This window comes from Gigantopelta aegis, chromosome 9 (genome assembly GCF_016097555.1).
Source record: "Gigantopelta aegis isolate Gae_Host chromosome 9, Gae_host_genome, whole genome shotgun sequence".
Lineage (NCBI taxonomy): Eukaryota > Metazoa > Mollusca > Gastropoda > Neomphalida > Peltospiridae > Gigantopelta > Gigantopelta aegis.
Window position 1 is genome coordinate 40549994 of NC_054707.1, and position 72089 is coordinate 40622082.

Below are 72089 nucleotides of genomic sequence, written 5' to 3' on the forward strand. Positions count from 1 at the left end.
AGCACTATGGAAAATAAGTAAATAAAAACCACAGAAAAGCGTTACGTGTTCAGAAAGGCTAGAAGTAGCGTATGCAGGGTTCAAGAGATGTCATCACAGCTGTACTTATTCTAATGAGCTCAGCGCGCGCTTGATGCACGATCGGTCTAGGATCGATCCTCGGTGGGTCCATTGGGCTATTTCCAGCCAGTGCACCATGATTGGTATATCAAAGGCCGTGGTATGGTGCATATAAAAGATCCCTTGCTACTAATGAAAAACAATGTGTCGGGTTCTCTCTCTAAGACTAGACGTCAAAAGTATCAAATGTAGCCAAAAGCCGATGATTAATAAATCAATGTGCTCTAGTGGTGTCGTTAAACAAAATTTAAACTTAAACTGTCCGGTGCAGCGGTGCTAGTTTTGATTTAGTAAACTAGTCTGGGAGTGACAGTCCTCTTTGTGGCGGTGTAAGGAGGATGAAATCTCCAGTAAAGGATCACCTCGGGAGTGGCTGTCCTCCCATAGACGAGGCACTAGATAGAGATTCATAGAATCACCCACTATTTTCCAAATTCCCATTCGACTCTGCATTGTGCAGAGATACGGCCCTGACCATGTATTACGGCTTTGTCGTTCAGATTCAGTACACTTCATACTAAATCAATCCTGGAGTTAAAGTTTGGTTTTGTTTAACGATATCACTAGAGCGCATTGATCGTCGACTATTGGATGTCAGACATTTTGGTAATTTTGACATAGTCTTTGAGAGGATACCCGCTACATTTTGTCATTAGTAGCAAGGGATCTTTAATATGCACCGTCCCACAGACAGGATAGCACAGGCCACTGCCTTTGATATACCAGTTGTTGATCACTGGCTGAAATGAGAAATAACCCAATCGGGGCCCACCGACGGAAATCGATCCCAAATTGACCGCGCACCAAGTGATCGCTTTACCACTGGACTACACCCCGCTCCCACTCCTAAAGCGTCCGAGAGTTATTGTCTGTCCAAATACGGTACCCTATCTCTAATTAGCAAGTATAGAAATTATTTCAGAGTCTTCCCCTCCCGTGTGACCACCGAAATAGATATTGACTTAAAAAATTAAAAACTTGCTTTACAGTCAAATAAATAAAAGTGATCGCGATCTTAATAATAAAAGAAATAAACAAATAAAACACCTAAATCCGCCAATACCAGCGACCTAATTCATTCATCCGTCATTTTTGTGCGATCCCGTAGTGCTATGTGAAAATACTTACACTGACGATTCGATGTTGCCAAAGAGAGCTTGGCCCCGTTCCATGTAGGAGTTTTAGCACTAAACTCACCTTAAGTGCATAGCTACCTCATGAACTTAACGCTAAGATCGCTTCGTGGAACGGGGCCCAGATTAATACAAACTATGCATATTAAAGAACTACATACCTAACCAAACCAAATAAAAACAATTTTACCATAACCATGTCCAAATAAAATTCAGGTGTGTACTTCCTAGGCCTATCAGTTCAGCCAGCGAAGCACATGTTTTTTGTTGTTGGGTTTGTTTGTTTGTTGTTGGGGTTTTTTGGGGGGTTGTGTATTTTTTAATTTAACACTAAACGGAACAACCATATTATATCGAAAACTAGAAACAAAATCGTTTGCGAACGTTAGCGTTGATCGCTGTCGCTGAACACAGGCTTTGACTTCCGTCTTTGACAGTGACATAACCACATAATAATTATAATGTAAATTGAAAACGTACTTTTCGATGATAGAAGTGACGAGTTTTCCCTTCTTGGTTGGCGGGTCTCTCGGTTTGTGAGACGACCCCCCGATAATCCCGTTCTCAGAAATAACGACGCCTCCTTTAATCTCACCAACAGACAGAAAACCATCGATGAACAATCCGCGCTGTTTGTGTTAGAGAAAGCAGAACTAATGAACATAATCATGTTTGTGTTAGAGAAAGAAGTACTGAGAAACAATCATGTTTGTGTTAGAGAAAAAAGCACTGAGGAACATTATTATGTTTGTAATAGAGAAAGATGTGCTGAGGAACATAATCATGTTTGTGTTAGAGAAAAAAGTACCGAGGAACATAAGTTTGTGTTAGAGAAAGAAGTACTGTGGAACATAATCATGTTTGTAACAGAGAAAGAAGTACCGAAGAACATAATCATATTTGTGTTCGAGAAAGAAGTACTGAGGAACATAATCATGTTTACAATAGAGAATGAAGTACTTAAGAACATAATCATGTTTGTAACAGAGAAAGAAGTACTTTGGAACATAATCATGTTTGTAACAGAGAAAGAAGTACTGAGGAACCTAATCATGTTTATAATAGAGAAAGAAGTACTTAGGAACATAATCATGTTTGTAACAGAGAAAGAAGTACCGAAGAACATAATCATATTTGTGTTCGAGAAAGAAGTACTGAGGAACATAATCATGTTTACAACAGAGAAAGATGTACTGAGGAACATAATCATGTTTATAATAGAGAAAGAAGTACTGAGGAACATAATCATGTTTGTAACAGAGAAAGAATTACTGAGGAACATAATCATGTTTGTAATAGAGAAAGATGTACTGAGGAACATAATCCTGTTTATAATAGAGAAAGAAGTACTGAGGAACATAATCATGTTTGTCACAGAGAAAGAAGTACTTTGGAACATAATCATGTTTGTAACAGAGAAAGAAGTACATAGGAACATAATCATGTTTGTAACAGAGAAAGAAGTACCGAAGAACATAATCATGTTTATAATAGAGAAAGAAGTACTGAGGAACATAATCATGTTTATAATAGAGAAAGAAGTACTTTGGAACATAATCATGTTTGTAACAGAGAAAGAAGTACCGAAGAACATAATCATATTTGTGTTCGAGAAAGAAGTACTGAGGAACATAATCATGTTTACAATAAAGAAAGATGTACTGAGGAACATAATCATGTTTACAATAGAGAAAGAAGTACTTAGGAACATAATCATGTTTGTAACAGAGAAAGAAGTACTGAGGAATATAATCATGTTTATAATAGAGAAAGAATTACTTTGGAACATAATCATGTTTGTAACAGAGAAAGAAGTACCGAAGAACATAATCATATTTGTGTTCGAGAAAGAAGTACTGAGGAACATAATCATGTTTACAATAGAGAAAGATGTACTGAGGAACATAATCATGTTTACAATAGAGAAAGAAGTACTTTGGAACATAATCATATTTGTGTTCGAGAAAGAAGTACTGAGGAACATAATCATGTTTATAATAGAGAAAGAAGTACTGAGGAACATAATCATGTTTGTGTTCGAGAAAGAAGTACTGCGTAACATAATCATGTTTATAATAGAGAAAGATGTACTGAGGTGTTTGCATTAAGTAAAGGAATACCCAGCTTGATTCTGTTTAAGGAACACGAAGGAACGTACTTATATTTTCATTTGCGGTTCTGTTTGTTTTAGAGAAAGATATCAGAAACACATTATATATGTTCGTATGAAAGAAAGGATCACAAGGAACGTTGGTGCTTATTTTAGCACACGCATAATATATTTGAGTATATATATATATATATATTACAAGGCAAAACCCATCGTTGTACCCAGTATTTAAATCTATTTTATAAAAAGAGAAATAGCAATAAAATGACGTAGTAGAGGAACTATAATAAAGATTCAAAGTATTTATTTGTAAGAAATAAAAAACGAACACTACTTATCCGTAACTGTACACAACGTACTTATATTTGCATTTGTGTAAAATGTATATACATCTGTATTTGAGTAAATTGTACTTACATTTGTATTTGAGTAAAATGTACATACACCGGTATTTGAGTAAATTGTACTTACATTTGCATTTGAGTAAAATGTACATACATCTGTATTTGAGTAAATTGTATTTACATTTGCATTTGAGTAAAATGTACATGCATCTGTATTTGAGTAAATTGTACTTACATTTACATTCGAGTGAGCCACGTTGTTTTTGAACTCCGTTATTTTCGTGTACATCGCACTGTCCTTGGTTACCAGGCCGCGTTCCAGTTGGCGCTGTTTCGAGGGGCCGAGGGGCTCCTTGGCAACACTAAACTGAAAACCATTTTTCTGAAAACAAAAATAAGATGAAATATTGATTATATTTAGATGTTGAATATCAATTCAGTGGATTATTAACAACAGGAGCAAAAATAAAAAAATAAAAAAAATAAAAAAAATAACTAATAAAATATTTTAAAACAAATGTATCAATTCATTGGGGTTTCTCTGTAATGTATGTAATGTATGTATGTATGTATGTATGTATGTATGTATGTATGTATGTATGTATGTATGTATGTATGTAATGTATGTATGTATGTAATGTATGTATGTAATGTGTGTATGTGTATCTGTGTATTTATGTCCATGTGTATATATATGCATTTAGCTTGTGAGTGTATATATGTATGTGTATGTCATATGTATATGTGTATCTAATTTTAAAAGTTTTAAAATATGAACTTACGTCTGATCCTGCGGCGACGTTGTTTCTGATGTAGTTGTTAGGATGCGTGATCCAGAAGGTGGCAATTGAACTGAAAATGTAAATGGTGAGACAAGACGTATTGGGCCGAGTTTATCAAAGAATAAAGTTAAAGTTTGTTTTGTTTTGCAATTTGATTTATTAATCATCGGCTGTTGAATGTGAAACATTTGGTAATGCTGACATGTAGTCATATGGGAAGACCCTTTACATTTCTGTTATTAGCAGCACTTTCCTAAAGACAGGATAGCACATACCAGCGCCTTAGGAGAACGCATGTAAATAATTAAATACATAAATACCGCGTAATTAAAAAAAAAAATTTAAAAATTGTTTTTTTTATATATATATAACTGATGATACAGACTACTGTAGAAATGATATACCATCATGGCAAATGAATTAACGGATTAACGGAACATTAAAAAGTGATTTATTTAATTTTTAACCATTCTTCTCCATGTCAAGAATTATTTAAGTCTTTATATATATATATATATATATATATATATATATATATATATTTATATATATAAAATTAAGTAATTAAATAAGTCATGTTTACTCGCAGAACGGTTTGGCGACGTCACTGCACATGTCCTTGCTCATGTCAGACGGGATGTGGGTGCCGTGCTCGGTGCCGATGCCGAGGTTGCCGTCGAGGATGTTACGCTGCTCCGCGCTGTCTTCCAGGAAGAAGCCGTGACCTTTGTGTTTGTAACAGACGTTGTCACTCACCTGTCGTAGCGCAGAAAATAAACACCACAAAAGCGTTAATACAATAATCGAAAATTGAATTGAAATGTGCATAACGAAGTCCTAGGAAGATAATCAATATAGATATACATCTAACAAAATGATCTTATTGTAATAGCAGTAAATCTTCTTTTCATAAAAAACGGATGTAATTTGGCAATTTGTACTGCTAACTTAGAGCTATCCTTCATAGATTTTGTTTTGTTTAAGTGTCCGCTTTAAAACGTATTTAAAATATGTTAATATAAAAAAAATATATATATATATATTCAAGGCTATCTGCCCTTCAATTTTACCCCCGCTTGGAGACTGATTTTTGCTGGGATTCTATGAACGAATCCAACCAGTGCACCACAACTGGTCAAATGCCGTGGTATATGCTTGCCTGTTTGTGGGAAAGTGCATATAAAAGATCCCGTGTTGTATTATGAAAAATGTAGCGGATTTACTTTGTTAACTACGTGTCAGAATTACCAAATGTTTGACATCCAGTAGCCGATGATTAATTAATCAATGTGCTCTAGTGGTGTCGTTAAGCAAAACAAACTGTGTATTGACACTGGTGTGTCAGATATCATTATCTGTTGTAAGTATGAACACTGACGTGTGCTTTACTGCTTTCTAGAGAACTACAAGATGGCGGCTAACCAACCTGTCAGACTCCTTGGATCCATCAATTTTTTAAATTAGCAAATCAAAATACACCTATATACCAAATTCCAATCTCTTATATGGTTCGGAAGCCGAAATATGAGCAATTGATATTTTGTCATGGCGGCCACATTTAAATTCAAGATGGCGGCTAACCAGCCTTTGAGATTCTCGGATCCATCAATTTTTTAATTTAGTAGACCAAAATATCCCTATATACGAAATTTAACTTTCTGCCAGAAGTGAACATCTTTTTGACATATCTGTCTCATTTATTTGTGTGAAATAACATTATTATGAAATAAACGTGAAAGTTCAAGTGTGTCTACCTCTAATCCGTCTGTCCCGTGGATGGTGACACACCTGGCCTGGGAGTGGTGGATGCTGTTGCTCCTCACCCAGGCGCCATCAACGTCATCACACATGTGGAAGTGAATTGGGTAACTCCCTGAAATAAATAGAGGATATTTCATGTCTTTTGTCAAATATGATTTATATCTCATTGAGAGAAGTTTGCAATCATATCTGACGAGTCGCGCTTGCGCGACGAGTATGATATGACTGCAAACTTCGCGAGATGAGATATAATTCATATTTGACCAAAAAAAACATGACATTTTCTATTTATTATATAACTTCTGGCAATTTACCTTTATTTTTAAAATGCCAGCAGCAAAATAGTTCCGGCTTTCTTACAGTTTCTACAGTGAAGATAACACATTTTAGAGTGAAATAGTGAAACTTTCACTCTAAAATGTGTTATCGTCACTGAGTGACTGATAACACTTTTATTTCACTGATATTTTAAGATATTTCACTGAATGTTATATAATAAATTGCATTCCATATCTTATAACAAGTTTATTTTCTTCTGAGGTATGACGAATGTCATAAGTGCAAGACGTTGTATAGGTACACAGTTCCAAAAGATTACCTATAAGCGTACGAGACAAGACATTTGGGAGGTAAATACAGCAATCTCCCAACTATGGATTTTATTTTAGAGGAGATCTTTTTGACATATACGTTGTATTTTTGGTAGATTTGTTCATTAAGATTATTAAAGATTCAGTATCATAGTTACAAGTGCCATATTTCTCCATTGTAAAATTTATTTTTGAAAAATAACTACAAATGTATCGATTCCTCACATACTCTTTGCATAAATAACTCGGGAATATTAAAACTGAATTGTGTTTGCACGCCGTATAAACAGATTAAATCATCAAACACAGCAAATTGAAATTTGATTTCTAACCTAGGAAAGCTTGTTGTCCCATATGATAAAATTCAACTTGTTCTATATGAGCAGCTTTGAATCCCCTCATCATCTGTAAAGAAGGTAAAAGAAAAACAATATGTTAAATAAATACATGTACATTCGTAACAGGAATACAAAAACCTAACACAAATTAATTCCCTAAACTCAAAGTATACAGTATTGAATGAGTAACTGATCAGTAAAGTAAACAATCAATGACTGCATGAATGAACGAACGAACGGACGAACGACTGACTGACTGCATGAATGAACGAACGAACGGACGAACGACTGACTGAATGAATGAATTTGTAAAAAAAGAACAGAAAACCCATAATAAAAAGTAGTTTTTTCCTAAGTGGGTCCAACAATATTGAAATGATGGTTCGAAGATATTACAAGTTTAAAGGTAGCATTAAGTCGAAGGCATAACACGTGAATTTAATGGTAAATAATGCAAAAGCAAAAAATATATAAACAAATAATTATAAAAATAGATTTAAAAAAAAAAAAAAAAAAAAAAAAAAAAAAAAACCAAAACAAAACAAAACAAAATCAAATAAATTCAGACATCAAGAAACAAAGGTAAAAGGAATGAAATTGTTTTATTATTATAAAATATTAATTGAATATCAACAGAAACGGAACATTCTTCAATAAAAACAAAACAATCCATAACAAATAATCTTACAACACAAACATAGAGCTTTACCTTGAAGTGTCCTCCAAATGTGTCGCTGTCAAAGAAGTCGCAGAGTTGCGCCTCTTTCTGGTTATTGCTGTAACACGTGTCCTCTAGAACTCCCTCAATCACAATGTCCCTGGTGAGCAGTGCCACCTCGGCCCTCTCGTCAACCCCGTGAGTTACCTCCCCGTAATGCATATACTTGAAGGGATCTGGCAAGAACACAAATCCCGTTTGGAAACGCCATACCAAGATATTGCATGTTACCCAGTAAACTCGACATATATCCATACGTTAAATCTAGGCGTTTAATGCCATGATCAGCACTCTCAACTGGAACCGCGTTTGCCCCTCCTTGTTGCTCTAATATACAGTAATGTTACACAGTCTAACCTATGAACAATATGAAAAAGCATGGGATCTTCTATACGCACTCTATGGCAAACACCACATAGCAGTTGTGGAGCAATGGTTGGAACAAGAGAAAAACAGGAATACAGGTGGCGTTGAACATAAAGCTAAAATGCTCTACCACTGTTCACCATTATACACGTGAAAAGTTGCATACATGTATATGTTTGTCTGTCAGGAAACATGTGACGGATGAATGGATGACAGTCATAACATAGCAACAGTTGTAACCATAGCAACAATATCAATAATAACAACGTGGAAAATGACGAAATTACCATTGTTTTGTGTCACACATTTTTACTGCCTCAGCCCCTCTCAATTACCCACTCCCCACCCACCACCCACCCCCACAAAAAAAAAAATAATAATAAATTAATAATAATAATAATAATAATAATAATAATAATAATAATAATAAAATTATACAATGGAATAATTCCTCGACTTTGCGACAACCTGGGCTTGCGAAATAGCAGCAGTCGAGTTAACGGCGTTTGGCTGTGTATACATAAAATTAATAAATACTTACGATCAAGCCTCTTTTCGTTGTTTGCACATTCTTTACAAGAAACGAGTTTAAATACTTCAGTCTGTCTCCACTCAAAATCGGTTGATGTCACAACGATTTCATCTCCTGTTGATAAATATTTTCGTTGTCAAATAATTTCAATCTATGGCTAATATTTAGATTAGTCAAAACCTCAAAGCAAAGAAATGTGATGAGTTTATTCCCTTAAAGTTAGGTGAGTACATATCTAAGTCATTCACAGACAGTTTGTCAACTACCACTACCCCCACCCACCGGTCTGTGTGGCCCACATAATCCTCTGACCTCCCCCACCTCCACCCCTCCCCCAAAAAAGACCACAAGGTAGTATAGCTGTAGGTCACCAAATTGTCATGGTCGTGGGTTTTAACGTGTTCACACAGCAAGCTGTTGTAGAGCACGCCTGTCATGGGCTCTGGTGTCGACTTCCGCCGGCGTCTCCAAAAAGGATGAACTATCATAACAAACAGTTTGTCAGCTACAGTTACCCCCCCCCCCCCCTCCCCAAGGATTAATTACCCTAAATAAAAGAGGACACACACAATGTGCATCTCCATCACCCACATCCACAGAACAGAAAAATAATTTTGGATAAAACCTCATCAGAGCAATAACGGCCACGCACTCCATATTATTATCGTTTTGTTTCCAAATATTAAATAATAAAATACACGCTACAACAACTCTTAATACCACACTTTTGCGCTTACCGTCTTTCCATGAGCTGACGTCATCCATGAGCTTAATCTTTGGATTAACGACTTCTTTGGTGAGGACCAAGATGTCCGTGCTGAAGCCATCTTGAATGACGAATCTGAGGGATGTCTCGGGAACATCCAGGAAGAGTTCGTCCGTCTGTTTCGTGTCTATGTCTTCCTTTGTGAGCGAAGAGTCGCCTGTTGCAATTACATCCAGTATTGCAGCGTTAAGAAGTTATTATTAAAACATGCAAGGATGTTTATATCAGGCTTATTTGGGTACGGCCCACCTCGTTCATAACAAGCCCCGTGCTTTAAAGATTTTAAGTCTACACTCAAAGTCTCCGGGCGTATACGACCTTAAAGTCTACACTCAAATGCTTCGCGTGTTTAAGACTTTAATGTTTAGACTAAAATGCCCCGTGTGAATAAGACTTTTAAAGTCTAGACTTAAATGATCCTTTTGTATAAGAACTTAAAGTCTAGACTCAAATGGTCCGTGTGTATAAGACTTTAAAGTCTCGACTCGAGCATTTAATAAAGTTTTGTTCATACAGTTAGCATATAGATACAGTGTGCACACATTGCTCAAATTATGAGACTGAAGTTTTTAAAGTTTTTGTAATTGCTACTCTGCTATGGAACTGTCCATTTCCAGATCTGCAATTTCTTGTCTACATATTTTTATATAATATATCTCATAAAACAAAATAATAATAAAAATTTCAAAAAGCCAAAGCCATTTATAGATAACGTCTACGCTATGCTTGAAAACTGTTTTAAATCCATCCAGCATTTTGTGGTTGTGAATATTTCAGTTGATAGGTATTTTATTTTATTTTAAAAATAAACATTGAAATATGGATGTAAAAATCAAGACATGAAGAAAAAGAAAAACATGGCTAAAACTTGAGTCGGAACACGTGCTATATACTGCCGAGTTACATTAAATAATTTAAGTATGAAGATGCAAAAGATGTGAATTAATAATTATAACAATGAAACACAACATTTCACCTGTTCTCGTTATAAATGCGTACGCTTCGTCTTTCAAAACCTGTCTCAGCAAACTGCTTCCAGTTTTCAAACCACCAACGGCTTCTACAGCCGTAAACACTTTCTCCCAGTCTCGTCCTGGATATGACTCTTTCCCCAAATTTCGATGAACGAAAACAGCAACTGTTTTGTTGACAGGAATGCCTGAAAACGAAAATATCATTAAACATGTGTCAGTAGATTTCTTTACATTCTACATTGTAACATACTGGATGTAGATAGTTGATCATCCCTTTCCATGACGTCGTGAAGGGGCTTGCATGTCTTAATGACCTAGATAGCTACCTATATGCCAACAACAGCTTCAGCTTCTGTTAGGGACACCAAAGCTGGATTGGTCGATGAGTAGAGTCTAGACTGATATGGACCAATCTAATTAAAAATAGCTCCACTGGTTAAGTACTATTACCTGTGGATCTAACAGCACCCCGTTGGAGCTCATGTCCAGTTGACCAATCAAAACCTTACTTGCAAAATCATGCCAGTGATTTGAAAAGAATTTGAAAACATTCGGGATTATGCCGAGGGTATACGAAATGATTCGGGTGAATTACGAAGTATGCCGGAAACTAATTTCAATATAACATTTTATATAAAATTCGTTTCAAGACGAAAAATAAAACCGTGATAGTATAGCCATAAAATCTGTTTATACTAGTATACAATCCAGAGTTTATTACTGCACTTTTCCCCCTGTTTTTTAATGTTGAAACAGAGCAACAAGTTCACCTATTGCATAAATAGTCTCGCCCGATATTTTTAGAATTTGTATGCTCCCGAATAACGCTATAAAAGGCGAAGTGTAATTAGTCGATATTTAAATTGTTACTTATATATGAAATGTCACCTGGACATGGGAGTCCACGCAATGCTGTTAGATCTGCTGGTAGACCAGTAGAGTTAATTTTAATCAGATTTGATATGGACCAAAGGTAGGATAGCGCTAACAGAGTGCTGAACTCAGAGGTAGTAAGAGATCTGGCGCAGTCTTACAGACGACAATACCATGCATCAACAGCAGTTATGATTCCACTTTCGGACAATAAAACAAATAGCTGACTATAAGCTGCATTGATGATCATCACAATTATTCTGTGATGAGGATATAATGCGAAGTATGGTAATGCTGATTATTAACGCCAAAATGGTACTGACAGTTATATTTTTGGGGCCGGTTTTAGAATAAGAAGCAAATGTTTGAATTTCCCCTTAACTAATGTACACATGCAATGGCTGCAATAAAGATTGCATTGCATTAGATTGCATTGCATTGCATTGCATTGCGTTGCGCTGCGCAGCATTGCGTTGCGTTGCGCTGCGTTGCGTTGCGTTGTGTTGTGTTGTATTGTATTGTCAGAAGTACAACAATAACGCACCTGTGAGAAAAGACTTGAAATTATTATACGCGTCGCTGGGTTTGCTGCTGGCGGTGTAGAAGACCTGGAAGTCGAACACAGAGCCGTCGAGGTTGAACACTAGCACGTGCAGGCCTTTCACGTACTCAGTTGAAAAGGCCTCCGTCTGCAAGATAGCAATGATAGATGCATAATAATAATAATGAACGAGTGGATTAATGAACTATTGTAATTCATACGGTGTTTGTTTTTTTGTGGGGGGTTTTTGGGGGGGGTTTACATCACTTTATGGTTGTTAACGAATGAAAGAATGAATTAATTAATTAATTAGCATTCCTTATGAATGAATGAATGAATATATGAGTGAATGAATGAATGAATAAATAAATAAAAGAATGAATGAATGAAAGAACGAACGAACAAATAAATGAATGCGTAGTCTATTGGGGGGGGGGATGGTTTTCTAGTTAAAAGGTTCTTGTTTGTTGTTGGGGTGGGATAGGGAGGTAATGTATGTATTTTATCAATGATCTTATTTATAGTAATCTCATAACTACATTTACATGGCATTTTAAATTACATTTAATTTCGTGATGTTGTATATTTTCTAACTGAAAAAAAAAGAAAGAAATGTTTTATTTAACGACGCACTCAACACATTTTATTTACGGTTATATGGCGTCAGACATATGGTTAAGGACCAAACAGATATTCAGAGAGGAAACCCGCTGTCGTCACTTCATGGGCTACTCTTTTCGATTAGCAGCAAGGGATCTTTTATATGCACCATCCCACAGACAGGGTAGTACATACCACGGCCTTTGATATACCAGTTGTGGTGCACTGGCTAGAACGAGAAATAGCCCAATGGGCCCATCGACGGGGATCGATCCAACGCCGACCGCGCATCGAGCGAGCGTCTTACTACTGGGCTACGTCCCGCCCCTATTTTGTAATTGAGGTGAGGCTTTAATAAACAGTTTGTATGTCCATCTGTCTGTCTGTTTGTCGGAAACATCTTACAAAGGCAGCAAATTCGGTACAGCCTCTTTAAATTATGAGGATAAATATGACCTTAATGCTAGGATTAGACTACCAACTACCAGCAGAAAGTTCGCCAACTGTTTTCTGTCACGACTTCTATGACTGTCCAGTTGTTAGTCTGAGCGCTCTTACAACTCGATTCTCGTCGTATAACCCATTACTTGTTAGTTAATCTGAACGCACCCGTCGTAAGTTAGGAGTTGGGGGAATTACAACGCAACCGTCGAGTTGGCCACGTTTCTACTGGCAGTTGGTAGTCTGACCCTAACATAAGACGTTTCAGTCTGGTATTAAGATCGCGTTACCTGGTGGTTGTAGAGGACTCCACACGTGGTTTTAGCGGCAGGCACAGTTTGAACGAGTCTAGTCCAAGACAGTTTGTTTCCTCCGTGAAATTCAACGGTTCCATTTTCGGCCACACCAATAAATTTTCTTCCATAACCTTCTACTTCAAGTGTGCTATTACTCAAACCTGAAATTAAAAACAAAATCGAAATGAAAACAGGGGAAAACAAAATTTAAAAAAATATATAATATAATATAATTATTATGACAACACCACAACATATGTTAATTATGGGCTATTATGGCACCGAAACGAAAAGCAATACAAGAACAAAAAGCAATATAAATCAAAAATACACTGATAGCCGAATTATATAAATGTGACTAATAGAGTAGAACAAATGTAAACGTTTAAAGAAAGACATACAAGACCTACCTACAAAATTGCCAGGGTCCGTGCTTATAAATTATGAAGTCTAGATTCCAGAACTAAACGTGTGTGCTTGCTCAGTTGGATATTTCTAACACTTAAGAAATTGTTCTTCGATTGTAGCAGCTCAGACTCCTTCCATCATCCACTGCAGGAAAGCGAAGGAGAGTACAATATCCTACCTGTCACCCTCAAGACAGACCTTGAGCGAATCTGTCTGACGAAGTGCCGGTACGGAGTTTACAGCCAAGTTCTCCTCATCCTAGAGATGGACAATACATCGGGTGATCAAGATGATTTTTGGGGAGGACTACCCCCACATCACCGGGAAGCTGACTACTCCGGACCTCCGGCGCTTCATCCCGCTACTGGGCGTGCGATATTTCTTGGCTTCGCCCCTTGTCTCCAGGTAAGGGCTTAGTCGAACTTTAAAACTTTCACCACCAGTTCTAAAACTTATGATTATTTTTAAATAGTCCGACGCACTTTAATCTGGCAGCCCGTCTAAATTGTTCAAATCACCTTAAACGTTTTTAGCTGAGCACTCAAAGTTTATCCAGACATGAGCAGAATGTTTATTCTCCGTTTTGGCTTTAGGTATTTGACCTTTTAATTTTTTTATTTCAAATGTATTTCAAATTTCGCCCATCTCAAACTTACCCACCTCTTCACGTCCTGGACTTAGTCACTGGTAAAGTTAGAGATTAAGCCCTTGATGGGCGTGCTCGAAAACTTCGGCTTATAGGAGCACGCCAAAAAGAGTTCAGGTTCAGGCCCAATCTTTAACAAAGTCTCTGGACCTTTTTAGTCTTATCTATATGTTGTTTTCATGGAGTAAACTGAGCCTGCGCTCAATGATAGATAAGATGTTAAAACAAATACCTGTTAGCACGATGTTCGCTTTCTTGGTGAATCTGCACTCGAGACTTTCACCTCCGATCTCAAAATTGCCCTTCACCAGGATGTAGCTGACCGTCAGCGTGAGGTCGTCAAAGTCACCCCAGATCAGAAAGCCTCCTTCTTCGATGGTGATCGAGTCAAGCGGGGACGGAGACACGTTCAGTAAGACTTTCATTCCAGAGGAGATGACCACCTGATCCCCCTCTTGAGGGACAGGCCCGCCCCACGTTTTCGAGTCGTCCCATGGTTGGAGTCCGACTTCGGCGTTCGGACATATCGTTATCGTAGCTGTCACGCGTTCTGTTGCGAATGCAAGTAAACACAGTACAATGCGTGCGCCCGTCATATTGGATGTGCGGTGCAAAACTGTGTATGATGTTCAGTTGAGAGCTGTTCGTTTTTATATATATTATTTGGAAAGTTACGTAACTTTCACAGTTCAGTCTGACACGGCGTGGGTTTAATCATCTGGATAATGCAAGCAGGATGAGGCTACCTTTTGTCTGCAATATTAATCATCATAATGACAAATATTTGTCGAAACACCTGCCTTGATTTTAATATAACACACAAAAGACCGGTAAGGGCTGATACTAATAACATTGAAATGGACTTCGGGCATCTTGTTTTGTACACACTCTAATGATTTAATCTTTTTATTATTATTATTATTTCATGATAATGAAATTGTGTTAAGTAGAGTGAAATCTGTTCAAACGGCCACGTCTATTACGCAGACACCTGTCTTTGCAGATGATCACCTGATATCTGACTATATCTAACATATTACAACGCGACTCGTACTTGGCGGTCACCTGTCTTACGGGGTCTCTCTCTCTGATAGGGCGGGATTTAGCTCAGTCGGTTGAGTGCTCGCTTGAGGTGCTTGTGTCGCAGGATCGAACCACCTCGGTTGATCCATTCACCTGATTGGGGGTTTTTTTCTTCTCATTACAAGGCCGTGGTATGTGCTTTCCTGTCTGTGGGAAAGTGCATGAGTATTTCCATAATTTTAGGCCAAATCCTGTCCCAGGATAAAGTGTCTTTATTTTGGTATACTATGTGGTTAAATTTAATAAGTTTTTATAATTTGTGCAATTGTACCATCTCTACTTTCGATGTATATCCAATATATATATAATAACTATGAGAATTTAATGCACATCGGTACTGAATATGATGTAGTGTTTCGCAGATTTCAATGTCCCAACACTGGGATGACGCACTTCTAAGTAAAATAAATTGCGCCAATCCAGCAAATCTGTATTTGCTTTTATATTAATTAGCACACATTTAAGTAGTATTATTACTTAAAATATAAATGTTTAAATAATGTACCCAATATAAAGCCTAACAAGATGCAATATTCAGTTGCAGGCGCATGCGTGTTTTGCCATTTGAGTGTACTACAGCATGGATGGTTTTTGAAATCTGCCCATTATATAGGTAATCTAGAGATCATTAATAACTATATAGATTTCAATACGTGTTTTAATTAATTGTCATCTATGTGACAGCTATTACTCAGAAAGTTTGGGTGACTGAAGTGAAGCTAATACATCGATAGATGCGTGATAATGTAAGGTTTACTTCGCCATATAATTAGCGACAGTACCTGCTTTACCACACCAGTACAGCTGTGGTAAATACAATTTGTCAACTACATGACGGTCAACTACCTGACATTCAGCTGTCACGTAGGTGACTGAATGTCACGTTAATGACAAAATGTGGTGCTTGCTAGAAAATAAATTGATACAACCAATAACCGCTATCAACTATATATATTAGATCTATATCAGTTTGTTTATGGTGTCTATAGATAAAATAATAACGTGCACGCAACTCTTGGTGTTATTTATACATTACTATAAAATAGATTATGATCGCTCGCCAACATTCAGTGGGGCGGGATCTAGCTCAGTCGGTAGAGCGCTCGCTCGAGGTCCTTCGGTCGACGAAGGATCGAATCGCCTCGGGGGAACCAATTCTCTGATTGGGCTTTTTTCCGTTCCAACTAGTGCACCACGACTGGTATACCAAAGGCCGTGGTATGTGCTATCCTGTCTGTGGGAAAGTGCATATAAAAGATCCCTTGCTCTGTGCGTGACTTATCCTGCTTCTGCTCTACACCAGTACACTGTAACTGTTTAGGTGCTCACAGTGTGAAGATGCCATCGCTAAGAGCTCCTCCTGCTTAGCAAGCTTCACCAATGCATCCCATCCCTGAGGCAGACGTTTTGATGCAAGCTGATGTCCAGCCAGAAGTATTGGCATGTAACCGTGATGAGTCAGGTAGTGAAGCCACAGCACCTAATCCACCTCCCATCGCAGAGACAAGTGATCCTGATGAAGCAGCTCCTAACCCACCTCCCAGTGCAGAGTCAGTTAATGGTGAAGCATCTCCCAGTACCAAAGTAGATGTTGGGGATTATGTGGTCGTCAATCTGGGATCAGCAGGAAAACACTACATCAGCCAGGTAAAAGTCAACCGAGTACAAAACTGTGTTAATGACACCCAGATAACTATAAAGTCTATGACACCATTAAAGCAAATATACTGCTGTTCATAATTAACACACCCACTGTATCTTCTACATATTTTATATCCGGAACAAAGAACCTACTGCAAGGTAAAAGGGCTAGGGTTACAAGTTTCACATTAAGGTACTATAATATGTAGTTGGCATCTCATATATACATAACTACATCATATACTTACTGCCAAGAATACTAATTGTAGTAACAGTTAGCATATATAATATGTGTGTGTGTGTTTCAGATTAAAGAGTTTGCAGATGATCTCTCCAATGATCTGAAAGCACTCTTTAAAACAAAATTGAATGTCAATTTTATAATCAGCAGTTTTGAACCAATTAATCTTCAGTTGATATTAAACGGTCGAGACACGTTTAATGGTGGTACCAATGAACAAATATTTGAGAATGTTCACAAACACATTAAACAGACACAACGATTTTGTGGTGCACAATCATTTATTTGTTGTTAAGTTTACTATTGTTATTACTTACTAGTTGGGCTGTCTGAGAAGATAAAATGTTGGAAAGAGTTCGACCCGTACCCCTCTATATCAAAGGCTCTAAAGACTAACCCTAACCCTAACCCTAACCCTAACCCTAACCCTAACCCTAACCATTGAAACTTCAAAGGGGGGTACGCGTCGATTTCATGCCAAAAATTGCAGTCGCGATTGTTATACAATTTAATGTTTGTAATTAGTAGAGGGCCTGTAAGTTGTATAACGTATGTCCAATCACTTTGTATATATACATTATATGCAATACAATATGTCTTTAATCGAAGTTTGAGCTTTGCTTTATTCTAGGCTACCCCCTACCCAACTACTCCCGATAGGCATCCGTTTTATGGCTCACACTCAGACAGAATGCATTCACTGGGTGTAATGTTAGTATTAGACTACCAACTTTCACGACGGAGTTGGCCATCTCGCTGATCTCACGATTTCTACTACTGTCCAGTTGCTAGTTTGGGCCCAATTTCACTAAACATCGTAAGCCTAGTTTTGCACGTAATCGTAAATCCACGACTAAACCACAATTTGTGTTACTATATAGTTCAACAAATATAGTTAGAAGAACATATAGCTCATTTTATTTTGTCTTTAAAATACTCCAGCTTCAATAATGATGTAATTTTCTGGGTGAAATTGATGCCAAACAGGCGTAAATGTACGACCAGTATAACTGTTGGTAGCAGTAGTTGTTCTTTTCTGTTCTAATTTTTAAAAAGAGCTTTTTGATAAATTTGCGCTAATATGCGCAATATGAGGCCAAATAAATTGTTTTATTCCAAATAGATAAACGGGGGCGGGACGTAGCCCAGTGGTAAAGCGCTCGTTTGATGCGCGATCGGTTTAGGATCGATCCCCGTAGGTGGCCCCATTGGGCTATTTCTCGTTCCAGCCAGTGCTCCACAACCGTGGTATATATAATCCTGTCTGTGGGATGGTGCATATAAAATATCTTTTGCTGCTAATCGAAAAGAGTAGTCCATGAAATGGCGACAGCGGGTTTCCTCTCTATATATCTGTGTGATCCTCTGTTTAAGAATATGTTTGACATCCAATAGCCGATGAGGAATGAATCGATGTGTTCTAGTGGTGTCGTTAAACAAAAACTTCTTTTTTTTTTTTCATTACAGTAGAAGCACATTTCACCTCACGGTTTTTGATATACATATCGTGGAGCATTGGTTCAACTGGTAAAACCAGTGTGTCGATGGTTTGGGCGGTGGGGGGGGGGGGGGGATCAATGAACCAATGGCCCTGAAACGAGCGTTCTAAACAATGATACACCACACCTTAGGCAAGTAAAATACGATGCCCTTTTCGTACTAAATAGTTTATGTCCACTCTCCCATATTTAAATAGTTTAATTCCCAGTTTTGTCGATTCAGTAACCTCAGATGGAGTTCAGATCACTGCGTGGTCAATACGAGATTGCTATCACTGTTTATCATATCGAGTCACTGATGCGTGGCCAAATTAACGAGTCACGATTCTTCTAACAGTTTGGCCTTCGTGACATCCAGCAGCAATAGTACACCTGCAAAAATATCTGTAGTAAAAAAAATATTAAAAAATGCAAGTAAACTGACAGAATAGCATCGGCCAATTAGTAAAATTGCGTATTATAATTTATCAATATATTTTTTAAACAAAAACAACAGTGCTCTTGTTCTCCATTCCATTCCCTCATAAACACTAATAAAAGCATGGATATTTTAAAAAGAAAAGACATACAAGACACCCAGAAATAACACTGAATCCAGACACTCGCCACAACACTTGTTGTTGTTGCTGCTGTTATTGTTGTTGTTATTGAAGCTTACGAATGACCGTAAACAGTATATAAAAAAATAAACAAATTTTGAACGACAAAAGTTAAAGTTCGTTATGCTCAACGACACCATTATAACACATTGATTGCTTACTTACATGTACTATTGGATGTCAAACATTAAATAGTAATTCTAAAATATAGTTTTAGGCGCTCGACTGATGTGCGGTCGGTCCATTTTGGGCTATTTCTCGTTCCAGCCAGTGCACCATGACTGGTATTACAAAGGCCGTGGTATGTGCTATTCTGTCTGTGGGATGGTGCAAATAAAAGATCCCTTGCTACTAATGGAAAAATGTACCGGGTTTCCTCTCTAAGACTATTACCAAATATTTGACATCCAATAGCCGATGATTAATAAATCAATGTGCTCTACTTAAACAACAACAACAAAAAACAAAAAGTCTTAGAGGAAATTCGTTTTTTTTTTTTTTCCCCATTAGCAGTAAGGGATCTTTAATATCCACTTTTCTACAGCAACGACAGCACATACCACGACTGAACGACAAACCATTAACATTTTCAAAATTGTATCTCTGCACAAGGTAGTCACGTAAATGTCATTGTTCATAAGCTTTGTTACATCCTGTTTTTGTTTTTTTACTCCGCAGATACGGATAATCCATTCCAGTCACGGAAATCCACGATCCGATCTGTTTTTCCGTGATCACACAAAATACATTCTGTTAAGGAAAAGCCAGGCGCGTGTGTAGGAAATTTAGTAGGGGCTGGTCTAGACTGGCGAGCGAAGTCAATGGGGGGGGGGGGGGGGGGACTGAATGAACGAATGCATGAATGAATGAATGAATGAATGAATGAATGAATGAATGAATGAATGAATGAATGAATGAATGAATGAATGAACGAATGAATGAACGAATGTTTATGGTCACCCCAGCACAAAATTACACACCGGTTATTGGGTGTCAGAAAAGGTAGGTACTAGTATATGGAAATATACTCTTCAAAAAAGTAGGGGAACCTGAAATATTAATGTTAATATCAACTATTACACCGAACATACGCTTTGACCACAGACATCCTAGTAAAGAACGTTCAGGTCTGTTTATCAACACACCGAAACACATTCCATAGTTTTCACGTGTATCACGCAGTTGCCTCGTACACGTGCGTGGGGCGTCATTCTCGATTTTGACAATTTCCAGGAAGGTCGATTAACCACTGTGGAACATTATTTATGTCAATCTTTTTCATTCTGTTGATCATACAGTTGTTATTGTTTTGTATTTAGTCATTTTTATTGTTTGAATTTGCGATTTACTGATAAAAAACGTCAACTTTCAAATTTCACTTCTGACCCCAATTGTCCTTCAAGATCGTTGGTGGTCATAAAACCTACTGTACTACTGAACTACCGGTTGTAACGTTTGCCCAATTAATTCACTATTATCATATAGCTATTCCCCACAGTTAATATACTTTACAATTTTGGCAATTGTAAATTCTTATTAGAGTTCCCCTACTTTTTTTGAAGAGTATATATTATTTACATTAAGAATAAAAGTTATATAATTATAAAGAGCTGTAGGAGAAAATTAATGTATTAAAAATTGGTTAAATGTTCTTGAGCAGTGGGAGGGGAATTTGACCACCCAAACCTCCTCCCCCTCCCCTGCACACGTGCCTGGAAAGAAATAAAACTAGCAACTGAATTTAATTTTTAGATCAGTTCTTATAAAAGCTTAATCTTCAGATGCCATAATACAGTTACATTGTGATTTTACCCAAAAGGCTGAGAAGGATGCCATAACGCAACCCTACCCCTACAGCTTCATGTCCTACTATGTCCAAAAGAAATGTTACGGCTATAAAAGGAATGATAATGACTTTAATCAACCATGTTATACCTGGAAGTATAAATAAAAGGTTTTGGGTTGGGGAGGGGGGGGGGGGGGGTGTGTGTTCATACCGGATATAAATATCATATTATTTCCACATGGTCTCGCACAAACACTTTGATCAATCAGTGTCAAACTTGATTAGAAGTTACAAACAAAATAATAAATAATAAAAAAAGGAATGTCAAATAAAAGAACTAAAGAAAAACAAAGCCATGAAATAGACAGGAGAAACATGACCCGCGTAGAATACGCAGTTTGCGTGAAGCGTACTCTCACTATATTGAGTGACGTGCATCTCATGCGTGCAAATAGGATTTCGCTTCACGGAGATAGCCACTGGCGGTGAACATAAAAACCGTGTCATAGGGCGTTTGACGTCATTGACAGGTGCGTGTATATATAAACTCTCCACAACACCATATCTGACATTCAGAACTTTACAGTCATGAAGAAATTAGAAGTTTTATTTTGGGTTTTTTTGCTTATTGTGTCCGGAACCGAAGCTGTCTGCCCCTATAACGAACAGGGTCTTGTGGACTGGGATAACGCGGCGGTGTTATGGGGTGGGGCGCTTCCAGTGGAAGGGGAGTCGGTTACCATTAAAACGGGTTTGAAAGTTCGGCTAAATGTTTCGCCACCCCCTCTAGGTTCCATCACAATCGAAAAAGGGGCAGCACTTATCTGGGGCGATGTAGCGGACCTGACGTTGAAAGTGAGCTACCTACTCATACGCGGCAGGTTTGAAATTGGAAGCGAAACTTGCAGGTTCACAAAGAAAGCCCGCATCACGTTAACTGGTAAGTTTTTATAATGAACACGTAGGCCTACTTATCATATTTATCATTATACAAGTTTGGTTTTTATATTTATATATGAAATAACGGAACATATATTTATCATATTTATAACTAATTAAGTTTGGTTTTTATATTTATATATGAAATAACGGAACATATATTTATCATATTTATAACTAATTAAGTTTGGTTTTTATATTTATATATGAAATAACGGAACATATATTTATCATATTTATAACTAATTAAGTTTGGTTTTCATATTAACATTTGAAATAACGATGAGCATGTAGGCCCACTTATATACTTTATTTACTTAACATATTTATCATTATGTTTGTCCATCAAACTGAAGTATTTTAGTGTTATCGTTTGTTTAAAAACAAATAATAATCTAATGAGCATAATTGTATATAATTACTTGTTTCTTTGTATTGCTAGTTGCATATATAACTTTTAAAAGATAATAATATGTAGTTTTGATTTCCATTTAAACTTATTTTCGTGCTTATATCCAATTACGGCTCAAGCACGCTGTCCTGGGTACACACCTCAGCTGCTTGTCCAGGACAGTTGTTAGTTGGTTAGTGAGTGAGAGAGAGGGAGGGAGAGAGAGAGGGAGAGAGGGAGAGAGAGAGAGAGAGAGAGAGAGAGAGAGGGGGAGAGGGGAGAGGGAGAGGGAGGGAGAGGAGAGGGAGAGGGAGAGGGAGAGGGAGAGGGAGGAGGGAGAGGGAGAGGGAGAGAGAGAGAGGAGAGAGAGAGAGAGAGGGAGAGAGGGAGAGAGAGGGAGAGAGAGGGAGAGAGAGAGAGAGAGAGAGAGAGAGAGAGAGAGAGAGAGAGAGAGAGAGAGAGGGAGAGAGAGAGAGGGAGAGGAGAGGAGAGAGAGAGAGAGAGGGAGAGGAGAGGAGAGGGAGAGAGAGGAGAGGGAGCAAGAGGGAGGGAGAGGGAGAGGGAGGGAGGGGAGAGGGAGAGAGGAGAGAGGGAGAGGGAGAGGGAGAGGGAGAGGGAGGGAGGGAGAGGGAGAGGGAGAGGGAGAGGGAGAGGGAGAGAGAGGTGGCCTTACACCTACCCATTGAGCCGTTAAGAACTCGCTCTGGGTTGCGAACACTGTGCCTACCAGTCTGTAGTCTGATGGCTTAACCACTGCGCCACCGAGGCAGGTTATTGTTTTGATAGCTTTTGTATTTAAAATGGCAAGCATAATGGAGGCACTTATGTCAAAATATAATAACACAATTCTAAATAATTTTCTTTATCAAAAATAATGTTTGCTTATTATCTTCGGAGCTGTTATTTGTTGTATTAGATCATAGATAATTGTTTTTGCACGTCAGTATATAATATTAATATGATGAATGTAAAACAGTTTTTATTATATAATTTCACATCAAGATTGTGTTCATTTGCGAGAAAGAATGAATACTGTAGTACCAAATATTTTGAAGGTACTGATTCGATCATTCCTGTTTATTTGAAACTTTTATATTTAAACAAAACCTGCTCATTGCAGCTTTTATTATCCTTTTCGATGCATTAATGTTTGTTTTAGCGCTCGCTTGATGCGCTGTCCGTCTGGGATCGATCCTGTAGATGGGCCCATTGGGCTAGCCAGTGCACAACGACTGGTATATGAAAGGTCGTGGTATGTGCTATCCTGTCTATGGGATGGTGCATATAAAAGACCCCTTGCTACTAATGTTTAATAAATCATTGTGCTCTAGTGGTGTCGTTTACACAAAACAAAACTTTTAATTTGTTTTTAATTTTTCTTTTAGGTTTAAGTAACAGTACACTAGAGGTCCCAGGCTTTGGTCGAAAGTTTATTGGGGTGACGGAAAACGGAACAGTTGAACTTCATGGTGGAAACAAACTGTCATGGACCAAACTAATCCAAACCGTACCAGCTGCCAGAGAGACGTGTGGAATCTTGTACAATCACCAGGTGAGATGATGTGAAACTCCTCTAAACCGGACAGCCTTGGGACCAAGTAAAATGTCCGGTTTTAAGAGGTATCCGGTTTAGAGAGGCTCTCTTCTGCACAGATATTTATAAAGGGACCATGAAAAATATCCGGTTTTGAGAGAATTCCGGTTTACAGAGTATCGAGTTTTAAGAGGTTTCGTTGTAGTTATGACAGTGTCAGGTTGAGTGAAACCCAGTAGTAAAGCGCTCGCCTGATGAGCGGTCGGTTTTGAGATCGATCCTCGTCGGTGGGTCTATTGGGCTATCTATCGTACCAACCAGTGCACCACGACTGGTATATCAAAGGCCGTGGTATGTACTACCCTGTCTGTGGGATGGTGTATATAAAAGATCTCTTGCTAGCAGGTTTCCTCTAAGACTACTAGTAAAAAAAAAAAAACACAAATGTTTGACATCTAAAAGGCGATGATTAATAAATCATGTGCTCTAGTGGTGTCGTTAAACAAAATATATTTTGTACGTGTAGTCATTCTGAAAAAATACTACGTCAAAGCAAAATTTTAAATATATTAAAATTCTGAAGAACGGTCAACCAGCCTCGGTGGTGTCGTGGTTAAGCCATCGGACATAAGGCGGTAGGTATTAGGTTCGAGTTTTAACGACTTAATGGGTAGGTTTAAGATCACAACACCCTCTTCTCTCTCGCTAACCACTAACCTAACTAACAACTAACCCACTGTCCTTGACAGACTGTTCAGCCAGCTAAGGTGTGTGCCCAGGACTGCGTGCTAGAACCTTAACTGGATATAAGCACGAAAATAAGTTGAAATGAAAAGAACCGTCAAATATATTGTCATTTTTAATTAGGCCAATAATCCAGCCTGGACCGTTATAAATGGTCTTTTTGGTATTCCATTACTTTAGTTTGCTTTTGAACACGGCTTTTCTCTCATTATTTGGGTGGTACTCCACCATAATATTATGCTCAACACTATGTAATCTTAAAGACAAATGTGTTCGGTGCATCGATAAACAAAACATTGTTTTTCTTTCCTTTCTTGTTCGGTGGCGTCGTGGTTAGGCCATCGGTCTACAGGCTGATAGGTACTGGGTTCGGATCCCAGTCGACACATGGGTTTTTTAATCCAGATACCGACTCCAAACCCTGAATGAGTGCTCCGCAAGGCTCAATGGGTAGGTGTAAACCACTTGCACCGACCAGTGATCCATAACTGGTTCAACAAAGGCCATGGTTTGTGCTATCCTGCCTGTGGGAAGCGCAAATAAAAGATCCCTTGCTGCTAATCGGAAAGAATAGCCCATGAAGTGGCAACAGCGGGTTTCCTCTCAAAATCTGTGTGGTCCTTAACCATATGTCTGACGCCATATAACCGTAAATAAAATGTGTTGAGTGCGTCGTTAAATAAAACATTTCTTTCTTTGTTCTTGATCTAGAATAAAATTAAGTCATACTATGCGATAAGCACATAGGTAAAAGGAGTCTTATATTCACGTTTTTTAAGGTAGACATACCACGACTTGATAATAATAGCTGTTAAAATTTATTGGAATGGGAAATAAACCACAGGGCAAAAAAAACATATATACTCAACAACGAACGTTTGGCTAATGTTAAAAGAAATTACATAACATTTATAAATTAACCTATTTTTATTAATTAGTATTCACATCTGAAATGTTTACCATTTACAAACAACATAAACTCATTAACCTTTGCCTTAACACGACAGGAGGACCTGGGGTGTTTTTTAAAGTTTATTCAACCATGGCAAATTTAGACGTCATAAAAGATATTTGCTAAACTTTCGTTGATATAATTTGAAACGCTACAAATGAGCTCTTTATTGTGTTTACTTATTTTATTTATCTGGACAAATTTATTTTCCTTTTTTTTATATTACTGTATTTTGTTGCCATCATGTTCTCCTTCAGGAGTCTGCATTTTCGGCTGAAAGTGTCCACGGTATTCACGCCATTGTGTTTAATCCGGAGGGTGATGTGTACGATTTCCAGACGTTCTTGACTGGTCACAAGAACTCCATTGACGCTATTAATAAATTCGACAAATTTATCAAAGGTAAGGCTACAAAATATGAACACAAATTTGTACCAATGCTGGCGAGTAAGGCAATGTTTTGACACACAATATTAATTTATTCTGATTTTAGTCTGATGTTCGGAAAAATCACGTACTATATATTTTTTAATCTACTATAATCGTAATCAAACTCGTATCTCGGTTTAAAATATATCTTTGTATAAACCAGACTTTTAAAAAATTTCAACAAAACGGAATGTCCGCGAAATTAGCCGCCTAATTCACAAAGGTCTCTTAGGCTCTGCTAGAAAACAAAGCATCCTCTTTGTAAGTCTTTTAGCATTGCACTGCGAGATCGAATAGTTGCAAGAGTTTAGTGAATTAGGCTCCAGATGTTTAAAATATCTACCAAAAGTGATCGTCCTAGTTGAAACGGTGGGACTAAAACTGATATTAGTAAGGTTAAAGTGTTTGTATTTACAGGTGTCCCGGGTAACAAGGTGCTGTCTGTGTTTGTGAACGGTAGACTGGGTAACAACGTGTTTCCTAAAAGAGACTGGGAGAAGGTCTACACAAGCATTGAAACGGTTGGCGGTATGACTACGGGAACCAGTGTACTCAGAGACGTAAACGGGATGGACGCTTACGCCTTCATAATGTTAACAGGTGGGTGTCTGCTAGGGCCCATTTTGTAATAAGACCCATTTTGCAATAAGACAGTTTGTAATAAGACACATTTTTTTATTATTTTTTTAAATGACCCATTCTGTAGTGAAAATAGGTGCCCATTCTGTAATAAAATTAGGACCATTTACAAAATGTTTATTAGAAAATTTGCCTTAACAAGCATAAGATAGAATATTTTGAAATAAAGAGGGGCAAGGCCTTTGTGGACTGAAATATTGGTACTAAATGTGAGCGTAGGTACAATTTACCATAAAAAGGAACCGATATCCCCCCCCCCCCCCCCCACCTAAATCTGCTCCTGTATTTGAATATTTAGTGATTATGGCATGCATAAATTATTGTAGCTGATTATCCTCCCCTTTTAAACTGGTCCTTACCGACATGTATCAATGGCCGTGATCTGTATAGCTTTCGTGTGTGGTAGTTCTTTAGTAAAATAGAGGCGGAATGCAAATCTGTAGAGCAATGAGCCGTTCGATTGACCCCCCCCCCCCCCCTCAATAAACTATTGTCCCCGGGGTGGGATTTAACTCAGTCGGTTAGGTGCTCACTTCAGGTGGTGGCATCGCAGGATCGAACCACCTCGGTGGATCCATTCAGCTGATTGGGTTTTTTCCTCGTTCCAACCAATGCACTACAGCTGGACGAAGGCCGTGATGTGTGCTTTCCTGTCTATGGGGAAATGCATATAAAAGATATCTTGATACATTGCAAAAAATGCACCGGGTTTCCTCTGATGATTAATTAGTCAATGTGCTCCATTGGTGTCGTAAAACAAACTTTAACAACTTTATTTTCCCCATCTCAACTACTGCCCCGCAACTGGTATGTCAAAGACCGCGGTATAGATCCACTGTGGGAAAGTGCCAATAAAAGATCCCTTGCTGCTCTTTTCTCTAGGAATAGCCTGTGTGGAGTCAGTGGGTGTTCACTCTCATTCTTGGCCAGGAGCTGAAATAACCATATTTTAAACACAAATAAATGAATTTCCTTTCCTTTGATCAAACACGTTGATATATAAAACGAGCAATTAAAGCTATTTCGTGATTATGTGGAAAGTGAATATAACATTCATAAGCGTATATTAAGAGATGTATTCAGGCAAAGCACTTACATTTGTTTATCACATGTGAAATTGCCAGTAATTAACATAACCGCTATTTTGAAAGTTAGCATTTGTACTAGTACTAGACAAATAAAGTTGCATGATTCGAGCAATGATCTTAGACCTTATTTGGTTACAATACAAGCATGCAAATAATTGGTTACCATCATGGGTCTACGATTAACCAATGGATGGTGGAGAGGCGTGATATATTTTTCTGTGCTTAAAGTGGTATAATCCTGAGCATTATATATTGCAACAACTACAATTTCCAAACATAATTGGGGTAGGAGTAATGCTAGGAAAAGACAACCAACTGTCAAGACGGAGTTGACCAACTTGCAGATCTCTCGACTTCTACGACTGTCCAATAGCTAATTTGAGCACTCTTACAAATGCGATTCTCGTCTTACGACCGATTAGTTGTTAATCTGAGCGCACTCGTCTTAAATTGGAAGGGGGGGGGGGGGGAATTACAAGGCATCTGTCAAGTTGGTTAACTCCATCGTGACAGTTGACAGCATTAGTATATACGCCCATGCACTACTAAATATAGGTGCAGGACGTAGCCCAGTGGCAAAGCACTCGCCGGATGCGCGGTCTGTCTGGGATCAATCCCCGTTGGTGAGCCCATTCGGGATTACCAAATGTTTGACATCCAATACTAGTCGCTGATTACTAAATCAGTGCTCTAGTGGTGTCGTTATTAAACAAAAACAAATTTTAACTTAAGTTATCAGTGGGAGAAATTACAAAGCAACTGTCGAGTTGGCCCACGCAGTCGTGACAGCTGATAGACTGAACCTAGCATTAGTATATGGCCATGCACCTACTAAATCGGATTTTTTTTTTTTTTTTTTTAAATTTTGCCAGGTGATCCGTCATCGGCGACGGAGGCCCACGATAAAGATGAGACTAAGCCGATCTCGGTGACAATAGCCAAGACCGGGCTGAACTTCCTGGTGCGAGACGGCAGGAGGACAGAGCTGCTGGTCATGACGCGTCAAGTCGCTAACCCGAAGATTGTGTTGCGCGATGACGTGTCGTCGTGGAAAGTGGGTGAGGATATAAAATGTCTTATCTAGATGTTGGTATGGGAAGTGGCAGTCTTCTTATATACAAATTCAAGTTCAAAGTTCTTTATTGCTTAAGTTTTTACAACTTATCAGCATAATACATTGTACAACAAAATAATATATACAGGATATGTACAGGATTATGGTGGAGAGTGATTTAGTAAAAAAAAAAAAATAATAATAATAATAAAGGTTCCATTAACTTATATTATTTAATACATACAAGTCATTATTAGGTATACTGAGAGATACATGTATTATTGGTTTAATATGCATGTAAACGAATAGAACTATACTGAATAAATAGAAGTAATGTTAATATTAACCAATTTGCTGATCTCTGATGGCATTTGCTCGAAATAAATATTTTCCTAGATTACGTTTCTTAGCATTGTCAGATGCTAATAGCTGGGTAAGTTGGACGTCTATGGTAATGTTTTTAATAAATTTATTCTTAAATCATATCGTGGGCAAAAAAACAAAACAAACCAGGCCGTGATTTGTAGGATCATGGAGATGAGGAGAGGGAGGGGAGGGGGAAGAGATACTGAGATAGACCAGTCTAACGGCTACCTGTATGTTACGGTCACTTCTATATATAAATAAAAAATAGTATAATATAATGTATTTACCTTTACATCTATCCAATTATATACGAGTTTGTGTGTGTTACCCAGGTGATTCGGTTGTGATAACATCGACAGATTACGAATGGAGACAGGCTGAGGTTGCACAAATTGTTTCGTGTTCAAAACCAGAGTGCCAAGCTAACGAAATTCGGCTAAACAGTAAGTATTCTTCACAAGATACCGCCACAACCAAGCTGTTTAAACACATGTATGGCGTTTCTTGTCACTAGCATATAGGGCGTGTTATTTACGTAATCGAATCTCCATTTATTATCGAAACTTTGCCTTATTTTAGTTTATTAGAAAACTTTGTTCATTTTGAGTACACCTGTATATAGTTGGCAGCATAACAAATATAATGAGAACCATTTTGTTTAATATTCATAATAGTTTTAAATGTTGATCGTCTTATTATCAAAGCGTAACTAACGTTTAGGTCAATTTCTGGCTTTTTAAAGAAGTTCACTGCTATTGAAGTTACATCGTTCAGGTGATATTCTGATGGTTATAATGATTAATCTCATCCTGATTTCTATTATCAGAGCCTTTCCAATTCTTGCATTTCGTCCAGATGATATTCTGATGGTTAATGATTAATCTTGCCCTGATTTCTATTATCAGAGCCTTTCCAATTCCGGCATTTTAAAGATGGTTAACGATTAATCTCATCCTGATATCTGTTATCGGAGCATTTCCAATTCCGGCATTTCGGAGATGGTCAATGATTAATCTCACCCCGATTTCTATTACCAGAGCCTTTCCAATTCCTGCATTTCGGCGAGATCACCCAGGGAGTGGACGAGAGGGCCGAGGTGGCTCTCCTCACCAGGGACATCGTCATAGAAGGCGAGCTGGAGAAGGAGTGTTACAGCAACTACGACGACGAGGTGCAACTCTGCAAGTTCTTTCACGCCGATACATTCGGGGGACATTTTAAGGTTTGAACATTGATAGCACAGTGCTTTAATATTTTAGTAATGTTAGTTGAATTTATTGCCATAAAGCTTGCTCTTTTATATACATGTTCTTATGTTTTACCATATGTTTTAGGTTTGCATTTCTTCGGGTGGGTTTCTAGTCCATTCCCGCGGTTAAGTCAAGTTTGTCTGTGAATTTACAATGAAATGAGAACAAATTATTTCCTATTGCTACCATTCCCTTGCTACCATTCCCTATGTAGTTGTGAATGTGAAAATAGGGCATTGCATCAGACTTCGTATTAGTCAGTAATGCGACTTGAAAGAAGATGATAAACTTGTATATAACTGTATTAGTCAGTAATGTGACATTAAAGATAATAAACAGCTACATAACTATTGTTTTTCAGATGATTAGAGGATTCAAATCTGCTCATATTGAACAAGTCGAGTTCTTTCAAATGGGACAACAATCTAAAGTCGGTTAGTGTTTGCTTTTTATTCAGACATGATGCATTGCAAGACATAAAAAGGAATGGTTTAAAAATATTTAAGTAGGCATATACTATATTAGGTTTTTTTTGTTCTTTCAACCGTAACTAATTTTTGGTTATAGGACGGGGTGTATCCGTGTTAGAGAACTCGCATGAGGTGCAATAGGTGGAATGATCGATAGTTTTCAATGGATACAGATATATCAAATACCGTGGTATCTACTATTCCAGCTATGAGAAAGTGCAACCAAATATCACTGGGTGGTTTTCGTTACTAGTAGCACGTGTTGGTAGCGGGTTTCCTGTGTTTCTCCAGAAATGTCAAAATAACAATGTTGCACGACATATAGCTATAGTGTAAAATGTGCTAAGGTATCATTAAACATATTCCTTTTTTTTTTACTTTATTCACTGTATAGTTCTTTGTTTCCAAAGACAACGGTTGTGCTATTTTTGGATGGACAATTTTATATATATGACAATGGTTTCAATGTCATTAAGAATGTGCTTTCTCTACCTACCAGGGAGTTACCCAATCCACTTCCACATGTGTGATGACGTCGATGGCGCCTGGGTGAGGAGCAACAGCATCCACAACTCCCAGGCTAGGTGTGTCACCATCCACGGGACGGACGGACTAGAGGTATGTGATCATTACACTAGCCACTTTTAATAGAATTTACGTGGGTTTATTGTTATTGTGTTCGTGGTTCATAGTAATTATATTTCAGGACTCGAGCATTTGTGTCTCGACATGTATCACAATTGCCGTCTCTTAATTTGTATTATTCAGGATTTTTTTCTTTAACATTATTTATTAATTTAATGGTTTACGAATTGGACAATAAAGAAAACACTATTTCAAGTAGCATAAGCATTAAAACAAATTCAGAAGTGCGTAATTTATGAAAATTATGATACTGGGGTGGTTATTTACGTTTTAGTTTTTATGCATAATTACACCCAAAAAAAATACATTCAAAATACGTGGTAACACGTTCTTACATTGCGTAACACTGGTGTAATACAGGTTTTTTGCGCGTACTGAAAATACTGGCATGTGCTTGAAGTTTGTGATTTTGAAATCCAGGCCTGGAATATCCTGGAAAAAGCATTAAATTTTGTGTCCTAGAAATTTAGGTAAAACATTCGTTGGGTTTCTTTTTTTCGTATCTTTACTTTTGTTGTCCTTATCTGTGTAAATTCAGACAACACTATAACATTAGTTGATTTAACATTTCATGTCCCAATTGTTTTAATGTCCTTCAAAGGTCCTGGAAATGTCCTTGAATGTTTGTTATTTCAAGAGTAAGAACTCATTTTAAATACCTTACGTTTTCCTTCCTAGCACATCAGCCTAAAATATAAAATAAGTAGGATGGCAGTACAAAAAACGAATTGAGGCACACTATTTAACAAACGTGTTCACCAAGGCTCAATTTTACGTAAAACGGGGCCAGGTGCACAAAAAAGTGTACTTTTAAAAACTGCCTCACACGCAGAATTACAACAAAGATATGCGTGGAAAGGACAGTGTTTAAAAATAGTTATATGATTAATCATTATCAATGAATACACAATACACAGTATAACCTTGACTTCCATTATTTAACATCCGTTGACATTAATTTTGAACGTGTTTATTTGTTCACTGGCAGGTGAAAGACAACGTTTGTTACAAACACAAAGGTCACGGCTTCTTCCTCGAGGACAGCGTGGAGCAGCGTAACATCCTCGACGGCAACCTCGGTATCGGCACCGAGCCCGGCACCCACATCCTGTCGGACAGAAGCAGAAACATGTGTACAAAAGAATTATCGCGGTTTTGCAAGTAAATATATTCAGGTTTTCTCCGTATATCATTACTGGGTTTTTTCTTTTATAGGGCGGTATTTAGCTTAGTCGGTAGAGTGTTCTCTTCAGGTTACTGGATCGTGGACTGATTGTCTGGTTCGGAATCCCCCCCCCCCCTTCCAACCAGTGCCGCACGACGGGTGTATCAAATGTTGTGGGGAAAAGTATATAAAAGTTCCCTTGCTGCTAAAGAAAAATGTGTAGCAGGTTTCCTTTTTAAGACATGTCAAATATCTGACATCCAGTAACCATTGAGTAATCCATCAACGTGTTCTAATGGTCTAACTAACTTTTAACTTTAACCTTTTCACGTTATCATTTCTAGGACAGCCCTGTTGACCACTTCACGTGTGCTAAATGTGACGAATCATATTTAATTTTCAGCGCTCTCTCTACCTTCTGGATCACTCATCCCAACAACTACATCAGAAACAACGTCGCTGCTGGTTCAGATGTAAGTACATTAGGGCCTTCATGAGTCCAAAATATTTGACCCGGACCCGAGTATCCGACTCTTAAACTAGATGATAATGAGACTAATAAGGAACAAAGTAAAATAACATTATGTCATCTTAATTCCAGTGCTGAACATGGGTGTCAAATCATGCCACTTTACATGTATTGCGTTCCACACATTTGACTTTTGTTTCCCCTGTATGTCTCATTGCCCTATAATGTGACTGGTGATACGCATATGGCGAAATATAATTAAATGAAAGTGCTCTTCCTTGCACGAGTACTCGAGTCCTGTGAACGGACTCGAGCCGTGCTAGACTCGGTCCCGGGCCCGAGTACTCGAGTACTCGTGGAGACCCCTCGACTACATACTCGACACAATAATATTTAGATTTACCAGTTTTATAAATAGATCCAAGAAATATAGTCCATCTGCATCCCAGTCTCCACCAGTCTCTTTATCCTAGGGTGGAATCTTGCTCAGTCGGTATACTGCTCGCCTGAGGTGTGATGGGTCACACTGGGCTATTTCTAGTTTCCACCAGTGCACCACAGTTGGTATATCAAACGCTATGGTATGTGCTATCCTGTCTGTGAGATGATGCATATAAAGGATCCCTTGCTGCTAATGGAAACAACGTAGCGGGTTTCCTCTCTAAGACTGTCAGAATCAGAATTACCCAATGTTTGACATCCAATAGCCGATGTATAAATGGGTGTTCTCCGATGGTGTCGTTAAACAAAACAAACTTTAACTTTATATACCGTCCTGTCTATGAGAAAGTGTGTATAAGAGATCCTTTTCAGATTTAACGGCAGTTAACTCTTTCTCAAAATGGAAAAAATTCAAAACATTACACACACCAAATAGCCTTGTTTAAAATGTGTTCAGGTGTTGCTAAATACTGTTATACCCTAAGCATCACCTTCTCACTTACACTCCACCTCGTTCGCTCGCCCCCCCCCCCCCCCCCCCCCCCACTTATTCTTCAACCCCAGCCAGCACTGTAATGTTTTAGATGATCAAGTATTTACATTGTTGTTTTTGGGGGGTTTGGGTTTTTCTTTTTAATTATAATAAAATTATTTTCAGAAAAATGGCTTCCAGTTGATCGTTGCTAAGGAACCGCTTGGTCCATCCAAGGCGAGACAACTGGTGAGAGGTCTGGTGACCAGACTGAGTGCCAAGTTCACCAAGGTCACGGAGTTCAACAACAACGTTGCTCACTCGAATGTTAATGTAAGTAAATTCCTTGTCGTTGCATCCGTGTGGTATGATTGACCAGTGTCCAGATATAGTTTAAGATTTCCTATTAAACAACAAATCGCCTACCGTTTTTTATTTATTTTTTGTAAAATCTGAACATAACTCTAACCTAATTTAGTTGATGTTCGAATTGACATTTTCGTTGTAAAATGTTCGCAACGCCAATAGTTTACTTGTGTATAAAATCAGCAATAAAATAATTCAGTAACCTATATAAAACAAATGTTAATTGAATGTACTTAAAACTAATATATACGATTTGAAATGCAAACACACATGACCAAAGTTTATTTTAAGTAGATGTGATATAGCCGTCATCCACTTATCAATCATCGTCGCTTAAAAGTGATCCAATCGTACGTGTGATAGCATCGCTTGGGGGACGTATATTCTTTTGGACTATCGCAAGACCCTCACGACGTGCGATGATTTCGGAATTCAAAATTGGCATCCATAGTTTCAGGGGGCGGGACGTAGCCCTGTTGTAAAGCGCTCGTACGATGCGCGGTCGGTCTAGGATCGATCCCCGTCGGTAGGCCCATTGGGCTATTTCTCGTTCCAGCCAGTGCACCACAACTGGTATATCAAAGGCCGTGGTATGTACTACCCTGTCTGTGGGATGGTGCTAATCGAAAAGAGTAGTCCATGAAGCGACGACAGTGGGTTTCGTCTCTCAATATCTGTCCGGTCCGTAACCACATGTCTGACGCCATATAACCGTAAATAAAATGTGTTCGGTGCGTCGTTAAATAAAACATTTCCTCCTTATTCCATAGTTTCATCGCATGGTGAGTGAGCACCAAGCGATGGTGCGATAGGGAATATATTGCATGATCGCTAAATGGAGAACGGTCATTAGATATTTTTGTACACATTGTGGGACGGGTTGTGGGACGGGTTGTTTCAGTCTGGTTTGAACTTTTTTTTTTTTAATTTTTAACTTTTCAGAGAGGTCTTTTCTTTGACGATTTCATCTCAAACGGAGAGATGTCTGACGGGGTGATGGTTCCGGAAAATGGCGTTCTCGGCGGCTCGTCTCACACGCCCAGAGATCCTCCTACCAGAAAGGGAAAACTAGTCGTCTCCTACATACGGAAGTAAGTCTCCTACATACGGACGTAAGACTCCTGAACGTGTCTAGAAGGTCTAGATTTTCACATCTGCACCGGGAGAAAGAGACTGACGTGTTTATGTATTAATCTGTAGAGTGCTAGTCTGAGGGGCTTGTCGTAGGATCGAACCATCTCGGTGGACCCATTGGGTTTTCCCGGCCCCAACAGTGCCCCTACTGGTATGTCAAAGGTCATGGTGTGTGCTGTCCTGTCTGTTGGGAAGTGTATATAAAGGAACCTTTGCTACTAATGGAAAATACTGGTTTCCTACGTGTCAGAATTGTCAAATATCTATGATTAATTGATTGTGATCTAGTGGTGTCGTTAAACAAATATCAAAACATTTATAAATAAACATTGCACATCAAACATTACGTCAACGCCATGAGAGGGATGTAGTTCGGTGATTAAAACTATTACAATGGGTCGTAGGATGCAGTTCACTTGTCGAAAAATCTTATATATAATGGTATGTACTGTCCTGTCTGTGAGAAAGTACTTATTAAAACCCTCTTTTTGCTAAATAGTAAGTAATGTGTATATGTATGTGATATGTAGCATACAAAACAGCGAGTTTCAATTATAAATGTATAGAATATATGAATAAAAAGTATGTCTCAATCACTGAATTTTCTCAACCTGTCTTTAATATACTATATCATCAGAAGACTGGACATAAAAACAGTACTGCAGCATTTAAAAGAAAGATATAAACAGTTCAGCTAGAAAACTAAAAGGTTAAAAGGGTTATCACAGGATAAGCTGGCTACAATATACATTTCGTAAAATATATTATGAGTACATATGATATTAAAAGTGAATGTTGGGGAAATAATGAAGTGTGGTGCAGTGAATTAACAAATATATGTATATTTCAGTACAACTTTTGTAAGAATGTGTGATTATTGTATATTAATGTTAACTTTTTCAGCTTTTTGGCTTACAAGAATAAAATCCAAAACATCTGGTCTAAAGCAGGAAAACTTGTTTTTGATCACGTGACGTGAGTTAATTTTGTATTATATATTATTTTTTTACTATAATAAAATATGCAAACTTGTTTGAGTATGTGATATATAGAGGATATTTCATGCTTTTTGTCAAATAAGATTTATATCTCATCGAGTGATGTTTGCAATCATCTCACGAGTCACGCTTGCGCGACGAGTGTGACATGATTCCAAACTTCACGAGATGAGATATAAATCATATTTGACAACAACAAAAACACATGAATTTTTTTATTTCGTATCAAAGTGGTTTGTCCCACTAGAACGCCAATTGGCGCATTACGACCTTACAAGAACGTCAACCAAACAGTATTACCCCTAAATAAGATATTGTAAACTGACTGCGAGTGTGTTCTGTATTGTGATTGGTTAATTACATTCTTTTTCCGGAATCAAACAGACAATAACACCCGGAAATTGGAAGAGGCGAACTTGACTATTCAAGGGTCTACAGTTAGACTGTAGACAGGTATTTTTTTCAAAAAATACCAAATATACAGTTAGTTCCGTAGAAAAACGATTCAGTTTACAATGGACATAACCATATTTGTCTATTTGATGCCCGCAAATGTTTCATTTTTGACCTCGGGCTAACGCCTTCGGTCAAAAATGACATTTGCGGGATCAAATAGACAATAACACCCGCAAATCTAAAAACTCCATATGGTTATCGCCTAATCAAAATTCGCTACAATTTAGTATGTTTATGTAGTATCATGTTTAGTCCGTCGTGAAATAATTTTCATTCTCATTCGCTAAAGCTCATAACAATTGAAAATTATTTCACTCGGAATATAAACATGATACGAAATGGAAGCTCGGCTAATATCCTATAAATATTATATGTAAATGTGAAAATATGTGTTTTGCTCGAATGTGATTTTTTTTTTTTTTTTTTTAATTCCACAATTTCTTGAATTTTTATATATTGATAGTCGATTTATTTAATTATCATCGTTTGACACCCAATAGCAGATGTTTTGGGGGGGTTTTGGTGCTGGGGTGTGGTTAAACACGATTCATTTGTTCCACAATTGTTTTACACTACCATGTATAAAGCATAGTTTACCTTTAACCATACGGATAATAACTTAATAACAGTAACTATTAATCATAGTTTGATTTTTCACATTATTTTGTTTCAGTCTCGCCGACTCTCCAAGTGGTATTGAGATGGCCACAGCCGGTGGTAGCACCTACACCATGGTAAATAATTCCAAGATTATCGGAGAAACCGACAACGTGGGTACTCCGACCGATGGATTATCTCGATCATACGCGTCAAGAGATTTGTAAGTTGATCACAACGTTTTAGAATTTCACTTTACCATACCAGCTATTGGTACACAACCTTTTTTAATATCATATTAGTCAGACCTTTTTTCTTTTATTGACGTCAGTGTTTGCGTTTCAACTTCAGCGTCAAGTTCTAGATCAATGAAACTTTCTTTATAATTGTATCGTTGAATGTTCGTCTCAATGCAGGTTTTAACAAATTTATTGATTTATTTTTATAATTTATTATTTTTAAGTTTATAAATTTGTTTCTAATATAAAACAGGACGATCCACGAGGACGATCCACGAGGACATCGTGTACGTTCATGTTAGGCGAGATGTTTAATTTCATGGAATTCTTGTGGTCGTTTAGTTCCATGTTCAACACTAGTAGGCGAGGACAGCATGTGTGAAACTGAACTGTGAATTGAAATGCCAATATCACAAATGTTAATACATTTAGGAATCTCCAATAAAGGGAACCTACTTATAATAACCACATGTACAATAGGCACTACATATCTTTTACATATAACTGCATTAGCGTTAACAAATTTGTAAAGGTCACTTGTTGGAGACGTTCATCATTATAATACCTATAGTCTTCCCTATAGGTATTACTTACTTACATAGATGCCAACCTTTACTGATCAACACCTGTAAGACTGAACAGAAATCCATAAGAAATCCATAAGCGAGCTGCAAAAGGACGAGAAACTGATGATTTTAAATTCAAGGCAACATGAAAATGAAAATCGAGACTATTAACAAGTACAAGATCACGTGAGACTTTGATTAGTGCACATATATCCGCTAGGTGGCACCTCTCGTCCAAAATAAATACGACAAAATGGCCGTTTCCCGATTCACGAAAGGACAACGAAAATCACGAAGGATGGCTTACTTAGATGATAACGAGTCATGTAAAAATAATAATGAAAAAATAAAAACCTGAAAATGCATATTAACCGTAAGCTATTTGTCCTACGCCCGTAAGACTGTCAAATGCTAAAAAATCCGTAAGTCTTACGGGTGATCCATAAGAGTTAACATGTATGCTTACTTATGCCCATCATCGCACCTGGGGTTTAGTGTGTCAATAACAGCTCTCCATAGACCTCTGTCTTAGGCCCTTGTTTCGAGCAGCTTCCAGGTGGATCTCGTGTTGGTGGTGTTCACCTGGAGGTCTGTCGCCATGGATTTTTTGGGTGGACTATTTTCCTTTTGCCCTGTGGGTTCCATGTCTAGTCAAGGTTTACAATGTGTGTCACCAATCCATCCACATCTACTTCTTCGCACTACCTGCTAATGTTCCCAGTGGACTTGGTTTTGAGATGATTTTCCCCGATCCTTACGTCAATGCTTTTAAAATGGTCTTGGGTCATGCCAGTCGTACTGATGGATATCAAAACATTGGAGTACGGTCCTGATTTCAATTATGTAAATGTATTTTTCAGGAGAACACCCCTTCAAGGCGTCGGGTACTTCCAAGGACCAGTGTTCGTGAGGAACACTTTCTTTGACAAGTACAAACATGAAACAATCAATGGTGTATTCAGACCAGCTGGCGCCCTTAGCTTCAAGAAAAACAACCCATACCCATCTACTGCCCACAGTGACGTTAAGGGCATCACGTTTGGATTCTGTGATAAGGTGAGGTCAAGCTTATCAGTTTGATCAATTTCTTTATCTTGACTAAGCTAAAAAGTAGTGTGTATATTAGACCCGTGTTTGTCTTGACATATACTCATTCCTAACGGCAAAACAGATTATCGCATCAAAATTGTATATGATAAATCTACACAGTCGCGTCTGCTATCACGAATGAATGTCTACACGATGATTGCCACTACCCAGGGCGATGAATCATTCTACTCCACCTGCAGGAGGACTGCCACTCCCAAGATTGGTTTCAAAAGTCCGTTTAAATCTTCGCCAGAAAGAATTTAGTGGATTTTATTATATACATAGAAATGAAATATGTAGATCTACAGAAACCATAAGTGATATTCGGTACAAATTCATATTTTCACTGTACATGTTTTAGTTACAGCGAAAATATAGAAGTCGTATTTATATTTTTGTGAACATTAATAAATCAGTTATTTCCCTTGTACATTATTACGAGTTTAAGTTAGATGATTACCAATGCATCTGTTTAGAATTTTGAAAAAAAGGAGAAATTTAAATAATTGTACCTGTAAAAGAAAAATGCCTATGAAGTGCAATTACGATAAAATATCTAAAACTGAATAACTACTAAACTAAATAATGACACAAGGTCCTGTCGTTGAGTGTAAGTGCTTAAAACTTGCCGTTCGATTCGTTTTGTGTTTGTGGGTTTTTTTTGGGATGATCATTTTGTCAGGTATGTTTGACGGCAATATTATTAAGTTTTTATGTCAACTTGTGTGATGTGAAAAAAACATATTTTCACATATCACTCGTTGACATAAAAATCGTATTCGAAAACTACCATGAAATATCCTTTATATATAGACAGTTGTGATGGCATGCACAAATGTATCGCTGTCTAAGCAGCGATGATATTTAATATGCCCCAAAATGTTATTGTCATGGACCTCAAAATTTGGTGTTTGCTGAGAGGGCCTAGCAGTTACTGTAGTTGCCAGCTGGGGGCTTCCTTTATGGGAGGGGCGGGACGTAACCCAGTGGTAAAGCGCTCGCTCAATGCCTGGTCGGTCTGGGATCGATCCCCGTCGGTGGGCCCATTGGGCTATACCCCGTTCCAGCCAGTGCACCACGACTGGTATATCAGTCCGTGGTATGTACTACCCCGTCAGTGGAATGGTGCATATAAAAGATCCCCTTGCTGCTAATCGAAAAGAGTAGCCCATGAAGTGGCGACAGCGGGTTTTCTCTCAATATTTTGTGTGGTCCTTAACCATATATCTGACGCCATATAACCGTAAATAAAATGTGTTGAGTGCGTCGTTAAATAAACCATTTCCTTCCTTTATCTTGGAAAAGTAACCAGAAGAAGGTTGCGATTCCATCCATTCATACTAAATACATTGTATTATTTCACTTCTGTATCTGTAAAAAAAAGTACATGTCTGGAGATAAAGTAAAAATCGTTGCCAAATTATACATAATCATCTAATATTTTGGTTTTGCTATTTACCTTTTTACTATTGGTACGAATGATGGTTATTTTAAAATTTTCAGACTCAAGGCAACTGGGTTTTTGACAGTTTCAATGGTACTCTACCAAAGTTCGGCAACCGTGACGGCAGTAGACAGATCACCTTTCACGATCATGACGGCAGCGTGACAGGAACTCCTAATACACAGGTGGTCCGACCAAACAGGTTCTTCACCACGCCGTGCTGTGTGTTTAGAGAAACTTGGAATGACTACGTCTGTCCACACCAGTATGCAAAGGTAAGCAGATCGTCACTGAAGACTGGATGATAGGCAGATAGTTAAACGAGGTACCATGGGCGGGATGTCGCTGATGAACTTTAAACATACTTTTTAATTATTGTAATTACATATCAAATATATTTTTATGCATAAAATATTAGTGGCTTGCCATCGGCTTAGGTCCTCGCTGTTTCATTACCCAGTCCATTTATGAGCGCATATAGCATATTGTTTGACATGAATTTATTCAGTAGGGGCGGGATTTAGCTCAGTCGCTGAATGCTCGCCTGAGGTGCTTGCGTCGCAGGATCAAATCACCTCGGTGGATCCACGCAACTGATTGGGGTTTTTGCTCATTACAACCAGCGGACCACAACTGGTCAAAGGCCGTGGTATCTGCTTGCCAGTATGTGGGAAAGTGCATATAAAAGATTTCTTGTTGCTAATAGAAAAATGTAGCGGGTTTCCTCTTATGACAAGTCAGAATTACCAAATGTTTGACATCCAATAGCCGATGATTAATAAATCGATGTGCGTTAGTGGTGTCATTAAACAAATAAAATAAACTGTAAACTTTCTTCAATATTTCAGGCCGTGTTTTCTGGATCTGGCGGCGTTTTAAAAGATGACAAAATAAAAGACTACCCCGTCTATATGAGGCGAGACGACCGACCGGATGACGCCCATGCCATTAAGGGTATTGTTTATTAATCATTTAAAGTGACTCGTTATAATGCATAGTTTGTTCTAACATGGTCCATTTAAGATTCGTGACGGACTGGTACCCCTCCGTTGACTGGTGAATAGATAAACGCACTTCTATATAAATTCTGAATTAAAAAATCACAATCAACTACCACTCTGGTAAGACATATCAATGTAGAAACATTACATGCCCAACATGCCACAAATCGTATCTCGGCAGTAATCGGTCAAGAGGACGTTTTGAAACAACGTTATGTCGTTTCATCTCTCAAGTGTCGAATTGATGACCAAATATTTCTTTTCTTTATATTTTTGTTTAGTTGTATTTCTAGTATTAAAAATGTTCGGGGTTTTTGTTTTAATTTATACATTTCACTATTTTTACTGTGTGTTTAGGTGAGCGTGGTCTGCCCTATTTGTTGATGAAAGGGAAATCCTACACCGTCTACTTCAACGGCACAGCTCCAGACAAATTGAGAATCAGTGGCCGGAATCTAGAGACGTAAGGCCAACAATTTTTTTTTTTCAAGTTAAATATTAATTATTGTGACCGGATGTCGTGGTTGGCGATAGTCCATCACCCTAAGAATATATTATTGGGAAAACAAACTGCATAGTAAAAACAATATATATATATATATATATATATATATATATATATATATATATATATATATATATATATAAAGAATTTTGAAAATTATATTAGATGTTTGTTTGAAAATGTCCATTTAAAATATTAAGACATTAAAAAGGCAGAAAACTTGTAACAGATGTGTTATGTGAAATGTTGTCTACATTTAGACCTGTGCTAAGCGCATTTTGAGATATATTATGTCTGCTTAATACATGTGCATTTATCGTGAGATAATATTAAGTAGTCGATAAAAGAATGTTAGGTAACAGAAGCAGATTGGATTATATGCAGATGTTTTATACAGTTATGCTTTTTCTTTCTTCAGCGGTGATTCCGTACGTCTTGGGATATGCTACCCAAAAGATGTGCAGAGCATAGAAATATCAACAAACCTATTGTCAAGGAGAACACCGATGAGGGCAGTGTCTACTATAGGAGATCTCGATAATGATGGAACATTCCAAGCATATTTCTGGGATAAAGCATCCGGGTATGTATCTTCAATGCAAAGTCGAGCACTGGTATGGAATGGAGTTGTAATTCAACTAAATGTATGTTTTTGTAATACGTTGTGTAAAAATATCTCGTTCTGTCCAATCCAACCCCAATTGCATAGAATATTTTGTTCAGTATCGTGTCGCGATTCGCTACGCAAGTTCAGAGATCGCTACACAGTTTTGAAACATTAAACGGGAGTTGCTAACCAATGTTTAGTTGACTAGAAATATTAATAATCGGACTTTGAAAACAAAATTTTCCCTGAATGGGTTATTTCTGTTCCAGCCAATGCTCCTGGAATCTGTTTGAAAATGTGCACATGGAAGTTCTTTTACTGCTATTGAAAAGGATTATACCATTAGGTTCTTGCACTCCAGATCAATCGTTATGGTTACCATGATATCCGACAACAAAGACCTCGGCTTAACAGTGTTAAACCACTTTCTCTTCAAGATGTGATGGGAGCAGAAATTGACGGTCTCTGTTCTTTTTCTCTTTATCTTTACCTAGAATTGTTTCATTTACCTTAGCTGATGTATTGTTAGTGTTGAGGTGTCATTAAATATACATTGCTTCGTTCATTGCCTAGAATGGATTTATGAAAACCCATAGCATAATGGAAAGGAATGGATTTGAATGGAAAGGAATGCATTTGAATGTATTTGAAAGGACTATCTTCAGATACCTTTTGATATTAAACATACAGCATAGTCGTGGAACATAGACAAAATGGGGCATCTGGGAGCCGACAAAAAGTTTTCAAATACTAAATCCAATTTCTAGTCATATATTTAAAGGCATACTGTCACGGATTTAAGGACCTTATTTATCTAAAAATGGATAATAAATAAAAATTACATTAATTGTTGGAAACCAAATCTAGCTATTGCATCACCTTAACTGAACCATGATGGAGTGAAATCCATGTCAACCTTCTCGGCAATTTTAGTTTTTGAATTATGGACCATTGCCATAATTCAATTATTTTTACAAAATGGTGGTTATGAAGATGGTTGAATAAAGTACATTTAGAGACAAATCAAATTATTTTTGTTCAGGTAATACTTTATTAGACCATTAAATAGGTCAGTGGTCCGTGACAATATGCCTTTAATTCAACATTCTGTACAGTACATTTACTCCCCCCCCCCCCCCCCCCCCCCCCCCCCCACCCCGTGTTGCGCTTATGTTATACATATAGCCCCTTTTATTCCATATTGTGAGAATGTTTGGGTGTTGTTGTTTTTATTTAAATAGCAATATACTTGTTTTTCTTTGTTGGCATTATTTTAGTATAGGGGCGAGATGTAGCCCAGTGGTAAAGCGCTCGCATGATGCGTGATAGGTTTGGGATCATTGGGCTATATCTCGTCCCAGCCAGTGCACCACGACTGGTATATCAAATGCCGTGGTATGTGCTATCCTGTCTATGGGATGGTGCATATAAAAGATATCTTGCTACTAATGGAAAAAATGTTGCGGGTTCCCTCAGATTATAAATTACCAAATGTTTCACATCCATTAGCCGATGATTAATAAATCAATGTGCTCAAGTGGTGTCGTTAAAACAAAGTACTTATTCTAGTACATGTCGTTCCAGATAGTACACCACGACTGGTATATAAAAGCCAGTTTGCATGTGCTATCCTGTCTGTGGGATTCTGCATACATTGTATAAGAAAATCCTTTCCTACTAATGGGAAAAACGTAGCAGGTTTCCTCACTAAGAGTGTCGCATCCAGTAGCTGATGATTAATAAATCAATGTGTTCTAGTGGTGTCGTTAAACAAAACAAACTTTTAACTTTATTCTAGTACAGATTTGGCTTCCCGTTTTGTGTCAACATGTGCACCTCAGTACACTTGACCTGTTTTCACGTTCTAGAGTAACATGGCGGGACGTAGCCCAGTGGTATTGCGCTCGCTCGATGTGCGGTCGGTCTGGGATCGATCCCCGTCGGTGGGCCCATTGGGCTATTTCTCGTTCCAGCCAGTGCATCACGACTGGCATATCAAAGGACGTGGTATGTACTACCTGTCTGTGGGATGGTGCATATAAAAGATCCTTTGCTGCTAATCAAAAAGTTTCCTCTCTCAATATGTGTGGTCCTTAACCATATATCCGACGCCATATAATCGTAAATAAAATGTGTTCGGTTCGTCGTTAAATAAAACATTTCCTCCTCCTTCCATAGTTTCATCGCATGGTGAGTGAGCACCAAGCGATGATGCGATAGGGAATATATTGCATGATCGCTAAATGGAGAACGGTTATTAGATGATGAGTGCGTCGTTAAATAAAACATTTCTTTCTATCGTTGTAGACTACTGTTCATCAAGATGGCGGGTGATGCTACTCGAGTTGATGGAGAGAGGTGTCCAGGCGGTATGTGTCCCATGTGGACGATCACGAGAACTGGAGGGAGTGCCGCTACCGCTGACTGTTACGCTGATGCCTACAGTGGAGCATACAACAAACCAGAAGACGTGAGTCCATATTTTGGAATTAGAATTGGAAATAATTAAACGTACACGTTCAGAGTAAGCTACTTTATCGAAATCTTGTTTTGGGCCAAAGTTATGGCCTGGGGCCCCAAGTTCTGGCCTGGGCCAGTTTTTTCATACAAACCAGAGGAGGGTTGGAGGGGAGGGGAAAAGAAGACACGGGCGTTCATACGCGTACGGCTCCATTTTTTTTATGGAGACTGGCAAAAATTTTGCCTAAATTTAAAAAAATGCCTGACTCTGGATAACGTTTGTATCATATTAAAATTACTAGCAAACAGCGATATAGGGTTGCAAACGAATCACTAAGCATCTTTACTTGGATTATAACTAATATTGTGATTAGAATGGTGGATATACATGGTGAAAAGGTTTCAGGCCAGTTAAGCTTTTTGCCTTAATAACACTATCTTTTTTTGTCCGAATTAGAGGATTTGCTCCAGCGCCCCCCCCCCCCGCGTTGAGTGCGTCGTTAAATAAAACATTTCTTTCGTTCATATAAATAGAACTAAGAGTCATAATTGCCAAATGTTTGACACCCAATAGCCGATGATTAATTGTGCCCTAGTGGTGTCTTTAAACAAAACAAAACAAAATCATATAAATAGATAGAAAGATAGAAAGAAAGAAAGGAAAGAAATGAAAAAAATGAAAGGTGGGAAACAAATGGATCGGATCGATCAGACCTCCACTCGCAAAAAAACGACACATTTAAAACCGACATTTATACCATAAAACGTATATCGGTCGATTCCTAGAATGATAACCTTTCATGTCACATTCATCGCAAACTTGCAAAACTTCGTTTCAAATACGCCAGGTTCTGTTAAATGTGAGATTAAGACCCGCCCACCGGCCTTTCATAAATACAAATTAAGGTCAACTGCGATGTTACTGACATATTATATACTATCGTAAATTAATTCTCACGTTTTTGTGAAAAATACTATTATATTTTTATTTTCAATTTAGGTGGAAACAGAATCCTGTAAACCAGCTGAAAAACCTTGTCAGACATATACATCCGAGGTAAGATAATATTTGTTCTTAGCATGATGCATTGAATTGATACACAGTATGTTTCACTGACGTTGTTATTTTAGTGACTGGCAGAACCATGTCACCTTGTCATTTATATATGTCTTTGTTCTGACAAGAGGGGCGCTCCCCTGATGCGCGATCGATCCCCGTCGGCGGGCCCATTGGGATATTTCTCGTTCCAGCCAGTGCTCCACAACTGGTGTAACAAAGGCCGTGGTATGTACTATGTCTGTGGGATGGTGTATATAAGAGATCCTTTGCTACTAATCGGAAAGAGTAGCACATGAAGTGGCGACAGTGGGTTTCCTCTCTCAATATCTGTGTGGTCCTTAACCATATGTCCGATGCCATATAGCTGTAAATAAAATGTGTTGAGTGCGTCGTTAAAACATTTCTTTCCTAGTTCTGACAAAGATGGGTGCTGAACATAGATTCCTCGTTTTAACAGCGTGTATTAGCTAATCAATGTACTTTACTCTTTGGCTATTACCAATGGGATATTTAAATATGACTGTACTGGAGTCCATCTTTATCAACCTGCGTGCCTTGTATTGCAATACCGTCACAGGTAATATAACTAATAGTTCACCTCATTAAATTTTTTATTTACATGGATGTCCACATTGGACAGTACTCATGTTAATGAGCTATGTCTGGTGGTAGTTTTGATATAGTGGGTTAATTTAATCTGGGAGTGGTAGTCCTCTTTTAGCGGTGCAGGAGGGATAACATCTCAAGTTAAGGAGTGGCTATCCTCCTATAAACAGGCACTAGAGAGATTTTTGGAATCGGCAACTATTATGCATTGTACAGAGATACGGTCCTGGGCCACGTTTCACAAAACGATCTTATTTTCTAAGATCACATTAAGTGCATATGTCAGCTGTGCAGTTACGGTAGATCTTAGGGCTAAGATCACTTCGTGGAACGCGGCCCTGATCATGTATTACGGTTTTTTCGTTCAAATATAGTGACTAAATGTTTTTGTTCATTAGGAATATGGTGTCCCAATAGAAGTCGGTTCAGATGTTCCGCAGTTTACGGTCCCTTGTCCACCAGATTCAGAGCCGATCAATGGTAAGATGCGCAGTTTGTTTACTCTTCGTTGATTCAGTGATGCTGGACGCATTTAAAATAATACTTATCACCCAAATGGTTTGCATGCTTTGATAAAACATTAAATGGACTGTCCTGAGTTTGTAGCCATTGTTAAATGTTTCAGACTAATAATCTTTTAGGTAACTGGCACCCTCTCATTTTAGTCGATGCTGCCCATCTCCCAATAACCTTTTATACTTTCAATGGCATATTATTAAATATTTAACAATCTGTTTCTATATATATTCATATGAATAACATGTACAACTATATTAATAAAGAATCATGTCTCACTACCTCACGCAAAGTCTTTTCTCTTGCTCAATATTTCATTTGTCCGCTGCCTGTGAGTTTACAGTGTTAATGGGGCGTTTTGTTTTTGTTTAGCAGCATACAAAGTCTTTTCTCTTGCTCAATATTTCATTTGTCCGCTGCCTATGAGTTTACAGTGTTAATGGGGCGTTTTGTTTTTGTTTAGCAGCATACAAAGTCTTTTCTCTTGCTCAATATTTCATTTGTCCGCTGCCTATGAGTTTACAGTGTTAATGGGGCGTTTTGTTTTTGTTTAGCGGCATACAAAGTCTTTTCTCTTGCTCAATATTTCATTTGTCCGCTGTCTATGAGTTTACAGTGTTAATGGGGCGTTTTGTTTTTGTTTAGCGGCATACAAAGGATGCTTCAAGGATAACTGGAGGTACAAAGACTTGGCTGAAAAAGAACAGTTACTTTTTAGATCAATGACCAGGGACGGCTGTATTAAGAGGTACGTACATGTAATACCAGTCCTAGAACAGTTACTTTTTGGGCAAGGATCATGTATCTGTTTTTATTTTTATTTTTTATTTTTTTCGGGAGGGGGGGGGGGGGCTTGTAGGTTTTTTTGGAGAGGTTTTAATTTTGAACCGCTTGTGATTCTGTATCTTAAATATGAATCATTATGATGCATCTTTATTTTTCAAATCCTGCAGATGCCACAGTCAAGGATACGCATATGCTGCGGTACAGAACGGCTACAGGTGTGTGTGTGGTACAGCGTATGGCGCATATGGTCGGGCTACTGGAGGCTGCACGAAACGATGTTCAGGCAATTCTACACAGATGTGTGGTGGAAAGATGAAAAACGATGTCTTTGCTACAGGAATAGGTAAATTCAGCACTCGGATTTCATCAGATATTGGAATGAATGAATGAATGAATGAATGTTTAACGACACCCCAGCACGAAAAATACATCGGCTATTGGGTGTCAAACTATGGTAATGCAAAAAAATTAAGTGATGATCAACAGCAATATAAAAATTCAAGATTTAAATAAAAACAGTGTAAAGAACTGTGCAAAAATACAAATATCACAGATAGATGCTGACTTTTACTCAAAACTTCAGTTTTGTGCTGTATTGGCCATTCTCAAAGAGAATGCTACACCCCTGCACCACGGTGAGGTTACAGCATGCACAGGGGTCATCCGACATTTGATGAAAACATTTTATTTTTAAACTTTAATATTTTTTATTGCACATGATTATATTCTCATTGCACATGATTATATTCTCAAGTACCTTCCCACGCACACATCCGAAATACGCTAGATTTGCTAACTTTAATACAATTTAAGCAAGACGTTTAAGCACAACAAAACTGTGACAAACGGGATGACTTACATTTTCCAATAGTAAATTTTCCATTTATGTTGAGTAATATGTACCTTCTGCTCCAGCTTGTGGTGTCTATATATCACAACTAAGATACCTTAGGGCAAGCTCGTTGTATGCAGATTTCAAACAACGTCATATCATTTCTTCACAGAAATTGTTCCATCAGGATTATGATGTCGAGAGACTGCAGAGGGCATTCAAAATGTTTTATGGTAAACTTTTGGAGGCTACATCTACTAAATACGAAGCACCACTGACCAAAATGATGGCTAATGATATTCCATATTTTGAACTTGTGCATACTTTTTCAGCTGTGGTGACTACTCATGATGGGTGTCACCGGTGGGACAGGCTCATCTTTTGCGAACACCTGATATCATCACCGTTATGACAGTGATTCACGAGTGCATGTCATCACAGCTGTACTTGTATTTAGTTTTGATTTAGTAAACTAGTCTGGGAGTGGCAGTCATCTTTGTGGTAGTGCAAGAGGGGTACAATCTCCAATAAAGGATCTTCTTGGGAGTGGCTGTCCTATAGACAAGGCACTAGATAGATGCTTTTCAATTCAACCATGTACTGTGCAGGGGTACGGCTCTGGTCATGTATTATGGTTTTATCATTCTTGATTTAAGAAAAACAGGCTTCGCAAATTCAGCCTTATATTTTCCATTTGTATCTGTCACTAAACTGTTTCTGTTTATTTTTAATTTATTTCTATAGCTCCCCCAGAAGCTTTACCCCAATGTGGACCAGGCAAAAATGGCGCCGAGATTGATGGGAAATGCTACTTCCTGTCTACGGATTATCGAAGCTATATGGATGCTCAGCGGGCTTGTGTTCACCTTGGTGGTGAACTCGCAAGCATTAACACAGCCGATGTCCAGGTAACTTTCTCAATCATGTAATTGAACGCATGATAAAACTGGATTCATATCGTATACAGATGATGGTTTCATGTACAGAAGTCATTAAATGAATCCAGTAATTTTGTTCTTTGAACTAGAAAAAGTATATTTGGTAGAAGAAATGTGGAGTAATTTCGATTTCATCTTGAACTTCTGTTGTAATTTCTTCGTGATACTGAATTGTATTCTAAGTTTTAATTTTATCTTATCTCTGGTATTTGTATTTAACACAGTTCTTTACACTGTTTTAATTTACCTCTTTGATGTTTTTGATTTTTTTTTATGTTCCTCACATACGTTTTGCATTTACTATAGTTTGACACCCAATAGCCAATATTGTTTTCGTACTGGGTTGTTGTTAAACATTCACTGTATACCGATCTATGTAATACTACAGACATTTTAATTTATGTATACGGAAAATTTTAGATACTAGAATGTTTTATATATCTCACAGGTGCGTTTCAAGGCAATACAATTGCCAGGCTTGACAGATACTTATTTTATGGAGTGTACAATATACAGCTGAATGCGCATGTTGATAACGATTTGTTTAAATGTCTTGTTAATTGTATACTAGTAAGTGCAATCTGAACGACAAAACCGTAACACATGATCAGGGCCGTATCTGCACAATGCAGAGTTGAATGGGCTTTTGGCAAAATAGTGGATGATTCCATGAAGCTCTATCCAGTGTTTAAGATTTTTTAATTTTATTTTATTACGTATTATTTGTACCATAATCAACCGATTAATAGTGACATCTAACTATATAAAATGTCTCATGTAGTCTCCATGGAAAATATTAGCAACAATATGTCATGTAGTTTCCAGGATTGCGACCACATTATTTAGTCTGTGTTTAACGATGGATGGATGGATGGATGGATAGATATAGATATAAATAGATCACGGGCTCTTACACCATTATTTGACGCCATGCAATTGTTTTTTCAGGAAAAGGTTATAAGGTATATTAGGAATGCAGGATCAAGAGTATGGTTCGGTCTTAACAAGGTGCTCGATGGAAACAACCTAGTCAACGTTGATGGGTCACATTTAGGTGGATTTTCTTACTTCCAACCGGAATTCGTGAGCAAGGAAAGAGATATTTATGGATGTAAGTACATCTTTGGACATGTAAATAATGTTGAACATTTACTACACTCGTCTGCTTTGTACCTCTGGAAGAATAGCATGACTTGGGTGTAAATTTCAACGATGAAAACCATAACATTTTCAAAGTCGTATCTTTGAACAAGACGGTCAAAAGGACAATACCACGAGTCGCAGTCAAGTGTTTTGCTATCAGGAGGAAAGCCACTTCCTAGGACGATACTTGGTGGTTCCTAATCAAGGCTGTCAACACCATGGCAATTATTGTATTCATGTATGAGAGTTTAGGTGGCAATGACTCTACTTTTTACTGTTGGTCTGATCCCGTATTTCTTTCTATTTGTATATTATTGGACAGTTGTTGCTATATAATAGCTTCAACTACCGCTCTACTTCCGTCAGTTTGTTATGTAGTTTGTTATATAGTTTGTTATATAGTTTGTTATAAAAGTTTATTATGCAGGTATTTTAAGAAAGAAACTGTTTACTTACAGATATGAACATAAACTCGTTGTTCCACTGGTGGATGACAGGTGGAAATTCTCGCAGAAAATATCTCTGTCAACTGCCCAAAGATGGAGCGACTCGCACTGTTGGTATGTTACCTTGAAGAATGTTGTTAAAATGTCAGTATTACACTTTCAGTAATTATACTGTTTACATTTCTCTATCAGTATATTACACTGACATTTTACGCTTTCAATAGTTGTGATTTGCTGCAGTTCATTATCGCTGTATTTTACTGTTGGCAATGTTATGTTTGCAGCATTACACTAGTAGTATATGTTTATGTTTTATTTCAATATTCATTGTTATTAGTTTTAATATTACTACCAGGTGCAGAAACATGGAGAGCAAAATGGAAAGATGCTCCTTATCTGAGAGTATAGGGAACATCTTGTTCAGTATCGCATCCCTATGCAAGTTTTAAAAATTGCTACACAATTTTAAAACCTAAAACAGTATTTGCAATCAATTTTCTATAGACTAGAAATGTCGCTAATCAAGACGTTAGAAACAAAATGTTCCCTGCAGAGGTATAGGTGTTGTACCCTGACCCAATAAATTGTTTCAAATTGCATGTAATTGCATAGATCTATACATTTCTGTCTGCACGAATAAGTTGGGTATGGCTAAAGTGAAATGTTTGGGATCAAATTTTAACTGTAGTTTTTAGATATATTTATATCCCTTTTTTCCACCACAGAGAGTTGTGGAACAAATAGCAGTGGCAAGCGACTGGGTAGTGCTGGCACGTGTTATGCTGTAATAAATGACAAACTGAATTACCATGACGCCGTGATGGCCTGCTTGACACGGCACGGCGTGGCTGCACCGATGGACACTGAAGGCCAATGGGTACGTACTTGCAGCCAATACAATATTTCATTTTTAAGTTAAAGTTTAAAGTTTGTTTTGTTTAACGACACCACTAGAGCCCATTGCTTTTATTAATCATTGGCTATTGGATGTGAAACATTTTGTAATTTTGACATAATCTTAGAGAGGAAACCCGCTAATAGTTTTCCATTAGTAGCAAGGATCTCTTATATGCACCATTCAGACAGGATAACACATACCACAGCCTTTGATATGCCAGTCGTGGTGGCCTGCTGGAAGGAGAAATAGCCTGATGGGGATCGATTGACCGCTCAACAAGCGAGCACGTTACCACTGGGCTATGTCCCGCCCCTCATTTATAGGATATAATTATTTCATACTTGGCATTTACTATTTCAAACCGCCAATCCTACTGTATTAGAACACAGTATATGCTAAATGATTTCAAAAACTAGATTCTAATTGTTAGTCCTTACGAACAAACAATTTTCACTGCAGTTTATCACATGAGACAAACACTAACCTTAATGTCAGTTTTCCTGTTGTGATATTTGTCCTTTTGTGCAAATTGTGTTAATTTTCCTGTATTTTAAATGCCACAACATTCTAAACTTAGTCAAATACCGTGAGATTATAATTCCTCCATAAATCTCAAATTAAAGCATTCCACTCCATACTGAATATAGTCTACACATCAATGATATGTGCTGCATGTGCATAACATTGGTTAATGATGATGGTGGTTGGTGGTTGGTGGTTAGAGAGACGTTGGTATTGTAGTACTTACAGGGCCGTAGCTAGCGGAGGGGGGCAAGGAAAATTATCCGGAATTTTTTTATAGAAACTTTAAAGAAAATTATCTTCTTAACCGTTTAGGGAGTTGTAGACTATTAACTACTCAGTTTCCCTCCCCACCCCAACAAAAAATCCTAGCTACAGCCCTGACTTTACTTCTTAAATGTTATGGCTTATCATTACGCTGGATTATTATAGTCATTGTATTGGCGTATTTATGACTAGAGGATGGCAGTATGACACCACACTCAAAACTGTTGAATACATTTTGTTTTCACAGAAAGATATCGTTGAACACATTCAGCTGTTTGGCGCCTCAAATACTGATTATTATGTTGGCAAGAAAGAACCATTTGAAGGTGTCTATACTGGTACGTAGTTTTATTCATATTATAGTTTATACTTGTCCATATTTATACGTTTTATGCTTTTGTTTTTTATTTTGTGCCAACACCACATTTGGCAATAAACAGTTAATGAGTAAAAAAAAAAAAAAGATCGCATAACCCGCAGCATCGAATAAGCCGTAGGGGGCAATGTTCAAAGTTTTAAAACGTATAGCACGCGGGCTATACACGTGAAATTACGGTAATGCAAATTTTCAATTACAATACGTAAATATGGAAATGGTGAAATGGTAATATTTATAACCAAGCTGCACAGTGTATTGCATACAGTTCTACCTGGTTCACAATATAGACAGTATACTGGTTTAACTTTTAACATTACTGGCTCTGGAAGGAAGAAGGAAGATATCTATCAATCTATCTGTTGGAAATTTACCTGTGAATATTGTTTTTGTTATCATTCACACACAACTGTTAATTAATTTATAATTCTGGAAACTGGAACATTTCGACTTTGTTTTCTGTGGATGTTGTTTATTCTCTGAATATTTCATTGCATGACATTAACTGTATGTAGCAGCATTGTGATTAATGCCACCATCGCCCGAGGCTACAACTCCGCCCAAATGTATCTGAAATATACAGTAACTGTGGTAAATGGTCTATGTGGGCAGTCTGTCTGTATCTCTCTATCTCTATCTATCTCTCTCTCTCTCTCTCTCTCTCTCTCTCTCTCTCTCTCTCTCTCCTCTCCTCCTCTCTCTCTCTTCTCTATCTATCTATCTTCCATTGTAATAATCAATCAAGTCTGTAACCTGTGTATTGTGTCTAATAATACTATTTTACTTACAGAACTGATATATTCAAAGCTTTACATTTCTGGCCAGTCTCAGTATAACAGAAGGAATGGCATAGTTTGTCAGCTCGGTAAGTACACACCGATAGTATGCGACAGTAACTTCATTAAATGATTTAGAAGCTTGTCAGTGGGGTCTAACTGTGCAACTAAAACATAACGGTGTATAAACTGGTGACTTAAGAAAACAACGTAGCCTAGTGGTAAAGCGCTTCCTTGATGGGATCGATCCCCATCGGTGGACCCATTGGGCTATTTCTCCTTATAGCCAGCGCACCACGACTGGTATATCAAAGCCTGTGGTATGTGCTATCATATCTCGAATCTGTGGGATGGTGTATATAAAATATCCCTTGCTATTAATGGGAAAATGTAGCGAGTTTGCTCTTTAAGACTGTCAATTACCAAATGTTTGACATCCAGTAGTCGATGATTGATTTAATGTGTTCTAGTGGTGTCGTTAAACAAACCAAACTAACTTTAAAAACAAAAATTACAACGATGCCTGTGAGAAACGGTCATACCTGTTTTCTTTCTATAGTGTGTTGATGTATATAACACATTCTTGTCTAACCATTATAAGTTTAGAATGTCGTATGTCAGTCAGTTTTAGACGTATTCATTAATTATCTGGACGCATAATTTTAAAATTTTATTCTGTTTTAAGAAAGCGTGTTTATATTTTGTTTAGTTACAACTTTATTTTAATTTCAGAAACGGTCAGTGCGTCAAAACCCTGTTCAACTGGTAAGAATTGTTTACAATAATTACTTACATTGTAAGCAACATCTGCGAATTTGATTTTATTAAAAAATTTCATGAATACTTTATTTTGATAGTCATTGCTATCATGTATGATTAAAAACAGCTCGGTTTTAAGGATGAATGGACCTGAATGTACGGTGCCTGCTCAAAATACAGGTTCATTTCCCCCCCTAGATTATTTTTATTAAAGAACTGACATGTTTTACTTTGTGGTTCAAAACGATTTTCGAATCTCACATTTATAAACTGGACCTCGGGGTGTGTGTGTGTGTTCAAGGCCCCTTTTTATAATCTCGCCCCTCCCCCCCCCCCCCCCCATTCCCCCGCTTGAAAAAAACCATATACATGTCCTTAGCTACACAATGTAGAGCTACACAATGTAGCTAGAAGCACGATTGATTTGATTAAGTACGTACAACACATTATTTGGAGATTTATTTTGTTATGTGCAAGTTAAATAAGATATTGTCTTTGATGTTTTGTTTTTAGAATGGACGAAATTTGGTGATTCCTGTTATCTTTATCTTGGAAGATTTGGAAATTATAACAAAGCTGATAAATTATGTAATCAGTGAGTATTGTGTAAAATATTAATAATAAATATACACCAACAGCGAATCGCTTGGGGAGAGGGGTTATGTAAAAGGCCAAATTATCCCTGGCTTTATTTCAGGGATGTACTTAAATGTAGAAAATAATATGTATCGCTCAACTTTTGCTAGAGATATGTCAAAATATATCATGATAAACAATTTGTGCATATCTTACATTTGTGCAACATGGCATTGTCATCGGTGAGACGATGAAGTTTGGATGATCCATACAGATAAGTCATCCATTAACACAATAAAAAAAGAAAGAAGTGTTTTATTTAACGACGCACTCGACACATTTTATTTACGGTTATATGGCGTCAGACATATGGTTCAGGACCACACAGATTTTTTTTTTTTTAAGAGGAAACCCGCTGTCGCCACATAGGCTACTCTTTTACGACAGGCAGCAAGGGATCTTTTATTTGCGCTTCCCACAGGCAGGATAGCACAAACCATGGCCTTTGTTGAACCAGTTATGGATCACTGGTCGGTGCAAGTGGTTTACACCTACCCATTGAGCCTTGCGGGGCACTCACTCAGGGTTTGGAGTCGGTATCTGGATTAAAAATTCCATGCCTCGACTGGGATCCGAACGCAGTACCTACCAGCCTGTAGACCGATGGCCTGCCACGACGCCACCGAGGCCGGTTTAACACAATAAATGCAATTGCTTTACTTGACATGTTTTTCCAGATATCCCTATCGAAAGTTGGGTATATTTTTGGCTACCTCTAAAACTAGAAATGGTTTCTCTGGACCGTGTACGGTGAGGGCGGGACGTAGCTCAGTGGTACAGCGCTCACCTGATGCGCAATCGAGCTAGGATCGATTCCCGTCATTGGGCTATTTTTCGCAACAGCCAATGCTCCACAACTGGTGTAACAAAGGCCGTGGTATGTACTATCCTGTCTGTGGGATGGTGCATATAAAAGATCCCTTGCTGCTAATAAAGAGTAGCCCATGAAGTGGCGACAGTGGGTTTCCTCTCTTAATATCTGTGTGGTCCTCAACCATAAGTCCGACGCCATATAACCGTAAATAAAATGTGTTTAGTGCATCGTTAAATAAACCATTTCCTTCCTTCCTTCCGTGTCCGATGGTGGTAGAACACAACCAACTTTATCACTTAGAGAATGCAGTTCTAATTTTGCAGATGTTTTTGGTGCTCTCGTAAATTTTAATTTGCCAAAGCCGAAATGTTCAATATTGTATTACAACATCTAATCTCGTTATCTATTTTTAATTCTAATTCTATCTAGGGGTGTAAGCAGCATTGTGACTATCAAAAACAAAGAGGAAAACCAATTTGTTGGAGATCTGGTCAAGAACTTCAATGTGGAATGGCAACCTTCGGTTCTTTTAGGTAAGTTTTGGAGTTTAATACTGACGTCACATTTTTAAATTTTTTTAAAGAAAATAATTGTTACTGCTTTCTGTTAACACTCATCTCTGTTCTGAAAACAAGCAATTCCAACACTTAGTCACCACCACGTACCCAACACTGCTGTTATCAAAAATCACTGGTAAATATTAAGGATGAATATTTGCCCTTCAAGTACAAAGTACTCAATTAATTTTAAAATGTCTTGTTCATATTAAATTTACGTTTATACCACCGTGATAACATTTTCAATTGTGTTTTACAATGAAACGTTTGGTCTTTAACATGAGTAGTTTTTTAAATATTTTAAGAGAAAATGCATAGTAACTCTTCTAAATTACTATGTTTTAAATTATATAACAGTTTTGACTTTTAACGGTTTTATAACCAAGTGATGGCACCTTCGTTATAAAACGTTTATGTAATGTTATTTATGTAAATCATAAGCATTTTTTCGAAAATGTTATTTACAATTATAAGCATATGATTGTGGTATTTGGGAGTCGGTTATTTACTTCTTACCTGCAAGAAAGAAGACCCATGACATTTGTTAGTGTTACAAGACTTACATTATGTTTCAGGATACATGTACAACAAGCAAATTGCCAACTTCCAGACGTCATCAGGAACATCAATGACGTATGCAAACTGGAAAACTGGTGACGGTGTCGCCAACGTGGCCAGTGGGAACTGCGTGGCATTGATGACATCGAGTTCAAGTTACACATGGAAGAACCAGAATTGTAAAAAGGGAATCACTGCAATAGTTTGTCAGTCACCGGCTGCATAATTTCAATCCATGAATAATGGTGGTAGAATTTTATAATTTTGTATTTCAGTATCTCTTACATATAGTTTCCAGTTTGTATGTAGGGAGTACAGTCAAATCGGCTATAATGGATAACTAAATTGACTGATGTAGTACACAATAGCCTGTACTAGATTATTACTGTATAGTTTCCAGTTTGTATGTAGGGAGTACAGTCAAACCAGCTATAATGGATAACTAAATTGACTGATGTAGTACACATTGGCCTGTACTAGATTATTACTGTGTAGTTAACCCACCTTTCAATACTCTCTTTGGTGGCTCCTTAACACAGGTTTGTCTGTATTATCTGATATCATATATCAAAAATAGATACAGGATATATTTACGGAAATTATTATATGATGTATATGGCAATTTTGTTTTAGAGAGACAGGATTTTGGTGTTACTTAAAAATGGGGTCCATGGGTTGAGAATGCTGGAGGTGAACATCCTTGGAGACTCCACCTGCGTATCTCAACCAATTTTTTTTTTTTTTGTTCTAAACGTTTGTTTTTATTTCATCCATCCAGGGAAATCGGTGTTTAGAAGCCACCTAAGGTATTAAAAACGGCTGCTTAATACTATTAAATTTGAAGAACATTAAACTAGCCTTTTATGGGAAATGGCTACTTATAGTCCGTCCCATCATTCAATAAACATGTTTTTTGCAAATCATTTCTGTTTGGTTTGACGTAAGAAGCAAAAGTGTTTTGGAAATAACAAAAATACACTATTTTTGTGAGCTATTTACAAATCAAATTGCTCAGACAAAAATAACTTATGGTAAATACCATAGTATGAAAAAGGCGTTCCCAGTGGGACGGACTATAGTATCGTGGTGTTTTGATAATTACAAGGTTTTTCTGTAAGACTCTTAACTTATCCAAAGTTGAATACTTATCCAAAGTTAATATAAATATTCAAGTACAGACAAAGAAATCCATTAGGTAGCATACATGTATTTAGTGTGTTGAAATTTACGAAACTGTTGTGTTGTTGTGTATATTTTGTTGCTATGTTTGTTATACGTTTTGCAATATATATATATATAATGTTGGTTACAGTATATTGTGTTAAATGTTGTTAGTGCAATAAAAACACTGTTACAACTTATTCGGGTTTTCTTCACTTTACAACATGAAGCTATGCTGCCTGGGTTGTGACATGAGCATATTAAAACAAACTATATTAAAATAAAACTGTCTGACAGATTGTATACATAGCATGGACCTAGCTAAGTATTAATGTTATCTTTAAAAAATTCACTTTTAAATATCTCGTCATTATGATCAGTCTTTACTAAAATGTTAAGAACATTGACATCAAGGGAAGGATGGTCCACCCCGACTCAAACAAACTTGATAGTATAAATGATAATGATAAATGCTTATTAATGATAATGATAAATACTTATTAAAGTGACGGACCCTGGTTTTTAAACCCTATATGGCATATTTTACTTTTAAGGACCCTGAATCCAATTCACCCTATATACTAATGGGGTTTTAAACCCGGAGTGGCATTAGGAGTTAGGCCACACAAATTATTAATCGTTGTTTCTCTGTCATTACTGACGTATAGCTATACATTTTTTTTATGAACAGGATTCTTTACTTGAGCCAACCAGTGCACCACCGGATGAGAGAGCGAGAAAGAAAAAAAGACTCCATTATATGCTGTTATGTGGGATAAAACAAAGTACACCCACGGTGATGAATATTTCGACCTTTGGACTTGGCAAGCCTCATCCCAGGTTGATCTTTCCACCGCCTCGGGATGTATTTTTTTCTATCCCATATGACAGCATGTGATGGAGTGTTACGTTATTAGCCATATGGGCAAAGAGAAATGGGAAAAGAAATTGTCTTTCCCTAGGAAAAGATTTTTTTTTTAAATAATCTTCCCCTAGATACGATTTGACGTTATAATCGTCCTTCGCTATAGGCTTTCGTGTCTTAGTTTTCATAGCGACAGTCATGTCAACAGCTAACTTACCTAATCGGGTTTCACTACACAGATGTCATCTGCCATTGAAATCCATGTTAAATTGCCCAATTTTAAATGAAGACTGCCAATAAATCGAACGGGTTCTCGTTGGCACTAACGACTTACAATATTGCGAACATGCATTATCTAAGCATTTATTTTCACTCCAAAATTTAGAACATTTCAGTCTTAGTTTTTTGCTATATGACCGCATCTGGCTGTAGTACCGGTCCGAACAGGTGCTTCATTAACCGATACACCCATGTCCCGAAAAGTCAATGCACAATATTACAAAATATCATGAGCAAAATATAGCCAGAAGGCTTACCATTAAACATACATATACAAATTATTTTAATTCTTCCCCAGTTGCTAGAAGTGAATATGTGAACCACAACATATGTCATAATTAGGAACTATAGTGGACCTCGGCTATACGTATGTCACAGCTATGACACAATTCTCTCTTGTTCTGAACTTGCAAACATGTTTACAAATCTTCCATGATATAAGATTGATAATAGTAATAATAGGATACCCAACTCCTACTCGGCAATACCGTTTATCTTACACTAGTGCAAGATAAACGATATTGCCAAGTAGTGATTGAGTATTCTCTAAATCTCACGCCTTGTGTTGTAAAAATGAGTACGTCGCAGCTCGGCCTCGGCTCGTTCTATTACATCTTGAGTCGGCGATGTCGCTTCTACTTTAGGTGGAGGCACCGACTGCTGGTCTTCATTGGGTGTATACATGATGGGAAGTTTGTATTACCCACCACGTTGCCGTCTTGGCATGACTCGAACATTTGTACGAGGTCTGTTCTCAAAGAAACGTATCCCATTTCCTCACATCGCGTATGTATATATAAAAAAATGTATCCATCAATAAAAGGATTGCGACAGAGCAGTAGTGTTACCTTAGTGCCTTCATTCGAAAATCAAATATAAGAGTTCGCACTCGGATTAATATAGAACTTGATAAAAGATATGCGTTTTACGGTCACTGGTGTGTGCCACATTGTGTTAAAATTATAATTCGGGCCGTCTCCCATAGCAACTACAGCAAGGATACAAACGTTATATTCAAGACATTTCACAAAACATTTGAATTTAGTAAGTTAATAGTCTTTTAAACTGGAACTCTGATCCTAAACTCAATGGCTTAATCACGACACCACCGAGGCCGTTGGCCGTCTCTCATATCAATCCGTTTTAAAAGGGGAGACAATCCTTCCACGACCAGAGAAGTGTCGCACAAGTTACAGGTAATATGCAAATGATATGCGTTTTACGGTCACTGGTGTGTGCCACATTGTGTTAAAATTATAATTCGGGCCGTCTCCCATAGCAACTACAGCAAGGATACAAACGTTATATTCAAGACATTTCACAAAACATTTGAATTTAGTAAGTTAATAGTCTTTTAAACTGGAACTCTGATCCTAAACTCAATGGCTTAATCACGACACCACCGAGGCCGTTGGCCGTCTCTCATATCAATCCGTTTTAAAAGGGGAGACAATCCTTCCACGACCAGAGAAGTGTCGCACAAGTTACAGGTAATATGCAAATGATGTTCGCTTAAAGGGACATTCCTGAGTGTACATGTTATCGACTAACAGAGACGTTTTAGCGATTGTAATTACATATCAAATAGTTTTCTTCATAAAATATTAGTGGCTGTATATTAAACGTGATTCTGATCGTTCTAATATATGTACTAGGTTAAATTTCATTATATTTCCTAAAATATATTTTTGTAGACAAAATTTAGTTTGGGCTGCTTACAAATATTAAGACGACCAGAAACACATTGAATATGCAGACACTGATATTCTAAACAAGAAAATATATTTAATATCTAAGTTTAATCGCAGAAATATGTTATAAGTCGGAAACATCTTATAATGCAGCAAACTCAGGAATGTCCCTTTAAACTCGTTAACGCGATCTTCCCAAAATGCAACTCCAGCAAGGATGCAAACGTTATAATCAAGACATTTCAGTAAACATTTGGATTTTGTCGGTTACATCTTCTAAACGTAAACTCGGATCGTATAATCTCCATTTCTAGTCTGTAAAACACGGTCACATATAACTGCACTATTCCCATCTGAAAGCCATTGTCTCTCGTCAACGTCCATTTTCCATATTAATGGCTTAATGAGTTATCATTAATTATGATTGCACAAATCGCGCCTGCGTTTATAGTAATAACTTCATCTGTCAATAATATGACGTCACAGACTGCATTCCAAAAATTAATAAGTATCCATCTGTCGACCGAAGGAGCTGGGCGTGGGCTATAACTGGAAGGCCACGCCCAGCTCAGTCGGCCGACGGGGATACTTAGACAATTAGCAGGGGTGGGGGGTCGAACTCCATCTTGCATAACACGCGCCAGGACCACCGATGGCCTTCCACGCAATATTAAAAACATCAAAGAAATGGTCATGGTAAAGTATTTTATTAACATTTATAATTATAGTGTTAAAGGTACATTCTTAAAGTGATATCATATTTCGTCATTTTTTTATTTTGATAAATAACTAGAAATTAATATATTCTGTAAGCAAAAATGCATATATATATATATGTGTGTGTGTGTGTGTGTGTGTGTGTGTGTGTGTGTGTATGTATGTATGTATGTATGTGTGTATATGTATGTATATGTATGTATGTATATGTATATACATGTATATGTGTGTGTGTGTGTGTGTGTATATGTATATATTACATATACGTGTGTGTGTGTGTGTATGTGTGTGTGTGTGTGTGTGTGTGTGTGTGTGTGTGTGTGTGTGTGTGTGTGTGTGTGTGTATGTGTGTGTGTGTGTGTATATATATATATATATATATATATATATATATAAACCAGAAATGCATTGGATATTGATAATTCATAACTTAAAGGTTACAAATTTAAGCATGTTACAATTGCAATAACTAAGAAAAGGCTATATTGGTTGAAAACATTTGACAAAGGTTACACACTCAGTGGTCGGTAAATGACTAACAACCGCCGGAATCAGGAACTAAGTGTTCGTACTGGTCGCACTGAAAGCTGAACTTACCGGCCAGCAGACAAGAAACCTACGAATTCGGTCGATCTCCGACACATCTGAAAGAAAATCATTTATGTTATGGCGATATTTGTAGGAAAAAAACCCCTCATGAATCAGTAACTTAAAAGTCGATATACAAGACTTATTTTTACCCAACATTATTCAGTGTTTGCCTTTGTATGACTTTCTATGAGGGGCGGGTTTTAACTTAGTCAGTTGAGTGCTCGCTTGAGATGCTTGCGTCGCAGGATCGAACCACCTCGGTGGATCCATTCAACTAACTAGGTTTTTTCTCGTTCCAACCAGTGCACCACAATTGATCAAAGGTCGTGGTATGTGCTTCCCTGTCTGTGGGAAAGTGCATATAAAAGATCCCTTACTGCACTAGCAAAAAAAATGAAGCGGGTTTCCTCTCTAACACTATGTCAGAATTACCAAATGTTTGGCATCCAGTAGCCGAAGATTAATTAATCAATGTGCATTAGTGGTGTTGTTAAACAAAATAAACAAACTTAATGGCTTCGAAGAAGATAAAATGGAATGTTTTATTTAACGACGCTCTCAACACATTTTAATTACGGTTATATGGCGTCGATCATATGGTTAAGGACCACACGGATTATGAGAGAGTTCGCTACCGCTACGCAATGGGCTACCATAAGTGTACGAGACGGGGGAAGGGGCAAAACCTGAAATTCGGGCAAATATTATACAGATATTCAGCCAAAATGTGCTAACCTGAAACCTTTTTACCAAGTAGTTTCATCATTCTACCCTCAAAATTAGTTGTAATCCATATAAAAATGCATAGTGATTCGTTTGCAACCCTATATAGCTGTTTGGCAGTAATGCTAATATGAATAAATTTTGTTATCCAGATTCGGGCATATTTGTTTAATTCGGGAAAAGCCAACCTGCCCATAACACCCCCCCCCCCCCCCCCCACCCCTTACAAAAATGGGTGCCCGTACGCCTATGTGGACTACTGTTTCCGTATTAGCAGCAAGGAATCGTTTATATCCAGCATTCCACAGACAGGATAGTACATACCACGGCCTTTGTTACACCAGGGAGCGAGATCTAGCTAAGTCGGTATAGCGCTCGCCTGAGGTGTTTGCGTTGTACGATCGAATCCCTGCAGTGGACCCATTCTATGATAGTTCTTTTCCCCCGTCCCACACAGGGCACGACGACTGGTAAACCAAAAGCTATGGTATGTGCTGTCCTGTCTGTGGTAAAGTGCATATAAAAGATCCCTTGCTGTGCTGGAATGTAAAAGATCCCAATGGGCCCACCAAAGGGAATCGATCCAAGACCGACCACGTATCAGGCGAGTGCTATTTCTATGGTTATCAATAGCAAAAATGTCAAATCGGCCTGTTTCGTGCGCCGCGCCAAATATCGCATACATGTACATAGAAAACAGTCCTAAGAAACCGGCCTCGGTAGTGTCGTCGTTAAGCCGTGGGACACAAGGTTATAAACACGGTAACGGTTCCCACCCAGAGCGAGTGCTATGTGTAAGACCACGACACCCTCTTCTCTCTCACTAACCACTAAGAACTACGCCACTATCCTGGACAGACAGCTCAGACAGCCCAGACAGCCCAGGTGTGTGCGCAGGACATTGTGCTTGAACCTTAATTGGATATAATTGAAAATGAGTAACGAAAATCCTAAGAATTCTGTATTATGAGTGTTTTGTTATTTTTAAATGCCCCCTCCCGTGTTCTGTTCTGGAACAGCCCTAAGCAGAAGGAGCGGGATGTGTATCTCGGGGGTAGAGGCTCCGTCCTGCGGCGCGTGGGTCGGTGTGGGAGCGAACAGTTTAAAATATGGAGGGGTAAAGCTTCATTTCTTGGCATATGGGGGAAACATGTTGTTGTTGTTGTTGTTGTTGTTGTTGTTGTTGTTGTTGTTGTTGTTGTTGTTGTTGTTTGTTGTTGTTCTTCTTCTTCTTCTTCTTCTTCTTCTTCTTCTTCTTCTTAAATGATAAACGATTACTTATCATATGCGAGTATCAGGGTGAATATGCGATTCCATTCATTTTAGTTTTAAGCTTGGTTTCCATAAAGTCGGTAGAAATTGTCTTACCGACGCAGACCAGAGACATGTTTTGTGTGAACACACATTGCAGACGTCTGGATCGGACAGATCATCGGCGAATGTGTTCACACAACAGTTAGTCCTTCGTCTGCGTCGGTGTGTGACCTGCTACACGTTTTATGGAAACCAGGCTTTACTCGATATTAGTATTTTTTATCCAATTTTGTCGTAGTTATTTGGCCTTTGTGTCCAAGACAATGGTTAATAGTTAGTGTGAAAGAAGTCGGTGTAGAGGCCTTACACCTTCCTAATGGATAACTGATAATTTATAAATCTCGCCTTGGTGACTTATGTCACTCTTAAGGGTGTATCCTACCAAATCCTATCCCATAGACGACAACAGTAATATATGTGGATAAAACTCCTACCTGCAATGTATCAATCGACATAAATACCACGGATATAAATACCACAACCCCTCACCCTTAAAGTGAATCAGAAAAAAATATGGGGGTCAACCTGCTCATTTCTGAGATAACGGGTAGCGTCTATGATTACCCTACTTCTTTTTACAGGTACCTCATACATGTTTCAAGCACAAGGCTACTTGACACAGTGGTACTAGATGAAATAATATTGCATACATTTTTTGCCCAGAAGAAACCTTTTTTTTTCTTTCTTTCTTTTTTTTTTTTTTTTTCTATTTTTTTTTTTTTTTTTTTTTTTTGCAACCAACACACTCACATTTATTACCAATCACAGGACTTGTGGTGTTAACTTGTCTATCAAAAACAAGTTCGGTGCACCTCGAACTTTGACCCAGCCGGACGTTATTTGATTTAGTACTACCTTAAAGGCAACATATTATAGTTGCAAGTGATATATTTCGCTGTTTCTTTACATTTTACGCATAGTCTTTGCATAAATAGCACTGGAATATATACATGTACATTGTAACATTGTAATACGGTTGAACGCCGTGTAAACAGTCTCGTTCAGAACGACTAGATTCATGTGGTATGAGGGCGTAACAAATCTCATGGAATCGGCGAATCTACTAAATCTGGCAAGTTGACTGTCTGCAGTTAGACAGTGCCGTCAAGGGTAGATGAGTTGCATAAAGACAGCTAACTTATTGACAACCTCCTTCATGCAAAACGTTAAGGGCGTCCTCATTATGCGATTAATCGCTCCGACTTCTCGCATGCAATCGAATCGTATTGTGATAGCATCTAAATCAAGGCGGCAGGACGTAGCCCAGTGGTAAAACGCTCGTTTGATGCGCGGTCGGTCTAGGATCGATCCCCGTCGGTGGGCCCATTGGACTATTTCTCGTTCCAGTCAGTGCACCACGACTGGTATATCAAATACCGTGGTATGTGCTATCCTGTCTGTGGGATGGTGCATATAAAAGATTCCTTGCTACTAATCGAAACAAATGTAGCGGGTTTAGTCTCTAAGACTATATGTTAGAATTACCAAACGTTTGACATCCAATAGCCGATGATTAATAAATCAATGTGTTCTAGTGGTGTCGTTAAACAAAACAAACTTTAACCTAACTCTGAACGACTTTAGTCTTGTACATTCTGATTGTTGTCGGGCCGACTAATTGCATAATGAGAACGGCCTTTTAATGTGTGTTCTCATAAACTCAACGCGACGATTCCGTCCGCCATTCTCTAACGATTCTCTCGTCATAATAATAATAATAATAATAATAATAATAATAATAATACATTTCTACAAATAAGTTAAATTATTTTGTTGTAATTGTTTATGGACATATCATTGAAGGTATAACGTTTACATTTTAAAACAAAAGGTAATAAATAACTATGGCGGAAAGCCGCCATTACGCATGTTTGACACTGCATCTACAAGTTCCAGTAGCCGTATCATTTTAATTTTATGTAATTTATTAAAATTAAACCTTACCTGCAGTAGTCGGCCCTCTCATCACCATTCATGTCGGTCATTTTCCAGGACCAAGTATAGCCAGCATCAAAATGGACCATACCCCCGTTAGGGGCGTTGTAATTCTTCTCACTCTGTCCTTGAGTTCCGGCCAGGGCGCAAGATAGCCATTTGTGTGGGGAATCGGCGCTTGGCCCAATGAATCTGAAAATGAAAGAAACACCATTAGAAGTATTTAACGTTTAAAAGTATGCCTCACATTATAGCATCCTATTACGTAAAATACCAGCACACCTAGTTTTAAGAAACGTGCCTCTCTCTCTACCTCTCGAGAATGTCTGTCAATCGAGAATGACGCCCCACCCACGTGTACGGGGCAACTGCGTGATGCATGTGCAAACTATGGAATGTGTTTCGGTGTGTTGATAAACAGGCCTGAACGTTCTTTACTGGGATGTCTGTGGTCAAAACGTATGTTCCGTCTAATAGAGTTCCCCTATTTTTTTTGAAGAGTATATTACAGTAAAATGTGGTTTGCAGTTCGCTCAGTAGACCTGCTGAGTCCTCTGCTTGTCACGAGTTTACATTTCATTGGCCACGTTTATCATTTCAAAGAATTTAAGCAACGGCCATAAAACGTTGAACTGAGAGTAAATGAAGCGTAAACAAAATACATATAAAATATAAAATACGAAGATGCCATGTGCTCTCTCTCTCTCTCTCTCTCTCTCTCTCTCTCTCTCTCTCTCTCTCTCTCTCTCTCTCTCTCTCTCTCTCGCTCTCTCTCTGTGTGTGTGTGTATGTGTGTATCACTCTCTCCCTCTCTTTCTCTGTGTCTTTCTGTGTCTCTCTCCCTCTCTGTCTATCTTGCATATAAAAGGTCACTTGCAGCTAATCGAAAAGACTAGTTCATGGATCTGAGCATGCTCCCACAATATAGGCGTCAAAAGTTATATTAAATCGCCTTTCAGATTAGTGCATAATCTATAAAGTTGGGGTGGCAGTGCATCCATGGCATCCTAGGTACAACCACCCACCCTATGTAATAATTTCACAAACAATTATGTGAAACAGTTTATGTCATACCTGCAATAGTCATTGTTCGCTCCCTGTCCTTGGATGTCTACCCATCCTTGAAACATGTCGTTGTATCATAAGTCCGTTATGTCTGTCCGTCTTGGCAGTATGGCGTCCACTTCAGCCATCACCATCACAGAGAGGCAGACAGCTATCAGCATCATTGTCTGTCATGTGTATATATGAACACAATTAAATTTAAACATTAACATAATGCATGCAATAAACACATCTGGCTTGATGATGATTGATGATGACAGTGGTGGTGATGATGGCCGTGTTATGTGATATTCTGTGATATGCATATAAAAGACAGACCTTTTGCTACTAATGGAAAACATCTGGTAGAATTAACAAATATTTGACATCCAATAGCCGATGAATTATAAATCAATGTGTTCTAGTGGTGTTGTTAAACAAACGAAACTATAACCCAACAGTCAAATCAGTCACGATTCAAATAAAAGAAAGGGGCATCTTTTTAAGTACTGGTACAAGCTAAACAATATAATTATCTAGTGATTTTTAATTGAATCAGTAAAAACGCAACCAGCGTTAATGTGTTGGTAGTTAAAGACACACACACACACACCCCCCCCCCCCCCCCCCCCCATATCTATGTTGACTGTGGTTGCATTCAATTCCATAGAGCCATACCCAAAATTTTCTATCTGGCAGAAACACTGTGGTGGTAGTGATCCATGTTCGTTGTTTGATGAGTCGTTAGAAAAGCTGATGTCATGTTGTGTGCAGTGTTCTTTCCGTGTTCTTTGCACCATGGGAGTCCTTTTGCAGATAGTTCCTGGTTCTGCTGCCTCAGGGTGTACTTCACTAGTTTCAAGAATACCTGGTTTATCAGCTATTGCAACAGACAAACCAGAATAGTTAAGCAAACTGAAACTGGTATCCTTTAATGAATTTACTATGTTTAGCAGCTTATTGATTTGGGATACACCGGGTTCAAGTGAAGCTCATTTAAAGGATATAGGGTTTACGTTTCCAATGAGGATGTGTACTGAATATCAAATCTATGTTCACCTGTTGAGTATGCAGGATTCTCTCCAGGTTATATTGAGTGAACAGTAAACCCTGCAGCTTCTGCTGTGCATTGGGTGTACTCTCCGGGTTCTGTTGTGTGTCCAGTGATCTTTCCAGGTTATAATGTGTGTTCAGTGATCTCTTCAGATTCTGTTGTGTGTTCAGTGATCTCTCCAGGTTCTGTTGTGTGTCCAGTGATTTCTCCAGGTTCTATTGAGTGTTGGGTGTACTCTCCGGGTTCTGTTGTGTGTTCAGTGCACACTCCTGGTTTTATTGTGTATTTGGTGATCTCTCCGGGTTCTGTTGTGTGTCCAGTGATCTCTCCAGGTTATGTTGTGTGTTCAGTGATCTCTCCAGGTTCCGTTGTGTGTCCAGTGATCTCTCCAAGTTCTATTGTGTGTTCAGTGATCTCTCCAGGTTCTGTTGTGTGTTCAGTGATTTCTCCAGGTTCTGTTGTGTATTCAGTGATCTCTCCAGGTTCTATTTTGGATTCGGTGATCTTTCCAAGTTATTTTGTGAGTCCAGTGATCTTTCCAGGTTCTGTTGTGTGTTCAGTGATCTCTTACGGTTCTACTGTGTTCAACGATCTAGACTATGTTATGTGCAGTGTTCTGTCCGTGTTTTGTTGAGTGGTAAGTGATCAATCCTCCAGTTTCTGTTGTGTGTGCTAAATTAGTTTCTGCGTCTGTTGTGAGTGATATGTCATGTTCACGTTCTCTTGTGTGTGCTATGTCATGATCATGGTATGTTGTATGTGTGTTCTGTCATGTTCTTCTTCAGGTTCTGTTGTGTGTACTATGTCACGTTCAGGTTCTGTTGTGTGTGCCACGTCATGTTCAGGTTTTGTTGAGAGTTCTCTATTATGTTCAGGTTCTGTTGTGAGTGCTATGTCATGTTCAAGTTCTGTCGCAAGTGACTGGATAAAGGTCGTGGTATGTGCTGTCCTGTCTGTTGGGAAGTGCATATAAAAGATACCATTCTGCATTATGAAAAATGTAGCGGGTTACCTCTGATGACTATGAGTCATAATTACCAAATGTTTGACATCCAATAGCCGATGATTAATCAGTGTGCTCTAGTGGTGGTGTTAAACAAAACAAACAAACTGTCGCAAGTGCTATGTCACGTTCATTTTCTATGGTGATTATTTTCTCATGTTCAGCGTTTTGCTATGTTATTTTCAGGTCTTGTTGTCATTGATGTGTCAAGTTCTGTTGTGTATGCTATATATCAGGTTCAGGTTCTGCTGTGTGAGCTATGTTACGTTCATGTTCTGTTGTGTGTGCTATGTCAGGTTCAGCTTATGTTGTGTGTGCTATGTCATGTTCAGCTTCCGTTGTGCGTGCTATTTTGTGCTAATTTTTTGGTGTGTGTGTTGTGTCATGTTCACGTTCAATATTCTGTTGCTTATTAGCTTAGTAACTGGTTTAACGTGTCCATAGTCCATATACCACTAGGGTTTCGAACACGCCTATTCCGAGTCCGGCTTCCAATAGGATCGGGTGTCTGACTCAGGACAGGGGTATTCTGTTGCAAATATTTGTTAACTGTATAGTTAAACAATAGCAAGATCTATGAATTTTGATTATGTTGAGGCCACATTCACTTTATTCACCTTATAACCTTACGTCTGATTACACTGTATTTTGTTACTGGACTTTATCCTGGATAACTTACAATGACGTTTGTATGTGCAATATTGTTAATCCATAATGCCTACATTAGGGCAATCCTGTAGATCTTTAAAGGCAGCTAAAAGTCGGAATTTGATCACCGTAACATATAATTAAATGCATGTACATCCAAAATCAGTGTGATTATGCTTGCACTTTGATCGTGTATGCCACATACAACATTATTAAGAATTAAAATTGTATCTACAGATACAAATTACATGTTGGAAATTTTGCTTCAATTAAAAACATTTCAAAATAGATATTTGTTTTTCAAGAAAATCCACCAAAACATGTCTATTATTATAATTATTGTTCCCATAAAATAGCAAACCATACAAACATTAATGCTACTGGAATTCATATATATAATTAAGGGCCAGTAGATATTTTGGAATTTGTTATTGTAATATGATACAAACTTTATCTGTTTTTGTTGATATAAAAGCATACAAAGTTGGAGCTTTTATTCTTTGTTGAAACTGCTAGTCGTATGGCAAACTGACATTGAAAAAGTAAAAAAACAGTGCTTGACAATGATTTTAAACAGAACAACTCTTCAAACAATAACACTTTTCCGTTCAGGAAATTACTGTCAATAGCGTGTTTGACCTCACGTGCTTGAATTACTGCTCGGCATCGCCTTGGGAACCTTTGTATCACATTTCGAAACTCGGCTTGAGGAATTTGGTGCCATTCTTCTTCCAAGGAGTCTGCAAGTTCTTGAAGTGTATTTGGAGCTTGTGGTCGCTTACAAATGCTTTATTATAGAATGTCCCAAGCATGCTCTATTGGGTTGATGTCAGGTGAGTAAGCTGGCCAATCCATACGTTGAATTGTTTGCCTGTT

The 72089-nt window shown here is 37.9% G+C and overlaps 2 protein-coding genes across 2 annotated transcripts; one reads left to right on the plus strand and one right to left on the minus strand.

Moving 5' to 3' along the window:
* Positions 1-3357: 3357 nt before the first annotated feature.
* Positions 3358-14935, minus strand: LOC121381578 (protein DDB_G0287365-like). The gene is made up of 13 exons (XM_041510912.1): positions 14572-14935; positions 13280-13446; positions 11952-12096; positions 10537-10719; positions 9532-9717; positions 8804-8908; positions 7888-8072; positions 7173-7245; positions 6244-6362; positions 5073-5245; positions 4490-4559; positions 3943-4089; positions 3358-3384 (listed from the first exon to the last, which is right to left on the minus strand). The coding sequence occupies exons 1-13, from the start codon at positions 14933-14935 to the stop codon at positions 3358-3360; spliced, it is 1944 nt and encodes a 647-aa protein (XP_041366846.1).
* A 6841-nt stretch (positions 14936-21776) lies between these two features.
* On the plus strand, positions 21777-59549 carry LOC121381579 (cell surface hyaluronidase-like). The gene is made up of 35 exons (XM_041510913.1): positions 21777-22128; positions 23904-24070; positions 26006-26150; positions 26595-26777; positions 28777-28962; positions 29657-29767; positions 30362-30546; positions 30936-31008; positions 31544-31662; positions 32678-32850; positions 33258-33327; positions 34423-34569; positions 35545-35693; positions 36640-36711; positions 37864-38010; positions 39453-39648; positions 41185-41400; positions 41974-42079; positions 42484-42589; positions 43050-43214; positions 45546-45708; positions 46699-46755; positions 47763-47844; positions 48526-48628; positions 48834-49009; positions 50243-50406; positions 51385-51547; positions 52038-52139; positions 52751-52902; positions 53960-54050; positions 54879-54953; positions 55597-55629; positions 56137-56218; positions 57503-57606; positions 58206-59549. Exons 1-35 carry the CDS (start codon positions 21777-21779, stop codon positions 58412-58414), a joined length of 4824 nt encoding a protein of 1607 aa, XP_041366847.1. The 3' UTR covers positions 58415-59549.
* Positions 59550-72089: the final 12540 nt, after the last annotated feature.

Coding starts and splice junctions, on each gene's coding strand:
- LOC121381578 (XM_041510912.1), bottom strand. CDS start 14,935: ATGACGGGCGCACGCATTGTACTGTGTTTACTTGCATTCGCAACAGAA. Junction 13,447..14,571: donor AGCGAACATCGTGCTAACAG/GTATTTGTTTTA, acceptor TTTTAATTTCAG/GTTTGAGTAATAGCACACTT. Junction 8,909..9,531: donor CGTCAGCTCATGGAAAGACG/GTAAGCGCAAAA, acceptor ATTTATCAACAG/GAGATGAAATCGTTGTGACA.
- LOC121381579 (XM_041510913.1), top strand. CDS start 21,777: ATGAAGAAATTAGAAGTTTTATTTTGGGTTTTTTTGCTTATTGTGTCC. Junction 42,590..43,049: donor AGTGGCCGGAATCTAGAGAC/GTAAGGCCAACA, acceptor TTCTTTCTTCAG/CGGTGATTCCGTACGTCTTG. Junction 54,954..55,596: donor TGGCATAGTTTGTCAGCTCG/GTAAGTACACAC, acceptor TTTTAATTTCAG/AAACGGTCAGTGCGTCAAAA.